At 48.2% G+C, this 60,948-nt stretch overlaps 2 protein-coding genes across 3 annotated transcripts; both read left to right on the forward strand.

Moving 5' to 3' along the window:
• Positions 1-10,476: 10,476 nt before the first annotated feature.
• Positions 10,477-33,770, forward strand: COPG1 (COPI coat complex subunit gamma 1). The gene is made up of 24 exons (XM_047782275.1): positions 10,477-10,631; positions 11,451-11,503; positions 11,948-12,028; positions 12,423-12,494; positions 12,676-12,755; positions 13,786-13,861; positions 14,105-14,197; positions 14,595-14,681; positions 16,188-16,345; positions 16,438-16,571; positions 18,719-18,786; positions 18,957-19,145; positions 20,748-20,843; positions 23,000-23,243; positions 23,681-23,756; positions 24,250-24,353; positions 24,704-24,829; positions 25,027-25,095; positions 27,512-27,654; positions 27,894-28,065; positions 28,658-28,755; positions 30,808-30,946; positions 31,477-31,575; positions 33,256-33,770. Exons 1-24 carry the CDS (start codon positions 10,595-10,597, stop codon positions 33,384-33,386), a joined length of 2,625 nt encoding a protein of 874 aa, XP_047638231.1. The 5' UTR covers positions 10,477-10,594; the 3' UTR covers positions 33,387-33,770.
• Positions 33,771-35,772: 2,002 nt separating this feature from the next.
• On the forward strand, positions 35,773-56,045 carry HMCES (5-hydroxymethylcytosine binding, ES cell specific). Of its 2 annotated transcripts, XM_047782288.1 has the most exons (6): positions 35,773-36,063; positions 42,704-42,847; positions 44,971-45,096; positions 49,607-49,788; positions 53,339-53,531; positions 55,394-56,045. In XM_047782288.1, the coding sequence occupies exons 1-6, from the start codon at positions 35,881-35,883 to the stop codon at positions 55,667-55,669; spliced, it is 1,104 nt and encodes a 367-aa protein (XP_047638244.1). In that variant the 5' UTR covers positions 35,773-35,880; the 3' UTR covers positions 55,670-56,045. The 2 variants fall into 2 exon arrangements, with proteins under 2 accessions (XP_047638244.1, XP_047638253.1); XM_047782297.1 differs by lacking the exon at positions 44,971-45,096.
• Positions 56,046-60,948: the final 4,903 nt, after the last annotated feature.

Below are 60,948 nucleotides of genomic sequence, written 5' to 3' on the forward strand. Positions count from 1 at the left end.
CACCACAGCAGCAACCTAAGCCACTGCAGTGACAACGTAGATCCTTAACCCATTGTGCCACAAGAGAATTCCCCTAAAGACAATTTCTGAAAGAGAAAACGAGGTCACCCTGATGGCTGAATTTCCTGGGGTTTCCAAGTCAAAGGCCCTTCACAAAAGGCACCAGGGGGAGGCCAAAACCAGGTCCCTGAACATGAAATATGCTCCTGCCTCATTCCACCATGTGACCTGGACACTTCACAGCATCATGAGTGTATTTTAGCTGTTCATGTAAAGGCACACTTGCTCAAGCCTTCCTTATTACAAAGTCTGCAGACCTAGGCACGACCCACAGTTGGTGGCCCTGGCATCCTCAAGTGTATAGACACAGTCACAGGGGTGGACCCTGGCCTCAGATATTCCTTTTTGGTTCCTGGAACAGGAATGGTCACTCTTTTCCTGGTGAAGCTGCTCTCACTCCTTTTGTTCACTGTCAGCAGCTCCTGGCAAGTCATTAACAACAGTTCAGCCACACCACCCTCGGCAGGGAGCCTGAAGAGGGCTGCTTCTCCCAATTTGCAGTGACAGGAAAACTGTCTCTTAGGAACCTTAAATCTTGGTTGCAGGCCTGTTAGGCTTCCAGTCACATTCCAGAGGAGGGCCATATGGGTGTGAGTGTTGTTGCTTGGAACCAAGGATCCAGGGGCAGGGAGATGCCTCTCGCACCCAGTCTGGGGCACTTTCATCACAGAAAAAACCTTGCTTTTGGGCACGGACACTGATTTGACTTTAGATGTTATTTTTCAGAAACCATCAGTGACCAATGAGAAGGAATTTCTTTTTCTTTTTCATCTTTTTAGGGCCACACCTGCAGCATATGGAAGTTCTCAGGCTAGGGCTCAAATCAGCAGGCCTACATCACAGCTCACAGCAACACTGCATCCTTAACCCACTGAGTGGGGTCAGGGATCAAACCACATGCTCGTGAGTACCAGTCAGGTTCATTACCACTGAGCTACAACGGAAACTCTGCGAAGGAATTTCTTTCTTTCTTTCTTTCTTTCTTTCTTTCTTTCTTTCTTTCTTTCTTTCTTTCTTTCTTTTTTTGTCTTTTGAGGGCTGCACCTGCAGCATATGGAGGTTCCCAGGCTAGCAGTCTAATCCCAGGCCACCGGCCTATGCCACCGCCACAGCAATGCCAGATCCGAGTGCAAAGGAAGTTCTTATCGTGCAAAAAGCATAAACATGGAGTTGCTGAGAGCAGGGCTGGGTCATTCACACATTCCACTGCTGCTCACTAGGCACCTGCTATGTGTCAGGTGTCAGAAATACGTCAGGCAAGGAAGGAGCTGCTTTAACAGCTAAGGTGGAGCGATAACAGTAAATAAGTGTGATGGTTCATTTTATGTGTCAACTTGATTGGGCCATGGGGCATCCAGATATCTAGTCAAACATTATCCTAGCTGTTTCTGTGGGGGTGTCTGTGGCTCATATCACATTTAAATCAGCAAACTGAGTAAAGCAGATTGCCCTCCCCAAGGTGGATGAGGCTCATTCAATCAGTTGAAGGTCTGAGTAAAACAAAAAAACTGAATAAGGAGTTCCCGTCGTGCCTCAGCAGTTAACGAACCCGACTAGCATCCATGAGGATGTGGGTTCGATCCCTGGCCTTGCTCAGTGGATTAAGGATCCGGTATTGCCATGAGCTATGGTGTAGGTCCCAGATGTAGCGTTGCTATGGCTGTGGCGTAGGCCAGTGGCTACAGCTTCTATTGGACCCCTAGCCTGGGAACCTCCATATGCCTCAGGTATAGACCAAAAAAAAAAAAACAAAAACAAACAAAACAAAAAACAAAAAAAACAACAACCCTGAATAAGAGGGAACACCTGCCTGACTGCCTTCAAACTAAGATGTCAGCTTTTTTCCTGCCTTTGGACTCCAGTGGAAACATCAGCCCTTCCTGAGTCCTGACCTGCTAGTCTCCAGACAGAAACCACACCAGCAGCTCTCCTGGTTCCGAGTCTTTGGACTTGGGCTGGAACTAAATCCTTGGCTCTCCTGGGTCTCCAGATGCTGACTCACCTTGCAGATCTTGGGACATGCCCCCTTCTGTAACTGGACAAGCCAATTCCTTATAATAAACTGCAAGTTCTCTCTCTCCATCTCTCTGTCTCTCTCCCCCACCCCCATTCCCATCCCCCCCACCACATTATATTATTTCTGGGTTTTTGGAGAACCTTGACTAAAGCAATAGGCGAGCAAATGATCAATCCAGGCAGTAATAAACCATCATGAAGAAAGTAAAACAAGATCTTGATAAAGAGAGGAGGTGGTACTTGAGCTACAGAGGTCAGGGGGTCCTCTCTGAGGAGGTGGCCTTCAGCTGACCAGAGCAAGACAGCAACAGACATACAAAAGCTGCTGCAGGGTCAGGGGCACAGAGAGATTCAAGAACAAGAAGAACTCCAGTGTGGCTGGGAGAACTGTGGTGGGAGAGGGAAGCAAGATGCAGGGCATAAGGGCCTCACAGGCCATGGGAGGAGTGCGAGGAAAATGCTCTGGAAGCTTTTAAGGAGGTGTTAACGCTCTGGCTGCTTTGTGTTCCTCCCTAGCTGGCTGTGTGATCTTGGGCAAATGAATATACCTCTCTGAACTTTACCTTCCTGGCATTGTTATGAGGATCAAATGAGATAATGTAACAGAATGAGTTAGTTCCAAAGCATTGGCTGTAGAAACGTCAGTTTCTCTTGCTGCTTGTTCACAGGGGCAGTGAGTGGTGAATGCTGACATTAACAAGCTGGGGAAATAAAATTGACTGAACTTTCTGGAAATGGGCAAACTGTGCCAGGGATATTCATCACACCGTCATTTACACTTGGAGAACCTGGAAACAGCTCGATGCCAAGGTGAAGGCACTTTGGTGCACTAAAGCTAGAGGTGCAAGGTCAGCAGACTTGGTTGGGCTCAAACTGGCTCTTTTTCTTTTCTTTGTCTTTTTAGGGTCACACCCACAGCATATGGAAGTTCCCAGGCCAGCAGTGGAATTGGAGCTGCAGCTGCTGGCCTACACCACAGCCACAGCAATGGTGGATCCTTAACCCACTGAGCGAGGCCAGGGATCGAACCTGCATCCTCATGCAGTCAGATTCATTTCTGCTGATACACGATGGAAACTCCCTACCAAGGCTAATTTTTAAAATGTAGGAAGTTATATACTTATGCATACAGAGGTGGTTATGCTAAAGACTGCTTAAGTTGATCTACAGATTTAATTCAATTCTAATTAAAATCCCCAGGTCTGTCTATGGAACAAGCTTTATTTGGAGGGTTTCTCTGGAGGAATAAAGTCAAGAAGAGGCAAGATGTGCTCTGAGAATAAGAGAAGGATGCACCCTCCTAGATACTGACATCAACACTTATTCCACGACTATGACGACTAAGACAATGTGGAACTGACACAGGGGCAGACAGACTGACCATGATAGGGAGCCCAGAGACAGACCGCAGAAATGGTGCTTGACAGATGACATACAAACAGAAAATAAGTGGAAGTTTGATATGTGACCAGAATGGCATTGCATATCAATATGGTAAAAAAGGACTATTTGGTAAACTGTGCTGGGCAATTGATGAGCCAAGTGGAAGAAAAAAAAAAAAAGAAAAAAACTGACCCATTATCTCACACACACACACAAAATTTTAGAAGCTGGAATGTAAATGTGAAGAGCAAAAAATAAATTTGTTTTATTTTTAGGGCTGCACCTGCAGCACATGGAAGTTCCCTGTCTAGGAGTCAAACTGAAGCTGCAGCCTACACAGTGTCTGTGACCTACACCAAGCTCATGGCAACGCTGCATCCTTAATCCACCAAGTGAGGCCAGGGATTGAACCTACATCCTCTCGGATATCAGTCGGATTCTTAACCCACTGAGCCATAACAGGAACTCCTGAAAAGCAAAACTTTAAACCTTTGGAAGAAAACATAATACTGTGCTCTTTGATATAACTGGCACTAGGCACATGTAGCTATTTAAATTCAATTTTAAAATCATTAAAATGAAATAAAATTTAAAATTTAATCCCCGAGTTACACCAGCCACATTTCAAGTATTCAGTAGCCACATGTGGACAGTGGCTACAGTCCTTGGCAGCAGAGATAGAGAACTTAACTCACTGTGGAAAGTTCTGTTGAGTAATACTGATATAGAAGAATATCTTTCCAAACTTGGGATAGGAAAGTGTTTCTTTCTTTCCTTTTTCAACATTTTTTTGCCATACCCGCAGCATGTATAAGTTCTTGGACCAGAGAGTGAATCTGTGCCATAGCAGCAACCAAAGCCACAGCAGTGACAACGCCAGATCCTTAACTGCCTGAGCTACCAGAGAACTTCAGGAAGTGTTTCTTAAGAAGACACAAAATATACTTTTCACGAAAGAAAATATTGATAATTTGGAGTTCCCATCATGGTGCAGCAGACGAACTCGACTAGGAACCATGAGGTTGTGGGTTCGATCCCTGGCCTCGCTCAGTGGGTTAAGGATCTGGTGTTGCCATGAGCTTTGGAGCAGGACTCAGAGGCAGCTTGGATCTGGCGTTGCTGTGACTGTGGTGTAGGCCAGCAGCTGTAGCTCCCTGATTAGACCCCTAGCGTGGGAACCTCCATATGCCATGGGTGCAGCCCTAAAAAAGCAAAAAAAAAAAAAAAAAGATAATTCAACAATATTAAAATGTTGAGCTTCTATTTATCAAAATATACCCTAAAGAAAATGAAAAGCCACAAACTGGGAGAAGATGACTGCAAGAAATATCATCAACAAAGGGCAGCACTCGTACTTGATCCAGAGAACTCGTACATCCTGGCTACCAAAAATCAATATGACACATGGATGGACATTTCAGAGAAGAATCATGGTTGCCTGATAAACACATAAGAGATTTTCAACTTTAGGAAAAAGCAAAGGAGTCCATGAGATTCCATGTATACCACTAGCTTGGCAGAAAGTCAACTTAAGAATACTGAGCTGGAGAGGATGTGAATCCCTGGTGGAAGTGTAAACTAGCACAAAAACTTTGAGAAGCAATTGTCATTATCTTATAAGGTGGAATGTCCTTACAAGGCACTTCCTCTCTTTGGTCTCACTACACAAGAAGTATTCCTGTGTATACATGCATCAGAAGGCAGACACGAGTATGTTCACAGCTGCTTGTGTGTGTGTGTGTGTGTGTGTGTGTGTGTGTGTGATTGAAAACACCCCGGACACAAATTAAATGCCCAGCAGTAAGAAAACAGGTCAGTACATTGTGTCTTCCTCACCATGGGATATTATAAAGCAGTGAAAAGGATGAACTACAGCCACATAAGCTCAAGATGAGACAGGCAGTGCTGAGTACATCAGTCCTCTGGTGTGAAACCACTTTTGTAGAGCCCAAAGGAGAGCAAAAGCTGGAAGGATCATTGTGTAGGCCCACACACATATGTGATATTTGTTTCTTTCCAAAAGACAGGGAGACAATAAAGTAAAACTTCTGGCTGGTAGCTACGTCTGGGGTGGGCATGACAGCGTGGGGGACTCTGGCTATTGGTCATGTTCTAGATCTGCACTTGGGAGCTCAGTTGCATTGCTATACTCTAATACACGTTAACATGCATTTTTGTCTGTGCATCAAATATAGATAAAAATGTAATAAAGAGAAAAAAGTGGCTGATTATCTAGCTCCCTCTCTTTTTTTTTGGCTGCGCCCATGGCATGCAGAAGTTCCCAAGGCAGGGATCTAACATATGCCACAGCCATGACAACACTAGATCCTTAACCCTTATACCATTGGGGAACTCCTCTTCTTTTTTTTTTTTTTAACTTTGCTGTATTGTCCTAATGTTCTCTCCCCTCAAATACATATGCCTTTTTTTTTTCCTAATCAGGAAAAAGACATGGTAAATTACCTGGGAAATATCCCTTCTTAAATTTGGAAGTTGTTTACAAATAGAATTTATGTTGGGGGCCTAAAAGAAATAGAGTAGTCAAGTGTATTTAGGGGGCCACCTAGTAACCTTGGGTCCAGGTCAAATCTTCCTAAAAGTGGCTTCGCCCCAAGATTTCCTCTCAGTCTGTGGCCTGGGGTTCAGGGGATGCAGCAGTCCCCAGCAGCTATGTACCCAGGGGCAATGTAATAATCTCTCCAAGATTCATTTTTGTGACTGTAAAAAGCATAATGATGCTCACTTTGAACTTTCTTTGGTGACTAAGGATAAAATACGTAAAGTGTCTGTGAGTTACCTGGTGAATCCTTGGTAAATGCCAGCACTTTAATTGTGATGTCCAGGTCCTGGTAATGATCAAGCTTATTACAGAGGAGCCCTTTATAGTTTGCAAAGGTGTGCGGGTGGGAGTTATATACTTTATCTCACCCTTACAAATGTCTATTTTTTATTAGTAATAATGGCCTTCATGTACAGAATAATGTCTGTGTTTATAAGCATTATATAATAGTGGGTACTCAATAAGCGCTGAATGAATGAATGAATAAACGAACGCTCTCAAAGGTGAACATGAGCAGAGAAGACATTGATGGGAGAACTCATCTAATGTGGTAGAAGCTGCCCCTAAAGGGAAGTCAGCCCTGAGCCTCCCTGGTTTCTTGGAGGCAGTCAGGTCAGGTCCAGGACTCTGCCATGAACCATGCTGGGGGGGGCAGCCAGGGTCTGCCAAGGGGCCCTGCGCTGGGAGAGAGGCCTTGGCAGAGCCTCTTCTGCTGTGGCTTCCAAAAAAGAGAGAATTGGTGCCACCTGGAGGGCAAGAGTCTCAAAGGAAGGCTGGGGAAATTCTTTTCTAGTTCAGGGTAGGTATAGGGTTGGGGTGGGGGTGGTGAGAAAGTACCATAAAAATAATCCCTGCTTTTTAAGAAATTAAATATTTATTAGAGTAATTGTAGGAGTTCCCTGGTGGCCTAGTGGTTAAGGATCTGATGTTGCCACTGCTGTGGCACGGCCCATTCCTGTGGCACAGGTTTGATCCCTAGCCTGGGAACTTCTGTATGCTACAGTTGCAGCCAAAAGATTCACCTGCAGTTGTAGATATAATACAGAAAGCGCATTTGTACCCTTGGCCCCATTTCCCCTAATGGTAACATCTTACAAAACATAGATCAAAGGAATACAATTGAGTCCAGAAATAAACCCATACATTTATGATCAATAGTTTTATGACAAAAGTGCTAACACAATTCAGTGGCAGAGAGGCTAGTCTTTTCAACAAACAGTGTTGTGACAGTGGGTGTCCACAAGCAAAAGAACAAAGGTGGACCCCTACCTTATACAAAACAAATTCAAAAGTGGCCAAGACCTAAATGTAAGAGGTAAAACTATAAAACTCTTAGAAGAAAACAGAGGGATAAATCTTCAGGACCTTGGATTAAGAATGATTTCTTAGGAGTTGTGGCTCAGCAGTAACAAATCAGAGTAGTATCCATGAGGATGTAGGTTTGATCCCTGGCCTCGCTCAATGGGTTAAAGAATCTGGCATTGCTGTGGCTCTGGTGTAGGCCGGCAACTACGGCTCCAATTCAATCCCTAGCCTGGGAACTTCCATATGGCATGGGTGTGGCCCTAAAAAAATAAAAAAAGAAAGAATGATTTCTTAATATATGACACTAAAAACATAAGAAAGAAAAACAGATAAACTGGACCTCACCAAAGTAAAAAGCTTTTGTGTTTCAAAGGGCATGACAAAGTAAAAAGACAACCTACAGAATGGAAGAAAGTATTTGCAAGTCATACTTTTTTTTTCTGAGGCATATGGAGGTTCTCAGGCTAGGGGTTGAATCAGAGCTGTAGCTGCCAGCCTATACCACAGCCACAGCAACGCAGGATCCAAGCCTTGTCTGTGACCTACACCACAGCTCAGGGCAACGCCAGATCCTTAACCCACTGAGCAAGGCCAGGGATTGAACTTGTGCCCTCATGGATGCTAGTCAGATTCATTTCTGCTGAGCAACGATGGGAACTCCACAAATCACACATTTAATAAGGGTCTAGTATCCATACAATATAAAGAACTCATAACTCTATGATAAAAAAGCTCAATTTAAAAATGGGCATGGGATTCGAACAGACATTTCTTCAAAGAAGGTGTACAAATGGCTAAAAGTATCTGAAAAGATGCTCAATGTTACTAGCCATCAGGGAAATGCAAATCAAAACCACAATGACATACCGCTTCACAGCCACTATAATTGCTAAAACACAAAGACAATAAGTGTGGTTGAGGATGGAGAAATTACAACCTTTAATACATTGCTCATGGGAAAATTTAATGGGGCAGATGCTTTGGAAATCAGGCAGTTTCTCAAAAAGTTAAACAGAGTTATCACACCACCAGCATTTCTACTCTTAGGTATCTACTCAAGAGAAAACGTCACAAAAATTTATACACAAATGTTCATAACAGCATTATCTACAGAGGTAAAAAAGTGGAAACAACTCAAGTGTCCTTTAACTGGTGAATGGATAAACAAAATGTATATGCATCCGTAAAATGGAATATTATTTAGCAATTAACAAGAGTGAAGTACCGATTCATGTTATGATGTGGATGGACCTGGAAAACACTATGCTAAGTAAAAGAAGCCAGATACACAAAAGGTCATACAATGCATGATTCTATTTACATGAAATATCCAGAATAGGCAAATGCGTAGAGACAGAAAACAGATCAATGGTTGGGGGGGAGGAGTGAGGGATGGAGAATGTTCTGGAATTAGTGGTAATGGGTGTAGCCTTTTGAATATACTAAGAATCATTGAACTGTACGCTTATAAAAGGGTAACATTAAGGTATGAGGATTATACCTCAATTTTTTAAAACTAGTAAAATTAATAAAAAATATTATCACAATCAGGATATTGCTATTATCCAATTTACTAATCTTATTCAGAGTTCCCTAATTGCTCCTGTACTTTCTGTACTCTGTTTCTACAAAGGACTTAACAATTATCATGAAGAATGTACATTACAGTTAAAAAAAAAACAATAAAACCCTATAATTATATATTAGCTTATACACAGAGCTGGAGTCACAACACACAATTCTCATTGTAAAAATTAGTATTATAAAAATTTTCCTTGGTATGTGATTTTACAGAATTCATATCACACTCTGAAAGGATATTTTAACTCAACACAATTCATCTATATTTCATCTTTTTAACAATCCAAATCTCTGGGGTTCTTTTCTGGTTTTTAATCACGAGCCATGTTTATTTCACCTTAACTATGAACTTTTTTACACCTTGCTTTTCCCTTTTGATGTCTCACTTTATATAAGAAGCTTGGATACTGCCTCACAAGTCATCGGAAATATCCCTTTATAAATGATGTGGATGACAGCATCCGATGGACGTCCTACAATTCCCTTAATCATCCACTTATTGCTGAACATTTAGGGTGTTTCCGATTATCTCGCTGCAAACTGCTGCAGTGGGCAACTTAACTCTTGAGAATTTTCTACGGACAAGGGGTGGGGTTAGGGGTTAAAGATTTTGCTCATCTTTCTGGCTCTTTACAATTTTTGGCGCAAGACTCGCTCTTCCCTCGCCGCGCTACCCCGTCACTCCGCTGCGTCCAGCCAGGAGCCTCAGCCTCTGCAATGCCGGACCCAGAGGTTGACCCCTCCCCATCACCTGGGGGCCCCGCCCTAACCGCCCCCACCCCAGGCACCTGGACCCCCGCCCGGGCTCATCTAGGTTCCCTCCACACCGCCCCTCCGGCCAGCCGACTTCTGCCCGCCGCCGCGCAAAGTCCTGACCTTGGCCCGGGAGTGTCCTCACAGATCCGCGGAGAGTGACCCCGGGCGCCGTGTTTTCCCTTCCAGTCCCTTCCAGTCCCCAGAGCTAGGCGACGCATCCAATAGGTGCTGGCAAAATACTCGAAGATTGAAAGAGCACATTGAAGTTGCTGCGCAGTAGATAAGTAGATCTCAGTTTAGTTAGATCCCTGGAAGTTAACGCGGTACCAAATAGTTCGCACCTAGAGCAGGTGTGAGCGCGGTGCGCAAAGGTGAATTGTAAGAGCCACTTCATGCGTTATTTCAAGCAACAATTTACTGAGCATGTACCGTGCGCCAACATCATCCACGGCAGGGAGTAAAAGAGCAATCAAGGACGAATAGACTATAGTGTCTTGGACGACCATTCGGGCTAGGCAGAAAAATCCGGCCGGGAATGGGGCTGAAAGTGAGGTGAGGCTGGCAGGCCTACTGGAGAAAGTGACAAGACATGTAGCATCTCGGAGGTGGGCCCCCTCTCCTGCCAGCGTGCTAGGGCCTCGCCTCTGGGAGTCCGTTTAAACTCGCGCCACCAGGCGGTGAGGCGTAGACGTCTATAAGCGGAGGAGGCCGTAAGGTCCGGAGTTTTAGCCCCGGCTTCTCCCCAGCAGGGACGGGGTTAACGCCCGACGCGGCGGCGGCACGTGCGCATGTGCAGATCGCGGAGTGCGCCTGCGCATAGTGCCGGGCGACGTGGCCAGCCGGAAGTGGCTGGAGCTGAACTGCTACCGGACAGTCGCTGCCAGCTGCACGGTCCCGCTGTGAGTGCTGTTTCGCGCTCCCGCCGGCACCACCATGCTGAAGAAATTCGACAAGAAGGACGAGGAATCGGGTGAGGGGGGCCAGGCCCGGGGGAGGCCTGACCGCGCAGACTCCCAGCATCCTCCCCACCGGGCCCCCTTCGGGGCCTCTGTCCTGCCCCGAGGCCCAGGGAGGAACAGCGGCTTCTGTGAGGTCCGTCGCGGGTCAGCAACAGGCCTCGGAGAGCCTGAGCATGCTCCATTGCCTTGCACTCGGAACCTCCAGCCACGATTCTCTAAGTGACCTTGGACGGGTCACTCGCCTCTCTGGGCCTCAGTTTCCCCTTCTGTCCAAGGAGGGCCGGGTGGGGAAAACTGTGCTTCTCTGAGGGTTCGCTGGGGCTGCGTTAGTGCTGGCTGCACTGGGACGTGGTCTGAGGAGCCAGGCCCTTTTCAGTGCCCTGTCACTGCAGTAGAGCAAGTGACACACTCAGTGCCCAAGCCGGGAATGTTAGATAGGTCACAGACATAGTGGTGGAGACAGATATCAGTCAAATAATCACTTGTATAACTTACAAGCATAACACCTGCTATGAAGAAATTCTAATCACTGGGAGATGGTGGTCCCACCCGTAGTGGGGACCCGGTTAAGTACCAATTGCATAAATGAAAATATGACACTATGAGAGGCGCAGGAGGACTGTGCAGGACTGCTGGGTGAAGTGGTTTGCAGTGGCAGGAACCCCCTTGCAGGAGAGTGGCAGGATCTACTGGCAGGTTGTGATTGCCATTCTGAGAAGTTGGTACTTCATTGGGTGGACAGTGCGACATCTTCCCTTGATTGCGACTGGGAGAATTTTGAAATTCAGAGTCGCAACCTGTACTCAGTCCTCTCTGTTCTCTGACAATAGGTGGAGGTTCCAACCCATTCCAGCACCTCGAGAAGAGTGCAGTGCTCCAGGAGGCAAGTGTTATTTGCTCCCCTGTCCCTTCCATCATAAATGTCCACACTCAGAGTGATCAAAATACTAACACATTCAAAGTTCTGGTTTAAAGTAGGGGAAAAAAACCTGTTCTTGGAAAAACAGGGAAACTTTGTTCCTGGAGAGAGTTCATTATGCTTATCTTTTTTTTTTGTTTGTCTTCATTTCTCCTTCCAGTTATTTTATAAGTATCTGTTAGTCATTAAGTAAGCACATCACCAGCTAATATGGAAAATTTCAGGAGTTGTTAATAAATGAATTAAGAAAAAAGCAAAACAAAATTCTTTCTTATGAAAATTAGGTTAACTGGCCAGTGTGTCTATTTACCTGGGACTTCTCCAATCTTGAATGTGTTTGAGGGTAGTCATGGAAGGGAAAGAAATTGAACTAGAAGATCATAGTCTTTCTTGGTCGCTTCTTCTTAGGCCCGTGTGTTTAATGAAACCCCCGTCAACCCTCGGAAATGTGCCCACATCCTCACCAAGATCCTTTACCTCATAAACCAGGTAACAGGGTGAGGCTTGGGGGTGGGGAAAACAGTGCTGGGTATATGTCAGGGAGTTGCACAGCCTATTTGTGCTTGTAGCCAGCGGCCTAGCTCTAGATACCCTCAGCATCTACCTCTGATGTGTTACTGGGTTTTGTTGTTGTTGTTGTTGTTTTATGTTTTGGCTGTGCCCATGGCATGTGAAAGTTCCCAGGCCAGAGATTGAACCCTTGACTCAAGCCGCTGCAATGACAGTGCCAGATCCTTAATGTGCTGTGACATTGGGGAATTCCTCCTGTGTTGCTCTTCATGGAGCCTGTGCAGGGTCTGAGGATATAGCCAGGGCTGATCTGGCAGGAAGAGCCTTCTGACCCATCTGTGCCAAGCTGAGACCTCTTTCTTCATTACAACAGGGGGAGCACCTGGGGACCACTGAAGCAACTGAGGCCTTCTTTGCCATGACCAAACTTTTTCAGTCCAATGATGTAAGTGCCCCCACCCCTGCTCTCCTCCAAAGGGAGCAGCTGGGACAAGGTGGTGGGAGGGCCAAGGAAAGCTGGCCCCCCAGTCACCGAGGCTGCCTCTGTCTTAATTGGCATTTTCTTGTCCTAACCCTGGTGCTCATACTGAGTTGGGGTCAGAGGGCTTTTTGCATCTCTTTCCCAGCCCACCCTCCGTCGGATGTGCTACTTAACCATCAAGGAGATGTCCTGCATCGCAGAGGATGTCATCATCGTCACCAGCAGGCAAGTCAGAGGTCTGTGATGCAGTCCACTGCCACAGGCCATCTTCTCATGAGCTGAGGCTTGAGTTTGACATATTGGCAGTGCCCTTTCCACCTTTCCTCTCCTGTGTCCCTTGTCCTTCGGTTACCCTGCCCACCATAACAGTTTCCAGGGTGGGCGGTTTCCCTTTTAATTCTCTGGATTTAACTTAGGCACACACTTTTCCTTCCTTTGATTTCTCTTTGTTGACTGAGGTAGTTTGGAGCTTTCACAGAGTCCAGTGAGTACCAGAGAGGATGCAGAAAGATTAGACATAAAGGATGCACGAGGCAGACAGACAGACTTGCTAAGTTTGCCCACTGAGTGTTAGGCTGAGTGATGCAAGGGACAGATGTGCCTAGAATATAATCCTTGCCTGTAAGAGCTGGGCTCAGCGCTCTTATTTTTTCTTGCCGTAGTTTGGAGGGATGTTGTACTTTCATTTAGAAAATATGTACTGAGTGTCTGCCAGCCACTGTGTGTAATTCTGGGAATAGAACAGCAAACATGACAGACATGGCCTTTGCATCCCCAGAATTTAGAGAAATAACCTTGAGGAAGACCTTGGGGATGTACGAGGGCTGGAGGATATCCAGCTTGAGTTTTGGGCAGGAAAGGCCTCCTGGAACTGAGTGGAGTCCTGAAGAATGAGTGAAAAATATCAGGACAGAGGTGGGGGGTGGGTTCCAGGCAGGGGAAATGCAGGTGCCAAGGCCTGAGGGGAGAGAACATGGCTCTTTGGGGACTCCTCTGTTAATGAGTTTTTGCTTGGTGGTGATGGCAATAAGAAGCCTCGGGAAGTTTTAATCAAAGCAGGGAGTGACCCGGTCAGTTTTGAATTTTATGAAAATCTCTCTGCTGTGTGAAGTTTGGCTTGAAGGATGAACAATGCCAGATGCTGGTCAGGAGACTGGAGTGTGGTGTCGGAGCTGGGGGTGGTGGGCCAGGTACAGGCCAGGGGAACAGGCCTGGGTCTGGCCCCTGCATGTGGACAGCACCTTCTCCCCTGCAGTCTGACCAAGGACATGACTGGGAAGGAAGATAACTACCGTGGTCCAGCCGTGCGTGCCCTCTGCCAGATCACAGACGTGAGTCTCCCACCCTTGAGCTGTCCTCTTTTCCCGGCTCAGTCGCCTCTGGGTCTCATCCTTCGTGTGCTTTAGGTTGTCCCTGGCTTCTGGGCAGATGGCCCAGCCAGGTGATGGGGGTTCTAGGGGCTCAGGAACACAGGAGACACACAGGGTCCCCACTCCTCCTCACACTGTGCCCTATGCTCCTGAGGGTGGCTGGGATTGACAGGTTGCCTCCTGCCCCACCCCTTGTCCCTCCAGAGCACCATGCTGCAGGCCATCGAGCGCTACATGAAGCAGGCTATTGTGGACAAGGTGCCCAGCGTCTCCAGCTCTGCCCTGGTGTCTTCCCTGGTGGGTCCCATGGGGCTGGGCCATGGGAGTGGGTTGGGATACTGAACAAACATCCAGTTGCTTTCCAAAAGACCCCATAAGGTTTAGTATCCCCAGATCTGAGAGTCCTGCCCCTTCTCAGTGAGGAGCTCCCCAAGAGACTCTGAGTGGATGGAGGGGCCACCTGGACAGTGGCCTTGACCCATCCCTTGGGGGGTTTAGGTTTGGCCGGACATCTACCATAGCAGGGATGGTGAGGATAGGAGCCACCCCGGGTTTGTGCATTTCTCAGAGAATAACGGAGGGGCCCAGGGCTGTGCCTGAGGGAAGACCCAGGGCCCTGCTGAGCTATAAGGCGAGCCGGGCATGATAGCTGAGCCCCCTCCTGCCAGTTTCTCAGTGTGCCCTGTGCCCACAGCACCTGCTCAAGTGCAGCTTTGACGTGGTCAAGCGCTGGGTAAATGAGGCCCAGGAGGCGGCTTCCAGTGACAACATCATGGTCCAGGTGAGCTGTGGGCAGAGCAGTGGGACTTCAGATACTTAGATGGCGCAGTGCTGGCCAGGCAGGGTGAGCTCACACCATGGAAATCCTGGTGGCTCTGGCCAGAGTAGGCTTCGATCCCTTTGTTGTTGTGAGGAGATTTGGGGGGTTTGGGGGAAAAATCAAGGGCACCATGTGCAGGGGTGGGGGTGGCTCCTAGGCTTTGCCAGGTGTGGTGTTGAAACATTCGAGTATTTTGAAAACTAGCTGAGTGTTGTTTTGGGGTGTGTGATGTAGCAGACGTGGCCCCAGGCGGAAGAGGGTCTTGGCCCAGCTGGCTTTGTTGGTGATGCATGGAAACACACTGGTGGGGCTTTCTTGTGCTTAGCTCTTCTTCAGTGGCTTAGCCCAGGAATCCCTTTATCTCCATGGGCCTCAGTTTTGTTTTTGGGTCTTTTTTCTCTTTTTAGGGCCACACCTGTGGCACATAGAGGTTCCCAGGCTAGGGGTCCAATTGGAGCTACAGCTGCTGGCCTACGCCACAGCCACAGCAATGCCAGATCTGTGTCTGCGACCTGCACCACAGTTCATGGCAACACTGGATTCTTAACCCACTGAGCAAGGCCAGGGATTGAACCCACATCCTTATGGATGCTCTTCGGCTTCCTTGACTCCAAGCCTCAGTAAGATGGGAATGAGAGCCCCTCTGCAAAGGTGTGGGTTAAATGAGGGCCCCTGTGCCTCTGCTTGAGTGGCACTTAACTTACAGGCCCCTGTGTGGTCCTCTCTTCCTGTCTCCTTGCCCTTGGGGCTGGGTCTTGTCTCTAGGCCAACTGGTGCCCTCAGACACTCCCAGCTCAGAGACAATGCCCCTCTGGAGAAGAGTCAGAAAAGAGCAGAGAAGGAGTTCCTGTCTTGGCACAGTGGTTAACGAATCCGACTAGGAACCATGAGGTTGCGGGTTCGGTCCCTGCCCTTGCTCAGTGGGTTGAGGATCCGGCATTGCCGTGAGCTGTGGTGTAGGTTGCAGACTCGGCTCGGATCCCGCGTTGCTGTGGCTCTGGCGTAGGCCGGTGGCTGCAGCTCCGATTGGACCCCTAGCCTGGGAACCTCCATATGCCGCGGGAGCGGCCCAAAGAAACAGCAAAAAGACAAAAAAAAAAAAGAGCAGAGGAGACAGGAAGTAACAGCCTTATGCCCCCAGGCCTTGCTTTGCCAGCAGCCGCCCGTGCCAGGGCCGGGCGGTGGGGGTAGAGTTCCTTCCTTCTGGGGTATGGAGGGCTGGCTCCCACTTGCTCTTTCTTCAGAGACACCTGTTCTCCTCTCATCCTCTCATCTATGTGGCATCTGTTGTTCCCTCTGCACTCACTGCTGAAATCGGGCTTGCGGAGGGGCAGTGGACAGGGACTGCAGAGGCTCAGGTGGTTTGGTGGGCGTGGTCTGCACCCAGCCTCTGAGGTAGTGGCCCCGAAGCCCATCTTAGAAACCTGGCCTTACGTGCCCTGGTCTGCTGCCCCTCCTGCCTGCCAGTACCATGCACTGGGGCTCCTGTACCACGTGCGGAAGAACGACCGCCTGGCCGTCAGCAAGATGATCAGCAAGTTCACACGGCACGGCCTCAAATCCCCCTTCGCCTACTGCATGATGATCCGAGTGGCTAGCCGGCAGCTGGAGGAGGAGGATGGCAGGTAGCGGCTCAGTCTGCCCCGCCTACCCAACCTTGGCCTTCTCCCGGGTGACCCCCCCCCCCAGCTTCCTCTTGCCACCTGTTGTTCTGTAGCCGAGACAGCCCACTGTTCGACTTCATCGAGAGCTGCCTGCGCAACAAGCATGAGATGGTGGTGTATGAAGCTGCCTCAGCCATTGTCAACCTGCCAGGCTGCAGTGCCAAGGAGCTGGCCCCAGCTGTGTCAGGTAAGCGGACACCCCAACCCCAGCCCCACTCTCTGTGTCTGCCGGGCACTAGGCACTGGGCTGGGGGTTGTGGGAAGGAAAGGAAATGCCCTCTATTAGGCTGTAGGCCAGGGTTAAGGGTAAGTGCCTACTCCTGCTGCCTGGGCCCCTCATGTTTGGGGGTCGGGCTCTGGCAAGTGGCAGAGGTGAGGTTCATCTGCCCTCTGCAGCCTGCTGGGCTGGCTGGCTGTGGGAATGGGTCTGGTGGGAGAACGAAGTGAAGCCAGGGCATGCTCACTGAGGCCTGAGCCACCCAGAGGAGTCAGTCCGATTTGGACGTGAGCCTGCTACCCAGGTTGGAGTCCTGGCTCTGTCTTGGAGCAGCTGGGTGGGCCTGGGCAGGTTGGCTATCCTTCCCTGCATGGCGGATGGGGATTGTGCCAGTTACAGGGTTGTGGCAGGCAGTACACTAAAGTCATCTACACAGACGGCCTCAAACAGTGCCTGGCCACATGGTGCACATGGCGCCAGTGCTCTGGGCGCTTGTGCAAAAGAATCTGCCGGGCACCCTGTTGTTGCTGGTCGGATTATTGAGTAACTAGCACCTTGGTGGGACAGGACTTTGGCTGCATGTTGAGATTGCACTGCTGGTCAGAGTGGTGGGCACGTGGTGGTGGGTTAAGTACTAGAAAGTGGTGCTTTGAGAGGTTAGACGAAGTGGGGAGAGAAGGGTTGAGTGTCCCAGGACAAACCCGCTGAAAACCAAGTTGCTGTCCCTGATGCAGTGCTAACGCTGGTCAGATGGGGAGATGGGCTTCTGGTTTGGAGAGAGAACCCTCTCTTCCTGGGCAAAGCCGAAGAACTAAGTGAGGAGTTCCCATTGTAGTGCAGCGGGAATGAATCTGACTAGGAACCATGAGGTTGTGGGTTCGATCCCTGGCCTTGCTCGGTGGGTTAAGGATCCGGCATTGCTGTGAGCTGTGGTGTAGGTCGCGGACGCGGCTTGGATCTAGCGTTGCTGTGGCTGTGGCGTAGGCTGGCGGCTACAGCTCTGATTAGACCCCCTAGCCTGGAAACCTCCATATGCCGTGGGTAAGTCCGTAAAAGGACAAAAAAAAAAAAAAAAAAAAAGAACTATTGAGTTCATTCATTGGTTTGAACGTTTCTTTGTTTTCTTCATATTTCTCCTATTTCCAGAATAATGAAAGTCAGATAACAGAGTTTTCAAAATAAGGGTTATTTAGGAGTACCCTGGTGGCATGGCAGGTTGAGGATAAGGTGTTGTTACTGCAGTGTTTCTGGTCACTGCTGTGGCAAGGGTTCAATCCCTGGCCTGGGAATTTATATATGCCACGGGCACAGCCAAAAAAAGGGGGTAGGGGGTGTTCCTATTGTGGCACAGCAGAAATGATTCTGACTAGTATCTGTGAGGATGCAGGTTTGATCCCTGGCCTTGTTCAGTGGGTTGGGGATCCAGTGTTGCTGTGACCTGTGGTGTAGGTTACAGATGTGGCTCAAATCCCTCGTTGAGTAGCTGCAGCTCCAATTTGACTCTTAGCCTGGGAACTTCCATCTGCCATGGGTGCAACCCTAAAAAGCAAAAAAGGGGGGGGTGTTATTTTAAGGAAAATTAAGTGTAAGAGAATAAAAGTCAAGTTGTGAGGAGGAACATCGTGCAGAGAACAGCAGTCACCTTCACTGCTCCAGTGAGCACGGGATGGAGCTGAGCTTCCTGAAGCCAAGGCATCTGAGGGGACTGGACCAGGGGAGCTCTTCTGAGTCCTGTATACCCTGGGAGAGGCGTGCAGGCCAGCTTCACCGGGCTTGGCTTCAGGGCAGGCAGTCCTGAATGTCCAGCCTGATTCTGGCACTTCCTGGCTGCTGGAGTTACTTCAGCTACTTTGCTCATTTGTGCCTCAGCTTCTGCATCTGTTAAGTGGAGACAATAATAGGAGCTGCTTGGTGGGGTGTGTGGAGTCGCTGGGCACCCTGAGGGATTCGGGGACTCCTGCTGGGTCCACATAGCCCTGGTGGCTCTGCCCACAGGAGACCAAAGAGCTTGGGTCTGAATGGCCTCAGGGCCCTTGCATGCTCTGCCTGGAGCCACCGTGGGTTTTCTCAGCTGCCAAGCAGAGGGCAGCCTGGCAGTGGTGTCTGTCTCCCTGCAGTGCTCCAGCTTTTCTGCAGCTCCCCCAAGGCCGCACTCCGTTATGCTGCTGTCCGCACCCTCAATAAGGTGAGTTCTGGGGATGGGGAAGGGGTGCAGAATGGGCTGGGGAGGTGTTCTCTAGCTCCGTGGGTACACGTCCTGGTGGTGGCGTAAGCTCCCCCGAGGGACCTGAGAAGTGACGGGAGGCCTTCTGTAGACCTGGCCCCATCTGCTTCATCTCTTTCCCTCTGGAGCAGGTCGCCATGAAGCATCCATCAGCAGTAACAGCCTGCAACCTGGACCTGGAGAATCTGGTTACAGACTCAAACCGCAGCATTGCCACGCTGGCCATCACCACCCTCCTCAAGACGGGCAGCGAGGGCAGTATCGACCGCCTCATGAAGCAAATCTCCTCATTCATGTCAGAAATCTCAGATGAGTTCAAGGTCCACAGTGCCCAGACCAGTTTTTTAAGACCTTAAGTGTTTATTGTGCGCTTGCTATATGCTGCATAGAGTTTTGAAAGGGGCCACAGCAGGGACAGACAGGTGCCTGCTCTCCTGAGCTTGCTCTCGGAAGGGGCGGGGAGGGAAGCAATGAACATGGCTGCCGTAGACGAGGTCATTTCCAACGTTGTAGTGCAGTGGGGAAGACTCTGTGGGAGGGGTTCCCAGAGGAGCTGGTCCAGGAGGGCGTGCCAAAGATAGAGGAGAAGAGGCAGGGAGTCTGTTGGGTTGTGTGTGTCGGGGCCAGTGGGGGGCAATGAAGTGGATCAGGCAGGGCTAGACCACCTGGCAGTCGAGATACAGTTGTGATTTTAAGGAAGGTACTAGAGAGGGTTTTTGTAGTACTCTTTAAACTTATTTTCAAATAATTCCCAAAAGATCACAAAGAAATGAACTGAGAGTTCTCATGTCCCCTCCCCTAGCTCCTTCCTCCAATGTCCCCCCACCACAGGACAGGGTCAGCCAGCCTCCGCATGGTCTGTTTTTAGGCACTAGTTTTACGTGTACACGTATGTGTGTGAAACTCTGCACTTTGCCACATTGTATAGCTTTGCAAAATCACCACCACAACCAAGATATAAGATACTCAACTAGAATGTCACCAGAAGACTCTTGTGTGCCCCTGCCTGGCTACCCGGTTCCCTCCTCCCATCTCCAACTCCTGCTCTCAATTTATTTAATTGCAGTATTTTACAACTTTACATAAATGGGATCACGCAGTGTGTTGTTGGAGAGGGTAAAGGAATGATTACAGTCTAGTGTGGATAATGGTACAGCATGGATTACACAAAGGAAGCAGGAGTAATCTCTGCCAGTGGATTACAAGAGTGCCCCGGAGCATGGAATGATGCAGAGGCTGGTGTGTCAGAGCGATTCTTCCAGAGCAGCTGGAGGGTAGCAGGCCTGTACCTTGGCCATGGGCATTGGGAAGAGCAGTGGTGGTCACTGCAGGCTAGAAACAGAAGGCAGGGGTGCTTTGAGGGCTGAGGGAGGAGACTCCTAGCTTAGGTCAGTGGTGCTGTGGATCCATTTGGGGAAGGAGGAAAAAGTCAAGTCAGGGAGAGGGGAGGCGATGGCAGTGACGCAGCACGGATCTAGGTGCTGTGGGCACTGGATGCATGTGTGTGTAAACACTTGGAAACACTGGTCTTTGAACTCAGACTGAGGCGAAGCTTTGGGAGTTGGCATAGAAGAGGGGGTTAAAAGCACAGAAGAAGATAAGGTTGCTGAAGAGACTGCAAGACAGGATGAGGGCTGGTCATCAAGGAGGAGGGATGACAGGGGCTTGCTGCTTGCCTTGAGGTCTGAGTAGACAGGAAGTCAGGAGGACCCAGGGTCTGCATCAGGGGCCTTGGGACTGTTGCACGGGCCATTCTGCTAGGGTGGGCTCGGGACTACCTGCCCCCTGAAGGTAGGGATGGAGTGGCCCCCACCTGTGTTACCCCTAGGGTCTGGCCACACTTAGGAAGGACTCTTCTGGCCCTTGGCGAACTAAATAACCAACCCAGGTGGCAGGGCCTCTCTCATGTTTGTCTGCTGTAGGTGGTGGTTGTCCAGGCCATCAGTGCTCTGTGTCAGAAGTACCCGCGCAAACACGCTGTCCTCATGAACTTCCTATTCTCCATGCTGCGGGAGGAGGTAAGAGCAGGGCCCTAGGGGCTCACCAGGTCTCCTGTGTGGGGAGTGGCCTGGCTGCTGGCTCCATATCCAGCCTGTTCTCGGGGGATACCCAGATCAGCCTGTTAACCGGCTGGTTTCCTGGTGCCCATGGCCCTTTAAACTCCTGGATTAACAGTATGAAGTGTGCCAGCTACTGTGATTACAGGAATAACTAATGACAGCCACTCTGGCTTTAAAGCCCCAGCAGCTGTTCCAGGCGGTGCTTGTGCAGAAGACAAGAAACCGTGTCCCGCTTGGTATCCTGTCTAGTAGAAATATTCAGGAGCTCCAGGCAGTATCTTGGGAAACTGAGGCTAATGGTGTGACATTGTTTGTACCACCTTTCTTGATTGCGTCAACAAAAGCAGTTAATTCAGAGGAGCAAAAGCAGAGTTTCCTGGTCCCCAGATATTTGGTGGCCCTTTGCCCCAGCCCCAGATGGGCCCTTGGACCAAGGCAATGGGGGAACATTTTGGCTTGAATGTCTTTGAGGTTCTCAGGAATATAAGAGGGGAGCGGGGCTTAGGGGGCCTCACCTGAGGCCCAGCATTGTGGAATCCTACACAGCCAACACGATTGTGTGATCCTTATAACAGGTAAGAATCTGAGACCACATGCCTGTGGTCACCTGGTCAGTAAGTGTCTGAGCCAAGATCTGAACGAGGTCTGTCTGGCTCCAAAGCCCATGACTTTCTCCAGGACCTCCCTGCCTTCCTGGACAATACGTGGTTCCATATTAGAGTTAAGGTGAGAGCTTCACTCGTTAGAGCATGGCTCTTCAGACACTGAGACCTTGTGTAGAAATGGGTCTGTCGCTTGGCAGAGGGTGAGTCGGCTGCTCGCAGCTGCCGGCAAAGCCTTGATGCAGTTACCTAGCAACCAGGCTGCCAAGCTAATCCTGCAACTAGTGCACTTGCTCCCTGAACAGCCTTACTGAAATGTGGTGCATGCACGGGCACACGGACACACACACACTCACTGCAGTTCACAGAGCGTGTGTCCTCTTCAAAATAACCTGTGAGATAAGCACCCTCATGGTCCTTATTAGGAAGGTCTGAGGCTCAGACAAGGAAAGTAACGTATGGTAGCCATCAAGCAGAAACTAATCTGAGAACAGAGGCCAGATTTGACCCACAGACAAGTTTTTCTTGGATTGTACAAAGATTTATGATTTTTTTTTTCTTTCACTTTTTAGGGCCGCACTTAAGACACATGGAAGCTCCCAGGCTAGGGGTCGAATCAGAGCTGCAACTGCCAGCCTACACCACAGCCACAGCAACGTCAGATCTGGGCTATGTCTGTAACCTACATCACAGCTCACAGCAACACCAGCCAGATCCTTAACTCGCTTAGTGAAGCCAGGGATCAAACCCACATCCTCACGGATACTAGTCAGGTTCCTAACACTATGAACCACAATGGGAACTCCAAAATTTTATACATTTTGAATTAGTAACCATTACTTAAAAATCGAGAAAACCACCACAATAGATCTCCAGTTTCTTGTGAAAAACCTCTAAGATCTGGCAGTACTACGCTGAAGCATGGGCAGGCACTGTCCACTGCCCCTCAGTTTCCATCTAGTCTGCTGCCTGTTGCCTGGGTCTGGCACCTAGAGGCATCTCAGTTACTACTTCTGTTGTTCAAGTCTGTAGGTAGCAAAGCATAGATTTGACTGCCGGGGATCTTTGACTCTCCACTGCCCTATTCTGCCCTTTTTAAAAATTATCATAAAATACATTACAAAAATTAACCATCTTAACTCTTAAGTGTGTAGGTCATTATTGTTGAGAACATTGGCCTTGGTGTGCAGTTCAATTTCCAGAACTAAACTCTGCTTCCATTCAACCCTAAATCCCCCCCATCCCCAGCATCTGCACCACCTGTTCTGCTTTAATCTAAAAGTTGGGAAGAAAATTAAGAGCCCAGATAGTTCTGTTAAACCATCCACTGCTAGATCTGGAAGGGCCCCAGCGAGATTCCATCTGAGCCTTTTGTTTGACACAGAAGGGAGGTACAGGCTCCAAGAGCCAGGCCCTTACCTCCAGGTCCTGTGCCTGGTGCTGGCCTGGCTCTAGGCCCCACCGCCTGCGTCCGAAGCAGCCTCTGTGCTCAGCTGCCCCCTCACACTGCAGGGCGGCTTTGAGTATAAGCGGGCCATCGTGGACTGTATCATCAGCATCATTGAGGAGAACGCTGAGAGCAAGGAGACAGGGCTGTCCCACCTGTGCGAGTTCATTGAGGACTGCGAGTTCACAGTGCTGGCTACCCGCATCCTACATCTCCTGGGCCAGGAGGGGCCCAAGACCAACAACCCCTCCAAGTACATCCGCTTCATCTACAACCGGGTGGTCTTGGAACATGAGGAAGTCCGAGCAGGTGGGTCTGAGCAGGCTGCCCTTGGGCTCCTGGCTTGCTCTGGCATGGACCCTCAGCAAAGGGACCTGATGTTCTTGCCTCACTAGCTCAGCATTCTCTGATGGAGGAAGGTCTTTGGTTGCGAGGGTATCCAGCTGACTGGTCCTTCATCTCTGTAATTTGTCTTAGTGATTTTTTTTTTGGCTTAGGCCATTTGCACATAGGAGTTGAGAGGAGCTTTTGTGGCCTCTTCATAGTTAATTCTGAAATGGGCTCCTGGGACCTGAAAATAGGGCTGCTTTCTTGAAAGGGGTCTGGAATTGAGACCAGATGGTGCCAAGATCACTGAAACCACATGCTGCATGGTGGTGGGTTGGGCCTCCCAGCTGGGAACTGCTTGGCTCAGGACAGCTCATTCCAACCACTAGAAGTAAATGGTTTTTACTTCATAACCACAGGAGCTGTGAGTGCTCTGGCCAAGTTTGGAGCTCAGAATGAAGAGATGTTACCCAGTATCTTGGTGTTGCTGAAGAGGTGAGTCTAGGCCTGGGGGCCTGATGGACACCAGTGTTCCTTTCAGCCCAGGTGGCTTTCCTTTGTCTCTTTTTAACTAAAAAAGGGGAGAAATTATACATGCACAACTATTGATTGTAGGAAAAAATGGAAACATATAAAAGCATGAAAAAACAACGTCATACAAAAAGCCCTCCACCCAGAAGTTCCCATCATGGCACAGCAGAAACGAATCTGACTAGGAACCATGAGGTTGCGTGTTGGATCCCTGGCCTCACTCAGTGTGTTAAGGATCCGGCATTGCTGTGAGCTGTGATGTAGGTCACAGACACGGCTCAGATCCAAGTCGACTTCTACCCTGGCAACCTCCATATGCCTTGGGTGCAGCCCTGCAAAAACCAAAAAAATAATTACAATTAGAAAAGAAAGAGAACTGCTTCCTCATCACCCCTGCAGCAGCCCACCTGTCACCCCTGGGGATCTCAGTCAGGAAAACCTTGTGTTCTGGCCACAGGTGTGTGATGGATGATGACAATGAAGTGAGGGACCGAGCCACCTTCTATCTCAATGTCCTGGAGCAGAAGCAGAAGGCCCTTAATGCCGGCTACATCCTAAATGGTGAGCTTCCTGGCCGCCTCTGATGCAGCTCCTCCCAGAGCTGCAGGCACCCTCCCTGGGCTTTCAGGCACTTACAGAGTGTCTCTGTGACCTCAGGGGACCCATGGGGGTGGAAACAGCCCAGTGAAATGAAATGCTAGTTGGTAATTACAGCCTCCATTCACACAGCATGTTATCTTTGTACGTCCTACTTGGTGTCCTTTCCTGCCCCATCAGTCCTGTGAAGGAGGAGGATATATGAGAAAGTGGAGGCTCAGGCTCATATGCTGTTATCAGGGCTGTGCTGCCTAGATCCTGGACCTCGGCCTCCCCTGGGGATTCCTGGTGCCCATCTTCCTTCTGGCCTCTAGGTCTGACGGTGTCCATCCCTGGTCTGGAGAGGGCTCTGCAGCAGTACACACTGGAACCGTCAGAAAAACCTTTTGACCTCAAGTCTGTGCCCCTGGCCACCACGCCCATGGCAGAGCAGAGAACAGGTTAGTAACACCTGTCATGCTTTCAGAGGCCCTCCTTACATTGGCTGCTAAACCTGTCCAGGATGGATGGGGCTGTGTGAGGAGGGGAGTCAGCCTAGGGTGGGGATTGCAATCCCAGAGCAACGACCACTGCCCTGACCCTGGCCCCATTAACTGCTGTTGTTGATTGTTGGTCACTGTGCCATTTGCTCCTGCAGAAAGCACGCCCATCACAGCAGCCAAGCAGCCTGAGAAGGTGGCAGCCACCCGGCAAGAGATCTTCCAAGGTGAGGAGCTATGCTCGGTGGGGCTTGTGGGCCACGACTAGGGTGCTGCTCTTCTCTGGGGAGCTTAAGAGTAGGAACTGTCGTCGGTGGCTCCTGAGGGCTGGTATTTAGACAGCAAGTTTGACCCTCACAGGTTATTGGGTTCTTAGGGCTCAGTTCTCCAGGGTCCATGCCAGCTCAGCACGTCTGATACGCACAGCTGAGTCCAAGGGCCCTGGTACTTTTTCTTGGGTTCCAGGTGTTTTCCGTCTGCCTTGTCTTGCAGGGCCTCCTTTAGGTTTTCATCTATCCCTCTGCGCCTTCATTTTCTAAGGCGAGAGCCCATGTGTCTAGTTGCCAGACCTCATCACCCACTGAATTCCTCCCTTCAAGGCCCTCGTGTGTCCCTGTTCCCTCTCAACGCCCTCCCTGACCCCTAAGCTCATCTCATCTCTTCATGGTTCCATGTGGTTCTCCACATCTTTGCTGCCACAGCACTTGGCACCGTGCCTTCCTTCCTCACAGGAGGCTCCCAATTATCACTGACTTACATTAAGTCCCACCTTTTCCATTGCGTGCCAGAACCCTGTCTTCTGTTAACATACTGTCTTTGAGATTCAGCAAAACGAGGATCCAGAGCTGACTGGGATTACTCTAACCCCAAACTTTTCCTTCTGCATTCCTTCTCTCTTGCCGTTGTCACACATCACTGTGAACTTAGTGGCTCTGCACAATGCAAACTTACTGTCTCGCACTGAAGTCAGAAGCACCAGTTCCCTGCTGGTGGTGCTGGGCACCCTCGGGAGGCTCCAAGGGGAGGCGTGGTTCTCCTCTCTTTCTGGCCTGCATTCCTTGCCAGTAGCACAACCTCTTTACACGTCCTTGGCTCTGCCCTTCAGTCTCCCTCTCACACAGACCCTTGTGAGCACATTGGGCCCCCAGATAATCACGGGTAACACTCCCGCCTCAGGATCCACCATAATCATATCTGTAAAGTGAGGGAACGTGCACAGCTCCTAGGAAGTAGCTCGGCTCCTAGGAAGTTGCTCATGCATGTCTCGAGGCTGCTGTTTGGCCATGCCCTCTGAGGGAGACTCCTTCAAAGCCTCTTTGGAGGCCTCAACTGCATTTGGAAACAGCCTTCCAAAGCTTAACATTTATTTATTGATCCCATTCTACATTCCAGGAACTTTGCTAGATTATGACATTTATTGCCTCATTCATCTTCACAACCATGTGGACAAGATGGTTGTTTCTATTTTATCAATGAAGACTCTGAAACTCAGAGGCATTAACTTGGACCTACCAGCAGAATCCCCCAGGGTAGAAAGAGTCAGGTCCAGAAACTTGATGCCCAGTGAAATGCCATAGAAGGCACTCTGGTGGCTGATGGTCATGGTGGCTGGCATGTCCCTCCTAATATCCAAGCTGGCTCTTGCTGGGCTTTTTATTACCTGTGTTCACTGGACATGGTCCTTTAGGCTAAAGAGGGCTAAAGCAGTTACATAGGCTGCCTCTCGGTTGGGCAAGAAAGCAATAATAATGTCTGTTTTCTCTCTCTGTCCCTGAAACATGGAACTGAACACTTACTAAGTCCAGTGCAAGACATCTGTCCCTGGTCTGAGGGCACAGTTCCTGTCCTTACAGAGTTTAGTTTAACTGGGAAGAGAAGTTGAAAATCTTGAGTATCGATCCTCCAGTGTATGTCAGAGTCAGCTGAGAAAACTTGTTAGAAGTGCAGATTCCTAGGCCCCGGATCCAGAGATTTTCATAGCAGATCTGGGATGTGTCCAAGAGTCTGAGTTGTGAACAAGCCCCTAGCCCCAGGTAGTTCTGACACAGGTGAGTTGAGATCGCCCTTTGAGGAACTGTACCCCGCCGTAAGACAGGGACAGCTGCCAGATGCCACGGTCTGCTGGGCACGCCAGGGCTGGAACCTGGCTGTGGGATGTAGGGTGAGGCCTGGTCAGACATGCACTGTTGAGACTGAGTTAGGTTTGTTGCAAGAATCAGAATCTGAAGCATCTCCTTTTGGGCCACTCATCATAACTGACATGTGTCTGAGAGCAGTTTGTTCTCTGCCTGGTTCTATGGCCATCACAGCATCCGCCCCCTCTTAGTCCTTTTCCCAAGTCCCCCTTTTAAGCATCCTTGCTGAGCTTCTAAGGTTGAGGGAATGTCCATGTGGACCTGTCCCAGGACTGGGTCTCCCAGTCCTTTTGTTGCTCTGCCATCTTTCGGGACAGCGGGGAGGACTGTATCTGTATAGGTGGGACAGCATGAGCAGAGTTAGGTGAGCACACACCCAGGTTTGACCGGTTGTTAATGTGCACCCCCCTCCCACTTGAGTGGGTGGGAGACTTGAGGGCTGGGCATGAGGCTTGAGTGGAAATGTCACAGGTTGGTCTTGGAATGAAGTGTGGCCTGTGGGTTTCAGAGCAGCTGGCGGCAGTGCCCGAGTTCCAGGGGCTGGGGCCCCTCTTCAAGTCCTCGCCTGAGCCCGTGGCTCTCACCGAGTCAGAGACAGAGTATGTCATCCGCTGCACCAAGCACACCTTCACCAACCACATGGTGTTCCAGGTGAGCAGGGGTCCTGGAACCCCACACCCAGCGGCTGCATCTGTCACCAGCTGCTGTCTCTAGATCTGTGACCTGGGACCTCTGTCTCCTGACTATCAGCATAGAGACAGGGCACCTGGGCAGCAGGGCAGGATGGGGGTCAGGGTGGCTCCCGGGTGAGAGGCAGGACCTCCCGGCCCCACCCCTGCAGCAGGGGTGGCCTTAGCAGCATGTCAGCAACCCCTCTGCTCCCTGTCCAGTTTGACTGCACGAACACACTGAACGACCAAACCCTGGAGAATGTCACCGTGCAGATGGAGCCCACTGAGGCCTATGAGGTACTGTGCTACGTGCCTGCCCGGAGCCTCCCTTACAACCAGCCTGGGACCTGCTACACACTGGTGGCACTGCCCAAGGAAGACCCCACTGCAGGTGAGCCCCGCTGCTGATGCCTCCTTGGCCACTTGGGGGCCCGTGGGGTTGAGATGGGGTGGGTGGCTGGTGCTGTCAGAGCTTCAGCTCCTTGATGGAGTCTTCAGGAGAGGGAGGACGACTGAGTCCAAGGGCTTTTCCTACCTGAAAAGCAGGAGCACTGCTGTCCCTAGTCATAGAGGAGGAAGTTGAGACTTGAGATCCATGTCTTGTGTGAGTTCATGTGTTGATGGGAGGCAGAGCTCAGGTCTGTCCGGTCCTCAAACCAGAGCGCCCTCCTTGTACCTGAAAGAGCACAAGGGGAGCAGCCATCCTGGGTTCAGTTCTCAGAAGAAACTTGGTGCTTTTTCAGGCCTGGGACAGTGGGACTGTGGCTGCTGTGTGGATGTAGCCATCCTGTAGCATCCTGCCCTCCTCTCTTCCTTCCCCCAGGGGACACCCTCAGGGCCATGACCCAACTCTCCTGCCTTCTGAATCTGGTGGCCTCCATCCACTTCAGTGGGCCTGGGAGGCCTGTGCCGCTAGTGGACTTGTAGCCAAAGCCTGGAGGGCTACAGAGGACCCCACTGACACCCAGATTTCTTCTCCACAGTGGCCTGCACGTTCAGCTGCATGATGAAGTTCACTGTCAAGGACTGTGACCCTACCACTGGGGAGACTGATGATGAGGGCTATGAGGACGAGTATGTGGTAAGAACCAGGGCATGGAGGCTGCAGGAGGGGGCAGCCAGCCTTCAAGCATTTTCTCACTGCTTTTGGCTTTACAGCTTTCTTTGAAAGAGTTGGGGGTTTGGGTTGTTTTTTTCTTAAAAAAGATAAACATTAGTGTGTATGAAGAAAATCCAGGTAATACAAAAACAGTATAAACAGGAGTCCTTGTAGTGGGGCAGTAGCTAACGAATCCGACTAGGAACCATGAGGTTTCAGGCTTGATCCCTGGCCTCACTCAGTAGGTTAAGGATCCGGCATTGCTATGAGCTGTGGTGTAGGTCGCAGACACGGCTCAGATCCCACATTGCTGTGGCTGTGGCGTAGGCTGGCAGCTGTAGCTCCAATTAGACCCCTAGCCTGGGAATCTCTATATGCTGAGGGTGCGGCCCTAAAAAGCCAAAAAAAAAGAAAAGAAAAGAAAAGAAAAACAGTATGAACAAATAGGAAGACATTACCCATAATCCTTGGGAATAGTTGGGGGAAAGGAGTTGTATCATTGAGGTCATTCTATACATTATAGGTCTTCCTGTGTTCACTTAAAAACATAGTATACGTTCCTGTCTTTGCAAATACTTCATATTCACAATTTTTAATAACTTTAAAGTATTTCCTCACATTGACATAGCCTAACTCACTTGCCCTCGTATTCCTTTAATGTTGGGCATTTGTGATTCTCACGGCTTTTAAATATTGCATTAAACATCCCTTTGGGTTCAAATTTTTATCTGCATTTCAGGTTATCTTCTTAGTATAGAGTGCTAGAAGTAGAATAATTGGGTCAAAGACTAAGCATGATTTTAAGACCATTTTGATTCATATTGTCAGACTGCTTTGTAGAGAAACTGGATCAGCTTACATCTGCCAGGCCACCCTTTTGGGCACTGGAGGGGCCCTTCCAGTCCCAGCCTGCTGAGCAGAATGGGAGTGAGTGCTGGTTCCTTCTGGGTTTGCCTGTGTTGCAGTGGCTCAGCGCCATCTGCAGGTTGACCCTGCTGCTCAGCCTGGGGTGGAGACTGCAGCCCTCAGGTCAGAGGGACGGTCACTGAAATGCCACTGACATTCACTTGTGTCCTCCCAGATGCACTGTTGAGGACGGGCCTTCCCTGGGCCGGCAGTGACCTAAGGGCAGGAACTGGCCCAAGCGAGCTCCCATGAGAGCTGGGTCCGAGGCCTTGCTTCTGCTGCGGGAGCTGAGTCCTGCTTACCTTAGATGCACTTGGAAGTCGGGGCTCAGGGAGGAGCTGTTGGGTGAATGAATGGGAACTTTTCTGTGCATCTAGACCAAGGTAGAGGCAGTGTTACATGTCAGGCCCAGGGGAGGACACAGCTGAGATAGGGTGGGGGTATCTGCAGGGTCCTAGGAGGCAGGGCTCCCTGAGTAGTCCCTTCTCCACAGTCTGGCACTGCATCTAAGCAGCCTTTAGAAGGGTGTGACCTCTCAGCTGACAGCCAGAGGTGAGACTGCACCCTCCATATCCTGGTTCTGCTTCACAAATTCAGCCAACCACAAACAGAAGATATTCAGGGTTGAGGGTGTGGAGGTTCCAGAAAGTTCCAGAAAGCGATACTTAAATTTGCTGCACAAGGCACCTACTTACATAGCGTTTGCACTGTATTTACAGCTATTTACATAAGGTTACATTGTGTCAAGTATTATAGGTAATCTAGAGATGACTCAAAAGTTTGGGGAAGGATGTGTGTAGGTTACGAACCACTTTATGTAAAGGACTTGAGCAGCTGCCAAGGAGGTCCTGGCACCAAGTTGTCATAGGTACTGACAGGGCATGGATGGGATGTCTGAACTTGGGTCAGGGTGTTATCCACTGAGGGGACCCCACTTGGCTGTGGGCACCTTTCAGAGAGGAGCCAGTCAGGTTGCTGCTTCTCCCAGGCCTGGCACAGTGTGCTACCTAGCAATCACCTGCCAGATGTGCTGCAGGAAAGGGTTGGTGGGGGGGTGGGCAGAGATGTGCAGGGCAGGGCTGCTCTCCCCTGGACCTCTACACCCAACGTGCTCCTCCCTCTGCCCAGCTGGAAGATCTGGAAGTCACTATCGCCGATCACATCCAAAAGGTCATGAAGCTGAACTTTGAGGCGGCCTGGGATGAGGTAGGGGATGAATTTGAGAAGGAGGAGACATTCACCTTATCTACCATCAAGACACTAGAAGGTAAATCCTGGCAATGCTTCACCTGGCTTACTTGCTTCCAAAGACCCTTGGCTCTTTTGAAGGGGCCCCTCTTCCCCCCTCCCTGCCCCTACGCCCCAGAGATCCAGGGCCAGGTCTAGAGCACAGAGTTCAGGTGCCTCTTCATTAAAGGCCACTCAGAGGGGGGTTAGGGTTGGGAGAGAGGTGGTGGCACAAAGGGAAGATGAGTTGAGGGTCTTAATAACACTGGGATTTCTGGGAGTTCCCGCCGTGGCACAGTGGTTAATGAATCCGACCAGGAACCATGAGGTTTTGGGTTTGATCCCTGGCCTCGCTCAGTGGGTTAAGGATCTGGCATTGCCATGAGCTGTGGTGTAGGTCGCAGATGCTGCTTGGATCCCGCATTGCTGTGAGCTGTGGTGTAGGCCGGCAGCTACAGCTCCAATTATACCCCCAGCCTGAGAACCTCCATATGCAGCCGGAAGCAGCCCTAGAAAAAGCAAAAAGAAAAAAAAATTAAAAAAAAATAACACTGGGATTTCTCCCTACAGAGGCCGTGGGCAATATTGTGAAATTCTTAGGAATGCACCCTTGTGAGAGATCAGACAAAGTGCCAGATAACAAGAATACTCACACGCTGCTCCTGGCTGGTAAGCGCATTCTGGGTGGGAAGGCCTAGGAGCCCCCGCATCTCCACGCCCCCCTCCGAGCTCTTGCTGCCACTCAGTCAGGTTCCCTTCAGGCCAGCAACTGCTGTGACCTTAGAAAGGGTGCCACTGTATCCTTCCTTTGAGCACACAGATGTAAAAATGCACATGTGTGCTTTTCCCTTTTTTAACTCATGTGTTTATATACAAATGGTGTATATGTTGTTCTCCACTTGACATTGCATCTTGGAAGGTTTCCCTATCAATACTCAGAGCTTCCTCATTCTTTTTTTGTTGTTGTTATGCCATGTTATGTGTTTTTTCTTTTTTTAAGCATAACATAACATTTACCATTTTAAACATTTTTAGGTGTTCATTTTAGTGGCATTAAATACATTCACATTGTTGTGCAACCATCACCACCCTCTATCTCCAGAGCTTTTTTGTCATCCTAAGCTGTAGCTAACGATTGTTCCATTGTATGGATGGACCTGCCTTGCAGAGCCAGGCTGTGCTGATGAACATTTATGGTGTTTCAGGCTTTCCAGACTACGTTGCAGTGAATAATCACATACATACCTGTATACACACACACTTTATTTTGCATACGTGCACTGAGGATATTTGGAGGATAAGTTTCCCAAGGCATTACCAGGTCAAAGTGCATATTTCCTTTTGGTAGATATTTCCAGTTGCCTTCTGAAAGAACTGTAGGCCTTTACTCTCACACTGTGGACAACGCAGTGTGTTATCAAACTTAATGATTTGTGCCAAGTGTAAAGAATGGTGGCTCGGTGTAGTTTCATTTTATATTTCTTGTGTATTGAATGAAGTCAAGCATCTCCTCAAGCAGGAAGTGCCATATGTATTTCCTGTTCTGTGAATTGTTTTCATATCCTTTATCTAATGTTCTGGGTTGGTTGGTCTTTTCCAATAGGAATGGGACTTTAAGCATTTATCAGGGAAATTTTCAAATATGCATGAAAATTGAACCCCTGTGTACTCATCCTCCAGCTTCAGCAATAAACAGCCATTTCTATCTGTCCTCATTCTCCACCCCCAGATTATTTTAGAGCAAATTCCATCTATAGACATTCTCTATGTAAATGTTTCTGATTTGTATGCTTCTCTGAAGGATAACGACCCTTTGTTTAAAAGGGGGCAATACAGCAATCACACCTAAAACAGTGAACAAGAGGAAGTTTTTTTTTTCTGAGCGTTTATAAACAGGGTTAGGAAGTAGCCGTGCTTCAGTGCCCTGCTCACAGCTGACAGCCCCCAAACCATCATTTCTGGCCACAGGGAAGCAGTCCAGCCCCCTGGGTGCTGCAGACACCTGCTGTGCGGTTTTGTCATGATGGGGCTGTCCCTTTGTCTGTGCTCTCAGATTCGGCCAGCGTGTGAGAGCTTCTATGACATCAGCACAAGCCGTTTGTGTCTGTTAATTCATTTGAGCTTGGCTAAGTTTGAAATATCGTTAGTAGAATGGTTCAGGGTGCTACAGCTCAGAGGTCAAGTGACAGCCTCAGGCCTCGCTTAGGGATTTCAACCAGCACTCCTGCATCCAGGCCCACCCCCCCTCACCTTCCAGAGCTGCCTCCATCAGCTGCAGCAAGTGCCCCTCAGCCTAGCTCTGAGGTCCCCTTCTGCCTTACACACCCATCCTTCCCTCTTCCCTTCTAGGCGTGTTCCGGGGCGGTCATGACATCCTGGTACGCTCCCGACTGCTGCTCTTGGACACAGTAACGATGCAGGTGACCGCCAGGAGTTCAGAAGAGCTGCCAGTAGACATCGTCTTGGCATCTGTGGGCTAAGGCACCTGCCTGCCTGGGCCCTACTTCTACCCTCCCCATTGCCCTGCGATACTATGTGGAAGTCACACCTTCCTCGTGAACCGTACCGTCGGAAACTCCTTTCCAAGCCTCTGTATTCAAACCAATTAGGAATCATTGAGGGCTTTGTTTTTTGTTTTGTGTGTGTGTGTGTGTGTTTTTGTTTTTTTTTAAGGTTTAACCCCTGCCCCAAGATTGCTGGGGGTAAGTTTTTAAATAGAGTGACATTATCTTGTCCTGGAACTTGCTGCCGTGCCTGCCAGGGAAGGGATATCGCAAATGAATAAAGTGCACACACCACCTCTTGAATCTATCTGCTAAGAAACCATCTTATTCCTATAAATAAATCAGCATGTATTTATTGAACAACTGCTATTTCTTTTTTTTTTTCTTTTGGTCTTTTTACCTTTTCTAGGGCCACTCCTTCGGCATATGGAGGTTCCCAGGCTAGGGGTCCAATCGGAGCTGTAGCCACCGGCCTTCGCCAGAGCCACAGCCGCACGGGATCCGAGCTGCGTCTGCGACCTACACCACAGGTCACGGCAATGCCAGATCCTTAACCCACTGAGCAAGGGCAGGGATCGAAGCTGCAGCCTCATGGTTCCTAGTCAGATTTATTAACCACTACGCCACAACGGGAACTCCAGAACAACTGCTATTTCTGCAGGCTCATGCTTAGTCGTCCAGCTTCCCTACTTCCAAGAACACTTTTCCACCCCCTCCCCTTGCACCCGCAGCCCTTTGGCCATTGTACTTAGCCTGAGGCAAGACCCCGTTGCTGGTCTCTATCTGAGCCCACACCCAGGAGCAGCAGCAGTGCATGTTTGATGAGGGAATGACAGCAGTAGCAGTTGTTTGTGCCCTTAAACTACCCTCCTTTTCTAGATCAGTGAGGCCTGAGGATTTGGTGGATTACCTTGCTTTTGCCTAACCTCAGGCCTGTGGTGAGGTGTACACTGGGGTTTCCCTGCTGGGAAACAGCCCATAGAGAGCACAAGTCTCTGGGGGTGTTTTTTTGGCTGCTCCCGCAGCATGCAAAAGTTCCTAAGCCATGGAGTTCCCGTTGTGGCTCAGTGGTTAACGAACCCGACTAGTATTCATGAGAATGCAGGTTCAATCCCTGGCCTCGCTCAGTGGGTTAAGGATCCTGCATTGCCGTGACTGTGGCGTAGGCCGGTAGCTACAGCTTCAATTCAACTCCTAGCCTGGGAACCTCCCTATGCCACAGGTGCAGCCTTAAAGAGACAAAAAAAAAGTTCCCAGGCCAGGGATGGAACCCCATACCACAGCAGTGACAATGCTGGCTCCTTAACCTCTGCACAAGGCAACTCCCAGAAGTCTGTTTATGTCCCAAGGGAGCAGGCTCAGCGGCCAACCCCTGCTGAGCCTTTAAACTCAAGCCAGATGGTTTTGCCAATTTTGTGGCTGAAATACACCTGTAAAGCCTATTTTTTGTTCTTTTTAGGGCCACACCTGTGGCATATGGCAGTTCCTAGGCTAGGGGTCGAATCACAGCTACAGCTGCCAGCCTATGCCACAGCAACACAGGATCCGAGCCACAACTTTGCCCTACACCGTAGCTCATAGCAGCACTGGATCCTTAACCCACTGAACTAGACCAGGGGCCTAACCCACATCTTCATGGATCTTAGTCTGGTTCCTTAATTCTGAACCAGAAAGGGAACTAACCCTCCCTCCCCCCTTTTTAAATCTAGGCCTCAGCTTTGGGTGTGGGGGAGAGATGAGGGCCCTGGAAATTGCTCTGGTGCTCAAGGGGTTTGAGAGTGACTTGTGTGATTGATGGAAGTTTTCTGATGGTTTTTCAATTTTTGCCCAAACTATGAATCATTTAGTAGGACTGTGAAGTAAGGGAAACGTTTTCTGACTTCACCCCTACAGAGAAGGGCCCTGCAGACCCTAGGGTCCCCTCTAGGTGTCCTGGGGACACTTCCAGGCCACAATCCCCAGGTTCGCTCTGGAAAGGGAGTTAACTCCGAAGGGGAACGGCCCACACGGAGGACGTAGAGCCCCGAAAAGCCTGGGATCGAGGAGTCCTCAAAGGCAATCAGAGGTTCCTCCTCGAGCGCTTTCCGAAGAGCCAGGGTGGGGAGCCCCGTCTCGGTCAGGGTGGAGGAGGGGAAAAAGTGTCCGAGAGAAGCTGGCCTCGCGGGGCCGGCCTGCTGGGGGCGGGGCTTAGCGCGGAGAGAGGCGCGGGCGCCGAGCCTGAGGTGAGGCGGGTTGAATACCGCCGAGCCGAGACCCGAGGCGCGGGTGAGGCGGGACCGGCGGGCGGAAGAGGTGGGGGTGAGGCGGGACTAGCGGGAGGCGGGAGGCCCCGGGAGCGAGGGGAGGGGGAGGGGGAGGGGGAGGGGCGGGCGGAGGCCCAGGCCAAGAGCTGGCGTCGAGCGGCTGGAACCGTCCTCCAGTGCAGGAACCTGCGGTGTGAGGTGCGGCGGTGTGAGCGGCGGCACAGAGCATGTGCGGGCGGACGTCCTGCCACCTGCCCTTGGAGGCCCTCACCCGAGCCTGCGCCTACCGGGACCGGCAGGGCCGCCAGCAGCTCCCGGAATGGAGGGACCCTGACCGGTACTACCCCTCGTACAACAAGAGCCCGCGGTCCAGCACTCCGGTGCTCCTGTCGCGGCGGCACCTGGAGAAGGTGAGCGCTCCCCCCGCGCCGGCTTCTGGCTCCGCGGCCCCCCTCCTGCACGCCGACTTTATGTGCGCCTGTGTCCAAAGACACTTTTTAAGACAGCGTCCTTCAGACCTCACTGGTCATCAGGATCATTTCAGTATCTGTTTTCAAAAAAAGGAAAAAAAAAAAAAAAAAGGACTAGCGAATCTCAAAGACCTTTTTGGTTTTTTTTTGTTGTTGTGTTTTTGCCATTTCTTGGGCCGCTCCCGCGGCATATGGAGGTTCCCAAGCTAGGGGTCCAATCAGAGCTGTAGCCACCGGCCTACGCCAGGGCCACAGCAGCGCGGGATGCGAGCTGCGTCTGCAACCTACACCCCAGCTCACAGCAACGCCGGATCGTTAACCCATTGAGCAAGGGCAGGGATCGAAGCTGCAACCTCATGGTTCCTAGTCGGATTCGTTAACCACTGAGCCACAACGGGAACTCCTGTCTTGATGTTTCTTGAACCGTGAAGTTTGCCTTCTGCTTGCGTTTTCAATCTTTTTATGTTTGTCTTTTACTGGGGCTACAGTCTGAGGTGTTTGGTTTGGTAATCTGAAGTTTGGTTGTATTCATTGTTTTTATAGTGTCTATCCCCATAGCGTTGGAATGGTCAATAATTTATAATCATGTTTTGGTTCTTACCTCCTGAAAAAGAGTGTTTGTATGTATACATGTATACACACATGCAGTGTAATAAAAACGTTTATTAATAGTTTCTCCTTGTCTTAAACATTTTAAATATGTTGATATGTTTTTTTAAAAACATGTTTGATTTTTTTCCATCCTGGATTTTTATTTGGCCCATAATGCTTAGATCACTCTGTAAAGTTGATTATACCCCTGTCACATATACTTCAGAACTGTGGTGATAATACGGTCATCAAAAGAGAGATTTTATGTTATAGGATCAAGTTATTTTGAAATAAACCACCAGATTTTTTTGGTTGAATGAAGCCATTTACATGAAGTAGTTTATTCTTGAGCCAACAGTGGATGCATACTTCCCTGTTGAAACTAAGAAGACTTTTTTAATGAGAGGAAAATCAAAATAAAATAAATGTCATGGGGAACCTTGACTGGAAAAGGAAAAAAAAAGTTTCAGAGGAAGGCATAATTTGAAGAGAGAGGAGAGTTAAGTGTATGAGGTTTATTATGTTTAAGCCTTGGTTCTCTTTGTACCACCTCTTTAGAATTGCAGAATGGATGTTAGCTCAAAGAGAAATTTTTTTAACAGATGTAAAGACAAAAGTGTAGAAATTGCGACTTGTCCTAGGTTACCCAATCAGTGAAGTACAGAGCCAGAACTGAGGTCCAGTCCACTGTCCCCACTCCAGTGGATACTCCCTGCAACTAGGAATGGGGAAAGTGGGGCCCTTAAGCTTGCCTAGCCCCTCTTCTGTTAGTGGCATGAAATTGCCGATGTAGTGTTTTGACTCCACATCTCTAGCAAATTTTGTAAAGATTGCTAGCATTTCCTAATTTTGATAAATATTTGAGGTTTCGTATTTTGAAACCTGTAAATTATAAACGGAAAATAGAACCATTTTAGCAAATCATGAATCCATATTATAGTGGCCAGTACTTGTGTATAGATTGTAACATTTGCATTTGAAACCAACCGTTTGCAAATGACTTCCTCTTTCATTTATTTAACCCCAGTGTTCCCAGCTGTTCTGGCCACAAGTTCATGAGAGTAGAGAAAAAGATGACTAATGTTGAGCAACATTTTCAGCATTTTGGCTTACAAGCCACTTTCTATTCATTGCTCCCATTACAAAGCAGTCCGACATTTAGGTTTGGTTTGCAGTTGTCCAGTGAACACACTCAAGTTAAAGATGATCAGCGGAAATTGTGAGAGTAGGATTTTTTTTTTTTTGCCCTCCCCTCTTGTTTCCAGTTTTTGTTGTTGTTTTTGTTTGGTTGGTTTTGGGTTTTTTTGTCTTTCATCTTTGGCCTCCCTGTGACATATGGAGTTCCTGGGCCAGGGATCAGATCCAAGCCGAAGTCTTGACTTAAGCCACAGCTGCGGCAGTGCTGGATCCTTTAACTCACTGTGCCGAGCTAGGGATTGAACCTGGAACCCAGCACTCCAAAGAGGTCCCAATCTCGCCACTGCAGGAACTCCTTGTTTCAGTTTTTTTTTTTATTATAAACAAATGTCCTTTTTGCCATCTATTTATTGCTGTGTTTTTTGCATTTCTGTGCTTTTTGTTGGTGACTTCCCTGTTTAAAATTGTCTCTAAGCATAGTGGTGAAGTGCAGTCTAGAATTTCTAAGTGCAGGAAAGGTGCAGTATGCCTTGAGAAGAAAATACACATGTTCAAGAGACTTCATTAGGACATGAGTTACTGTGGCTGTTGGTTATGAGTTCAACATTAATGAATCAACAATATATGTTAAATAAAGTGACTTTAAACAAAAATACACAGAAGGAGTTCCCGTCATGGCGCAGTGGTTAACGAATCCGACTAGGAACCATGAGGTTGCAGCTTCGATCCCTGCCCTTGCTCAGTGGGTTGACAATCCGGCGTTGCTGTGAGCTGGGGTGTAGGTTGCAGACGCGGCTCGGATCCAGCATTGCTGTGGCTCTGGCGTAGGCTGGTGGCTACAGCTCCGATTGGACCCCTAGCCTGGGAACCTCCATATGCCGCAGGAGTGGCCCAAGAAATAGCAAAAAGACACACACACACAAAAAAATACACAGAAGACAGGTTATATATTGATGAGTTGATAAAAATATTGCCACCATAGGCTCCTGGCAGCTTAACTCTGTATTTCCCTTAAGAGCAGCAGAGTTCCCTAATTCAGTGTTTGTAGCAACTTTGTAGAAGCTAACTGCAGTGTATAGTAAGAATGGACTCTATATATGAGGTGTGTGTGTGTATGTGTTTGTATGGAAAGGGGATATGTTCCTACAACAAAGACTGTATGGCCTGCAAAGTCTACTGTACTTAACATTTAGCATTTTATTTATTTATTCATTGGCTTTTGGGGAGGGGGAGCTGCACTTACGGCATATGGAAGTTCCCAAGCTAGGGGTCAAATCAGAATTGCCGCTGCTGGCTGACCTACGCCACAGCCACAGCAGTGCGGAAACTGAGCCATGTCTATGACCTATATACCACAGCCCACGGCAACACCGGATCCCCAACCTCTGAGCAAGGGCAGGTATCCAACTGGCATCTTAATGGATACTAGTCAGATTCATTGCCGCTGCTCTACAATGGGAACTCCAACACTTAGCCTTGTAGAGAAAAGTTTACAACATCTGACATAGAGACAATTACTCTCTCATCTCTCAGTGATGTTGGTTCTTTTTTTTCTTTTTTCTTTTTTTTGTCTTTTTTCTAGGGCTGCTTCCCGAGGCATATACAGGTTCCCAGGCTAGGGGTCTAATCGGAGCTGTAGCCTCCAGCCTACACCACAGCCACAGCAACACCAGATCTGAGCCACGTCTGCAACCTACACCACAACTCACGGCAACACTGGATCCTTAACCCACTGAGCGAGGCCAGGGATAGAACCCGCAACCTCATGGTTCCTAGTCGGATTCATTTCTGCTGTTCCACGATGGGAACTCCCAGGGGCCCATTCTTCAAGCTGCCACAGATCCGCTGTTATCTATAATTAAACACGTAATCTTTCCCAAAATGGAACCCCTTTTCAGATTTTTCTTTTTTGTTCAATAGGGCTATCGTTAAGTCTTCTAGGCCTGAAAACTTAATTATCCACTTGCTAACCATTATAATTTCATTTTTTCTTTCTATCTTTTGTGTGTCTTTTATTCTGACTACTGTCACCAGACCCACTGTACCACTGTCGTAGATACACACTACATTCTGCTCACGTGTCTCCTCCCTCATAGTATGCTGTAAGTAAAAGTCTGGAAAAACTCATGCACAGGCTTCATTATGTTCTCTCCTTCCTGTGAGGGGACACATCAAGCATGTTCGTTATCCAACAAAGAAAATTATACCAGAATGTATACAGTGTTTGTGACCAGGGAAACCCGTTAGAAACTTAGGCCCAAGGTTTTTCACAAGGGCACTCTCTACCTAGCAAATACCCAAATTCCAGACTCCTAGAAGGAAAGCAGGTGCTCAGCATAAACCTCATTTTTTGCACAAACTTAGGCCTCGTATACTATCCTTAGCAGTCAGGGAAAGGTGGAAACACTCAAAATCCGAGTTCTCAGATGCTAACTGAGAGCCAACCCTATAAGCAGGCCTTCCTAAAAATAGCATCCTCAGGCTTGCTATAACTTCTGCACAAAACCACTTCCTGCACATTCTATTTTTTAATTATAGTTGATTTACAATGTAGTGCCAATTACTGCTGTATAGAAAAGTGACCCATATAGGTTCTTTTTCTCCTGTCATCCCCCATCATGGTCTATACCAAGAAACTGGACACAGTTCACTGTGCTATATAGTAGGACCTCACTGCTTATCATTCTAAATGTAATAGTTTGCATCTACTTACCTCAAACTCCAGTCCATCCCATTCACTCTCCCTCCCCCTTGGCAACCATAAGTCTGTTCTCCATGTCTGCGAGTCTGTTTCTATTTTGTAGACTGGTTCATTGATACCATTTTTTTTTTGTCTTTTTTGTTGTTGTTGTTGTTGCTATTTCTTGGGCCGCACCCGCGGCATATGGAGGTTCCCAGGCTAGGGGTCGAATCGGAGCTGTAGCCACCGGCCTACGCCAGAGCCACAGCAACGCGGGATCCGAGCCGCGTCTGCAACACCGGATCGTTAACCCACTGAGCAAGGGCAGGGACCGAACCCGCAACCTCATGGTTCCTAGTCGGATTCGTTAACCACTGCGCCACAACGGGAACTCCTGATACCATATTTTTGATTCCATGAATAAGTGATAACATATGGTATTTGTCTTTCTCTTTCTGACTTACTTAGTATGAGAATCTTTTTTTCCTTAGGGCCGCACCCACGACATGGAAGTTTCTAGGCTGGGGTGGAATCAAAACTACAGATGCCGGTCTACACCACAGCCAACGTGGGATCCAAGCCATGTCTGCAAATTACACCACAGCTCATGGTAACACTGAATCCCTGACCCAATGAGTGAGGCCAGGGATTGAACCTGCATCCTCATGGATCCTAGTCGGGATTGTTAACCACTGAGCCATGATGGGAACTCCCAGTATGAGAGTCTCTAATTGCATCCATGTTGCTGTGAATGGCATTAATTCATTCTTTTTATGGCTGAGTAGTATTCCATTGTGTATATGTACCACATCTTAATCCATTCGTCTGTAGATGGACATTTATGTTGCTTCCATGTCTTGGCTATTGTGAATAATGCCGCATTGAACAGAGGGGTACATGTATCTTTTTGAATTGTAATTATGTTCAAGTATATGCCCAGGAATGGGATTGCCAGAGCATATGGTAGTTTTATTTTTAGTTTTCTGAGGAACCTCCATACTGCTTTCCACAGTGGTTGTACCAGTTTACATTCACACCAATATTGTAGGAGGGTTCCCTTTTCTCCATACCCTCTCCAGCATTTGTTATTTGTAGATTTATTTGTGATGACTATTCTGACCAGTGTGAGGTAGTATCTCATTGTAGTTTTGATTTCCTGCACATTCTTGACATGGCATCTAACTTCATATCTGGTCTTTCTTCCAATCTCTTCTCTGACTGAATTGTATGGCTCTAGTGGGAGCCAGTCCAAGAACCATCTCACCCTGTACCCTTCCCTTTTGCCCCTTCCAAGGAACTAATACACTTCTCTGTTCCATCTCTCACACATCACTCTCCACTGAAGTTTTTTGACATTGCTTGTATGTACCACTTACGTGGCCCTTAGCCTATAGATCTTATCACTTGTTTTTTGGTTTTGGTTTGTTGTTGTTGTTGTTGTTGTTGTTTTGTCTTTTTGTCTTTTTAGGGCCCTACCTGGGGCACGTAGAGGTTCCCAGGCTAGGGGTCGAATCAGAGCTATTGCTGCCAGCCTACATCAGAGCTACAGCAACACCAGGTCCAAGCTGCATCTGCGACCTTCACCACAGCTCACGGCAATGTGGGATCCTTAACCCACTGAGCAAGGCCAGGGATTGAACCCACAACCTCATGGTTCCTAGTCGGATTCGTTTCCACCACGCCATGACGGGAACTCCTCTTATTACTTGTTTTTATGTCTACGCAGCCTCACAAGTTACAGTGCAAGCCCTTTGAGATTAAGTACCTTCCATGTGCCCCCATAGCACCCTGAGTAGCCCTTAATCGTTGCATGAACCTTATTGTATTATGGTTGTCAGTAATGTGTGCTTTTTGAAAGCTGGGACCACATGAAGTGCAGGACTTAGTACTATGTGTTTCCCATAGTAGGTAGGCACTGATTAAAGGTTTACAGAAACTAAACTCTGTATTGCCCACCTTGCCCAAGCAGGATGACTTACGTTCTAATATTGCTAGAGAACTCAAATTAGTCACATCATGATAAATCATTAAAATGGTTTTCAGAGCAAATCTTTTTCTTTTAATAATCTTCTTTGTATTTTGATACTAATGGTATTGTAATGCATGCATTAAATTTGGTTTTCTAAATTTCTTTATGGTCTCCTCACTGGCTCTTAACCTTTCCCGTGGCAGGGTGCAGACTCATCTGAGCGGATCATTGCTCCCATGCGATGGGGCTTAGTCCCATCCTGGTTTAAAGAAGCTGATCCCTCCAAGCTGCAATTCAATACAACCAACTGCCGTAGTGATACCATAATGGAGAAACGGTCCTTCAAGGTAGGTAGCTGGTGTTGGGAAAAGGCACATATTCTGATATTTTATCTAACAGAACTATCAGTGCCTTATATACCTGAGCAATAGTTCCAAAATGTGTTCCCAATTGTTAACATTGAGCCCTATTCAGTTTATTACTGTGTGACAAAGTGTGCCAAAGTTGCAGTTTATTTTTTCCTCATATTCTGTGGGTTGACTGGACTCAACTGGACAGTTTTTGCACAACTAGAGTTTCTCACGTAATTCTAATCCAGAGATAGCTGGACGGTACAGGTGGCTTCTTTTTTTTTTTTTTTTTTTGTCTTTTCTAGAGCCGTTCCCTCAGCATATGGAGGTTCCCAGCCTAGGGGTCTAATCAGAGCTGTAGCTGCCGGCCTATGCCACAGCCACAGCAACGCGGGATCCGAGCCATGTCTGCGACCTACACCACAGCTCACAGCAATGCCGGATCCTTAACCCACTGAGCAAGGTCAGGGATCGAACCCGCAACCTCATGGTTCCTAGTCGGATTCGTTAACCACTGAGCCACGACGGGAACTCCCCAGGTGGCTTCTTGACCCACCTGTCTGACACCTCTCCTGGGATGAGTAGAGTAACCGAAGACTTTGCATACACATAGCTAGGGAGGTCTCACATGGCATCTGACTAACCTAGAGCTCATCATTCAAGAGAGTAGGGCAAAAGCTGCAAGGCTTTGTGTCCTGGCCTAGGCAGTCCTGGCAGTGTCATTTCTACTGCATTCCATTGGTTTTACAGAGCCAGACCAAGGTCAGTGTGGGAGGGGCCCGCACAGGATGTGAACATTGGTGTGCATGGCTTGCTGGGGGCCACCCTCAGAGACTAGCTACCAGAAGTTCCTATTCCTGTTATGTACATTATTTTATCCTTACAACATCTTATATATAAGAGAGGTACAGAGGAATTAACTGCTCTGAAGTCACACATTGGAGAATCTGAGTTTTGTTGTTGTTGTTGTTGTTGTTGTTGTTGTTGTTTTAATGGCCGCACCTGCAGCATGTGCAAGTTCCCAGACTAGGGGCTGAATCAGAGCTGTAGCTCCAGTCTACAACACGGCAGTGCAGGATCTGAGCCTCATCTGAGACCTGTGCCGCACCTTGAAGTAATGCTGGATCCTTAACCTGCTAAACGAGGCCAGGGATCAAACCCATATCCTCAGAGTCAGCGTTGGGTCTTTAACTGCTGTGCTACAACAGGAACTCCAGATGTGAGGTTTTTTGGGTTTGTTTTTTTCTGCGTTTTAGAGATGTACCTGTGGCATATGGAAGTTCCCAGGCTAAGGACTGAATTGGAGCTATAGCTGCTGGCCCATGCCTCAGCCATAACAACTCAGGATCTGAGGCATGTCTGCGACCTACACCACAGTTCATGGCAGTGCGGATCCCCCACCCACTTAGTAAAGCCAGGGATCGAACCCACGTCCTCATGGATACTAGTTGGATTCGTTTGTGCCATGCCACGAAGGGAACTCCCCAGATCTGAGATTTTTGTTTTGCTTTGCCTTTTTCTTTTCTTTCTTTTTTTTTTTTTAAGGGCCTCATCTGCGACCTATGGAGGTTTCCAGGCTAGGGGTCGAATTGGAGCTGTAGCCACTGGCCCACGCCACAGCCATAGCAACGTGGGATCTGAGACACATCTGTGACCTATCCCATAGCTCATGGCAACACCAGATCCTTAACCCACTGAGTGAGGCCAGGGATGGAACTGAAGTCCTTATGGGTGCTAGTCAGATTTTTTTCCACTGAGCCAGGACGGGAACTCATACATTCTTTTTAAAATATTCTTTTCCATTATGGTTTATCACAGGATATTGAATTCCCTATGTATAGCTCCCTCTCCTATATAATAGGACCTTGTTTATCCATCCTGTATGTAATAGCTTACATCTGTTTACCCCAACTTTCCACTCCATCCTTTCCCCCTTGGCAACGACGAATCTGCTCTCCCTGTCTGTGAGTCGGTTTTCCGTTTTGTAGATAGGTTCATTTGTGTCGTATTTTAGATTCCACACGCAAGTGGTATCACATGCTGTTTGTCTTTCTCTTTCTGACTTACTTCACCATGGCCCTCCTCGCTAAGACCATATCTTGCTCACGTTTTTCCCTCAGGTGCCTCTGAGTAAGGGAAGGCGCTGTGTTGTTTTAGCAGATGGATTCTACGAGTGGCAGCGACATCCGGGAACATACCAGAAGCAGCCATACTTCATCTACTTCCCCCAAATCAAAACAGAAAAGGTATCATTAGCAGCATTCACAGTAGATATTTAGACACAGAGAGCTAATCCAAAGAAAGCTGTTTTTTTCTTTTTTCTTTTTTCCTTTCTTCACATTTGTTTTTTGTTTTGGGGGGTTTTTAGGGCTGCAGGTGCAGCATATGAAAGATTCCGGGCTAGGGGTCAAATCAGAGCTGCAGCTGCTGGCCTAAGCCACAGCCACAGCAATGCCAGAGCCATGTCTGCAGCCTACATCACAGCTTTAACCCAATGAGCGAGGCCATAGATCAGACCCATGTCCTCATGGATAATAGTCGGTTTTGTAACCTGCTAAGCCACAATAGGAACTCCAAAATTCACCTTTTAAAAGTATGCAAGTCAGGAATTCCTGTTGTAGCTCAGCAAGTTAGGAACTGAACATAATGTCAGTTAGGATGCAGGATTTTTTTGTTTTTTGTTTTCTTTTTAGAGCCACACCCAAGGCATATGGAGGTTCCCAGGCTAGGGGTCGAATCGGAGCTACAGTTGCCAGCCTACACCACAGCAATGCAGAATTCAAGCCATGTCTGTGACCTACACTACAGCTCATGGCACCACTAGATCCTTAACCCACTGAGTGGGGGCAGGGATTGAACCCACAACCTCACGGTTCCTAGTCAGATTTGTTTCTGCTGCACCACGATGGGAACTCCAGGGTACGGTTTTAATGCCTGGCGTTGCCGCAAGCTGTGGCATAGGTCACAGGTGCAGCTCGGATTCTGAGCATCTCTGGCGTAGGCTGGTAGCTACAGCTCTCATTCAACCCTTACACTGGGAACTTCCATATGCTGCAGGTGTGGCTGTGAGGGATAAAAAAAGTCTGCAAGTCTTGTATATTTGGAGTAGTGTGGCCATCACTACTGTCAAATTTTAGAACATTTTCATCACCCCAAAAAGAAACCCCATACCCATTAGCAGTCACTCCATTTCCTACTCCCCCTACCCCTGGCAACCATTAATCATCTACTTTCTGTCTCTATACGTTTGTCTATTTTGGACACTTCATATATATGGAATCATACAATATTTGGGTTTTTTGTGCCTGGCTTCTTTTACTTGACGTAATGTTTTTCAGGTTCATCTCTGTAGCATGTATCAGCCTTTCATTCCTTTTTATGACTGAATAATCATCCATCGTATAGATAGAGCACATTTTTGTTTATTCATTCATCAGTTGATGAACACTTGGGTTTTTCTACTTTTTAGCTATTATGTATAATGCTGCTATGAACATTCATGCACAAGTTTTTACATGGATGTGTATCTTTTTTTTTTTTTAATTTATTTTGTCTTTTCCAGGGCCACACTCATGGCATATGGAGGTTCCTAGTCTAGGGGTCTAATCCATTGGTATGCATGTCTGTTCTCATGCAGTCCCACCCTATAACTCTATAGTAAGCTTTGAAATAGGAAAGTTTGAGTCCTCCAACTTGTTTTGGTTGTTGGGTTTCCTCAGTTTCACATGGATTTTAGGATCAGCTTGTTTCTGCCACAAGGACAGTTGGAATTTTGATAGAAATTGCATTGAGGAGTTCTCTTGTAGCTCAGTGGGTTAAGGATCTGGTATTGTCACTGCAGCAGCTTGGGTTGTCACTGTGATGTGGGTTTAATCCCTGGCCTGGGAACTTCCACAATCTACAGGTGCAGCCAAAAAAAAAAAAAGAAAAGGAGGAAGGAAGGAACTGCTTTGATCCGTACATCAGTTTGGGGAATAGACCAGTTTACTATCTTTATCTTCCATTCCATGAACTCTCAGAGTGTCTTTCCATTTCTTAGATCTTTAATGTCTTTCAACAATATTTTATAGTTTTCATTGTGCAAATCTGGTACCTACCTGGTTGAGTACATCCCTAAGTCTAGTATTGAATAATACTTTTACCTCTTCCTGGGTGATGCAAGTACTTTGCCAAACTTTATCCTCAAAGTCAGTATACATAAATCAGCAAAATTCAGTTACTAGCAACAAACAATTGGAAATAACAGCAAGTTCATAAGCTGCTGGAAACAGTCTAATAGAGAGCAGGGAGAAAGTACAAGTCACTAGAAGGATGTCCTTGTGTAGGTGAGATGGGAGGCAGTGAGATCCAGTGCACCTGTGGGCAAAACACATAGAGCATTTGGAGTTTCCTGGTGGTGCAGCGGGTTAAGGATCTGACATTGTCACTGCTGTGGCACAGGTTCAGTCCCCTGGACTGGGAACTTCTGCATGCCTCGGGCGAGAGTATTAGAAAGTGGAGGGAAGGCAAGGTGTGTGAAGGTGGGGAGATGTTTGGAAGCAGGCAGATGGTCTTGTGAATGCTTCTGTTTTGTCAGGGAAATAGGCAAAGTCATCAGCTGAGAGTGAGGATGGGGAGAGGCTTGGATACTTGAGAACTGAGTGATTGTCAGTAAGTGGACAACAGAAATGGATTGGCATATCATTGATCCATCTGGATCTTGTGGTGTCTAAGGAATAAAGTAGGGGTTTTAACGTTCTTTTCCCCATTATTTACCTAGTCATTGCATTTCCATGCATTGAATACTTTCATTCCCTTGTTATTTTCTTTCTCCCATTAGTACTGCTTTTTTCAACCCAGCCTTTTCTCTTCCATTTACCTAATCCCTCTGGATAAGAGTGTTTCCTTACCAGCTTATGGTAGTGCACTCCATACTATGGCTGCTCTATTTAGGGTTTTCCAACAGTGGCAAACTACTAGCTATAAGGGTAGAGCCATTTCTGCTTTTTTTTTTTTTTAATTTTTTTTTGGTCTTTTTGCTATTTCTCGGGCCGCTCTCGCGGCATATGGAGGTTCCCAGGCTAGGGGTCAAATCGGAGCTGTAGCCACCGGCCTACGCCAGAGCCACAGCAACGCGGGATCTGAGCCGCATCTGCAACCTACACCACAGCTCACGGCAACGCCGGATGGTTAACCCACTGAGCAAGGGCAGGGATCGAACCCGCAACCTCATGGTTCCTAGTCGGATTCGTTAACCACTGCGCCACGATGGGAACTCCCATTTCTGCTTTTATTTGTGTCCAGTCAATACATTAGCCATGTGTTATCCACCTCCAGGGAAAAGGAGGGAAGCTTCCCTACAGCCAAGTCTCTGGACTGGAGAGGTGAGCCCTCTGAGGGTCCTACACAGCAATGTGCTCCTCCGATAGTCCCTGGCTCCTTCCTGCCCTCTTCTAGGAGCCACTAAATGCATGGCCTTTGCCGTAGGTCTCTACCTGTCGGTAATCCCATCGCTTGTCTCAGAGCAGCCAACACACTTGTCCTGGCTGTTTTGTTTTTCTAGGGATCGAGTTAGGCTGTACATTCAGGCTACCACCTTAGATTTTCCACTGTGATTTTTTTCCATTTAAAATGAACTATAAGGGGAGTTCCTGTCGTGGCTGAGTGGTTAATGAATCCAACTAGGAACCATGAGGTTGTGGGTTTGATCCCTGGCCTTGCTCAGTGGGTTAAGGATCCAGCGTTTCCGTGAGCTGTGGTGAAGGTTGCAGATGCGGCTTGGATCCCTCATTGCTATGGCTCTGGCGTAGGCTGGTGGCTACAGGTCCAATTCGACCCCTAGCCTGGGAACCTCCATATGCCGCAGGTACAGCCCTAGAAAAGGCAAAAAAAGACATAAATAAGTAAGTAAGTAAGTAAATAAATAAATAAATAAATAAGTAAATAAATAAATAAAATGAACTGTAAGGATGTTCCCACATGGCACAACATGTTTAAGGATCCATCGTTGCCACAACTGTAGCACAGGTTCAATCCCTGATCCAGGAGCTTCCGCATGCCACGATTACGGCCAAGAAATAAAATAAAATTAGAAATAAGGTGAACTGTAAGTCAGAAATTCTGGGGCTTATTTCTGGAGGAAGAGACGTTTTGGGCAGAGGAAAGTTGCTTCAGTGAGACACAGGGGCATGAAGTTGCATAACGGCTTAATTTACAAACAGCAGGGCTTAATTCAAATTAACATTGTAAGTGAAAGCCAAAATAATGACCCAGAACAAGAAGGCCTGAGTACCAAATTGAAGATGTCAAATTTTATTGTGAAAGCATTAAGGAGCCATAAGGCCATTGCTTTGGTGAGTATTTTCCACCAGCCCTCTTACCTTTGTCAACAGTGGATCAGGAAGATGCATACTAAAAGGCATGGACTGAATCTAAAATGATTGCCTTGGAGTCCCTGTTGTGGCTCAGCAGTCAGTTCCTGACTAGGACCCATAGAGACACGGTTCGATTCCTGGCCTTGCTCAGCGGGTTAAGGATCTGGCGTTGCCATGAGTTGTGGTGTAGATCACAGATGCAGCTCGGATCCCACATTGCTATGGTTGTGGTATAGGCTGGTAGCTACAGCTCCAATTAGACCCTAGCCTGGGAACTTCCATATGCTGCACCTGTAGCCCTAAAAAATAAATAAAATGATTGCCTTGCTTTCAAGTCTGTAATACCACCCAACATGCAGGAGGAGGTGGCTGCTGACTAACTTGCTGTGGATTTTGCTTCCAGTCAGGCAGCATGGGCGCTGCAGACAATCCTGAGGACTGGGAGAAAGTCTGGGACAATTGGAGGCTGCTGACAATGGCTGGCATCTTTGACTGCTGGGACCCTCCAGAGGGAGGAGACTGCCTATATTCTTACACCATCATCACAGTAGAGTCCTGCCAAGGCTTGAATGACATCCACCACAGGCAAGTCACCCTTCTCATCCCGAGCCCGAGAGGATTCAGGGGAGCGTTTGTCCTTTCTGCTTTTAGATAGGCAGCTTTTGGAATTCAAAGTTTTATAACACACAGATTTAGAGAGTAGGAAACTAAGACCAAAATACAGTTACACTCAGCTTACCTGTAACAGACATTCATTCTTAAAAACGACACAAAGCAAAATTGTACAGCAAAAACCATAGGACTTATGGGAAAAGTTGGATTAAGGGGACAACACTGAAAAACTTTGTCAGTGACACACTAAATAATAGGAATCTAATAAAAAAAAAAACATTTCTACAGTTTCATACATTAAATGGTTAAAAAATACATAGGTATTACAATAAATGTGGCACTTTACCTTAAAAAGACCTGAAATCGGCTCGTAGAAGTGAGTGTCAGAAGAGTTGCAACTTGTGAGTCATTGTGAAATGATGGGAAGAAGATTATGCAAAATGTATTATCTTTTGCATTCTTAAATTGTGGGCATGTTTTTCTGCCTTTGAATGGTGCCCCTTCCAGGCCTGTGGTTATAATAGATAGGCATCTCATCAGAATTGAACATTTAGGGAGTTCCCATTGTGGCTCAGTGGGTTAAGGACCAGATGTAGTCTTCATGAAGATGTGTGTTTGATCCCTGGGATATCTTTGTGAGAAAGCTTCCAGTTTTTCACTCTAACTTTCAGTCCGTATACTGAACAATCGTTTCATTGCTTCTGTTCCTTCAGGCCTGATGGGTACTGACTTCCTGACACTTGTTGCTGTTGTGCCAGCCTGGCAGCCATTGGTCCCTGTGGTGGGCCCCTTCTTACTGACTGCTTGTGAATAGTACATGTTCTCTTCTTGCTTTCAAGCTTCTCCTCAAGCCTTAAATGCACTCCATTTTCAAGCACTGCTTAGCATGTTTGAGCCAGGAAGCATAAACATGTGTGAGATATTGAATACTTTTCTTACGTATGCTATAGCTGCAGCAACAATGGATCCTTAACCTACTGCGCCACAGCAGGAGTTGCTATCGGGTTTTTTTAAATATACAGAGAAGTTTACAAATGCAAAATAAGAGCAAGACACAATTTTGGTGGATGATAGGCAGTGAGCTGAGGTAGCTGTGAGGGCTTGCAGTGTGTTTGTGTGTGTGCATTTTGTGTACTCTTACAAGGCTCACTTCTGCAGGCTGCAGTTTTTTGTGTTCACAGACAAAAAACTGTGTATAAGCAGTTGCAAAACTTGCATTATGCTTAAATTGCTCTCTAAGATACCAGTCACTTTGGAATGGATTTGCACTTTAAAAATAAGCATTAACAGGACTGACTATATTTGTGTAACACTGTCACAGTTTTTGCCAGATAACACATAGTAATTTTATGAAGTTTTCCTGAAAAGAGTACTGTGCTGCACGTGTTGAATACCTGTGTTACTCCCCACTTGCCTTTTTTTTTGTCTTTTGTCTTATTAGGGCCACACCCATGGCATGTGGAGGTTCCTAGGCTAGGGGTCGAATCAGAGCTATTGCTGCCGGCCTATGCCAGAGCCACAGCAACATGGGTTCCGAGCCACGTCTGTGACCTACACCACAGCTCACAGCAACGCCGGATCCTTAACCCACTGAGTGAGGCCACAGATGGGACCTGCATATTCATGGATATAAGTCAGATTCGTTTACCACTGAGCCATGATGGGAACTCCACCTGCCCTTGTCTTGAGCTTTTTTTTGTTTTTTGGTTTTTTTTGTTTGTTTGTTTGTTTTTGCCTTTTCTAGGGCCACTCCCATGGCATATGGAGGTTCCCAGGCTAGGAGTCTAATAGGAGCTGCAGCTGTCAGCCTATGCCAGAGCCACAGCAACACGGGATCCGAGCCACATCTGCAACCTACATCACAGCTCACGGCAATGCTGGATCGTTAACCCACTAAGCAAGGCCAGGGATCGAACCCACAACCTCATGGTTCCTAGTCGGATTCGTTAACCACTGAGCCACAACGGGAACTCCTTGAGCTTTCTATCTGAAATGATGCTCTCATGGGATAAAGTAGTTTTAGTTTTTGCTAATTTACCTTAAAATAAATTCCTGTTTCTTCTAATCTAAGACACTATCATTGATGTTAAATGTACCATTATTTTGTGTACTGTTAAGAAAAGTAAAGTGCTGCCAATTACTGCCAATTAAACTATGATACAGTGCAGAGATGCCATTCATCATAAAATACATCTAGATTTCAGAGATTTTAAAATATTTATCTATTTATTTTGTTGTTTGTCCTTTAAGGGCTGCAGCCAGTGTATACGGAAGTTCCCAGGCTAGGGGTTGAATCAGAGCTGCAGCTGCCAGCCTACGCCACAGCCACAGCAATGTGGGATCTGAGCCACATCTACAACCTAACACCACAGCTCGAGGTAACACCAGATCCTTAACCCAGTGAGCAAGGCCAGGGATCAAACTTGCATCCTCATAGATACTAGTTAGGTTCTTAACCCGCTGAGCCACAACAGGAACTCCTGGATTTCTGTTTTCTTTTGTCTTTCAGGGCCACACCCATGGCATTTGGAGGTTCCCAGGCTAGCAGTTGAATCGGAGCTGCAGCTGCTGGTCTACACCACAGCCACAGCAACAGGGGATCTGAGCCATGTCTTCGACCCCACACCACAGCTCACAGCAATGCCAGATCCTTAAACCACTGAGTGAGGCCAGGGATCAAACCCACATCCTCATGGATCCTAGTCAGATTTCGTTAACCACTGAGCCACAATAGCAACTCCTCAGAGATTTTAATATCCTTTTTTTAAAAGTACACATTCGAGGAGTTCCCATCATGGCGTGGCTGTGGCTGTGGCGTAGGCCAGCAGCTACAGCTCCCTTTTAATCCATAGCTTGGGAACCTCCATATGCCGTGGGTGCAGCCGTTAAAAAAAAAAAAGATAAAGTACACGTTTAATTTGTTGAAATGACATTATTAAAATAGATGTTTATGTGTATTTATCTCCTGAATCAGCTGTATTACCCACCAGTGAAGTCTGCACATTCTTGGCAGGACATAAAAGTGGAAGCTAAACAAGGGATCGTTTCCTACCATCATCCTGGGTTCCAGGAGTCCTCTGATGCAGCCTCTTTGCTTTTCTGAGCCATACTTTCCTTTTGTTCACAATATGTGAATAGCTGTTTCTTACATAAATCTGATGTGGTGGTAAGGCTGGAGAGTGTTTTTGACAAACAGCTTTTCCGAGGTTTTTTCCCCTTTAAGTCTAGACTTGAGCTTCAGAGATAGGTCACAGTTTGATAGCTGAGGAGTGCCCAGTCCTGGCACTGGGTACTATCTTCACCATCAGACTGTGTAAGCTGGCTGTCCTGGTGTTGACTTTCTCACCCTGTTATTCTCAGGGGGCACAGGCCAGCAAGCCCCATGTGAGGCATAGAGGGAGGGTGAGCTGCTGCTTGTGACAGTTTGCACTTCAGCTGACAAGACCTCTCTCCCTCTCTTCCTCCCCCTCACCCTCCTTCCCTCATTGGATGATCTGACCACGGTCTTGATCTCACTGGCCAGGATGCCTGCCATATTAGATGGAGAGGAGGCAGTCTCCAAATGGCTGGACTTTGGTGAGGTCTCAGCCCAGGAAGCTCTGAAGTTAATCCATCCCACAGAGAACATCGCCTTCCATCCAGTCTCTACCGTGGTGAACAACTTCCGAAACGACACTCCTGAGTGTCTGCTTCCTGTCGACTTACTCGTCAAAAAGGTGACTCTGTCATTTCTGAGTTTCCTATCTTCTATCAGTATGACCTGTTAGTTCAGTTTATGATATGGCCCTTTACAATCAGAGCTCTGATATAAACAACCCAGAATTCATCTTCCTGTGCATGGCAAGGTGGACCAGGGCAGTGACCCTCAAAGTGGGCTGTGACTAGGAGTCCTCAGAAGACCTCTTTCAGAACGTAAATGCCAGACCATCTAGACCTTCTGTGTCACTATTCAGGGCTGACTTGGGCTTCTGGACTCCTAGAAGGTGATTGTGAGAGAGACAGAGAAACCCTTGACTTTCACTCTATTTCTGTCCCCAACCGAATGTGTGATTTTTTTTTTTTTTAATGTCTCTTTTCTGTAACTGTCCTTTCCCAACTACAGTTGGAGGAATTTCAGTCCTCATTCTCTTTCAAGAGGATTTGAGAACATTCCTGCCATGAAATTTAACTTCTTAGAATTGGCAAGGATCGGAGTTCCCGTCGTGGCGCAGTGGTTAACGAATCCGACTAGGAACCATGAGGTTGCGGGTTTGGTCCCTGCCCTTGCTCAGTGGGTTAACCATCCGGCGTTGCCTCGAGCTGTAGTGTAGGTTGCAGACGCGGCTCGGATCCCGCGTTGCTGTGGCTCTGGCGTAGGCCTGCGGCTACAGCTCTGATTCGACCCCTAACCTGGGAACCTCCATATGCCACAGGAGCGGCCCAAGAAATAGCAAAAAGACCAAAAAAAAAAAAAAAGAATTGGCAAGGATCTAGAAGATGGGTTTTTGTTGTTTTTTTTTTTGTCTTTTTTAGGGCTGCATATGAAGTTCCCAGGCTAGAAATTGAATCAGAGCTGCAGCTACCAGCCTACACCAAGCCATGACAACACCAGATCTGAGCCGCATCTGCAGCCTACACCACAGCTCACAGCAATGCCAGATACTTAACCACTGAATGAAGCCAGGGATTGAACCTGAGTCCTCATGGATCCTAGTTGATTTCATTACCACTGAGCCACAATGGGAGCTCCCAGAAGATGTGTCTGGAAGGGAAGGTGAACAGCAAGAAGCCTGCAGTTGAAAAAGATGTTTGAGAGCAAATGCTGCCCCCTACTGACATCTGGGGGATAAAGATTTAGGAGTACTACCTGTTTCTGGGTGGCACAGAGAGACCTGAAGTAAGACATGAGTCTGGGTGTTCCAAAACAGGCTTAGGATGCCTGAGAAGTGTGAAGGACAATGACAACTAGAATAACTGCCTCCTTCCCCATTTTCCTTTTGTTTTTAAGTTTATTAAGTTCTCAAACTGTGTCATTTTCTTTTCACTCAGTTCTCTCAAACTCCTATGCCCGACACATTTATTCACTAGCTGTCCCTGAAAATGTAATTACATGTGTTCATTTTGCACTAGGTGCTGCCCCCTTTCTGCTATGGTCTTTACTCCAATTCTTTCAGAACCTTCAGCTCAGGGTTGGGGTGCAGGTACAGAAGGGAACAGTGCTGGTGGAGGAGGCTGTGCAGTGAGAGTTACTCTGTTCAGCCTTAGGCTGAATCCTTATCATGGCTGTCTGAAATTATGCCTCACCAGCTCATTTCCCCACACTGCAAGGTCACACTGAATTGCATTCTTTCCCCCTCATGATTCTTCTTTCTCTGCACATCTTTGGAATGCCAGATGGCCTTCTTCTCTAATGGGTCCCACACTCCTGTAAGATCGGCTACCTCCTCCTTGTACCCCTCCAACACACTCAGTTGCTCCTCTCTTTCCCCACTGGGTTAGTGGCCCCACTTGGCCATTGCTAACGTCTTTCTTCCCTTGGAATTGGCCTTTTCCCAAAAGCTTGAACTGGGTGGTTTGAGCTTTCTGTTCTTTCTTCTAGGAGTTCAAGCCAAGTGGCAGTAGCCAGAAGATGTTGCAGTGGCTGGCCACAAAGTCACCAAAAAAAGAAGACCCCAAAACACCAAAAAAGGCAGAGCCAGATGTGCCCCAGTGGTCCAGCCAGTTCCTACAGAAGAGCCCAGGCCCCCTCAAAAGAAGCAGTGCAGGACTCCTGGAGCGATGGCTGAAGCAAGAGAAGGAGGAGGAGCCCATGGCCAAGCGGCCTCACACCCAAAGTGCAGGACTTTCAGACCAAGGCCTTCATGTGCCGCACTGAATGCCAAGGTGACAACAGGTTCCTGCACTTTATGTGTGTGTATGTTGGGCAGGGGTTGCTTTGGAAGGAGGTAGCAGTGTTAGTTAATGGTTATGGCTTTTGGGGGAGTGGCTGTCCTGGTTGTGACCAGGAAACCCCATTGGAGCAGGTGGGTGGCCTGGGAATAGGAAGGGCCACGGTGTCAACTCGTGGTGGGAGGGGAAGGAGCTCCTGTGCCACAGCCCCTCCTGGTAGGACTGATAGACCTTCCCTCAGAGCCAAACCTGTCCCCGTGTAGCTAGCAGAGGCCATTTTCTACCTAGCCTTTGGGCTCTTTCACTCTTGGAATTAAATTCTTAAAACATTGTATTTTTTTTCTGAATAAATTATATTTGAATAAGCTGTCTCTACATTTCAGAAAATGCTAGTGGGAAGAATGCTGGATCTCACTGTTTTCTCCTGGCATCAGTCCTAGGGAATGGTTTTTGCCACAAATGTGGGGCACTGGGATTTTCTGTGTACAAAAATGCTTTTCTTGAAAAATAGCAAGGCTTGGTGGGGGCTCTTTGTTGAATTTCTTTTCAGTCTTTTTTTTTTTGTCTATTTTTTTGTTGTTGTTGCTATTTCTTGGGCCGCTCCCTCGGCATATGGAGGTTCCCAGGCTAGGGGTTGAATCGGAGCTGTAGCCACCGGCCTACGCCAGAGCCACAGCAACGCGGGATCCGAGCCGCGTCTGCAACCTACACCACAGCTCACGGCAACGCCGGATCGTTAACCCACTGAGCAAGGGCAGGGACCGAACCCGCAACCTCATGGTTCCTAGTCGGATTCGTTAACCACTGCGCCACGACGGGAACTCCCTCTTTTCAGTCTTAATACTTGGAAGCTGGAGTGCCTGCCAAGACCCTCCGGGTGTGGAGAAGCCCCAGGCACGGCCCTCGGAGCCCTGTCCGCGTTCGAAGCCTCTGAGTGGAGTGGGGCACAACGGTTATGCGGACTTGGGGGCAGCAGGCAAGGCTGCCCAGTGTTGGGCATCCACCCCAGCCTGGTCAGCACCCCCACAGTTTGTTCTGCAGGCTTGCCTTTGGTGCCAGTTTATAATTAGATGTTTATCTGGGTACTTGTGACTGTCCCCCTCCCCTCTCAGATGACTGGGTCCACTTTCTCACTGTTAAACTTCTCCCCATGTGAAGAGCAGGCGTGCAGTCAAATCTGGGTACTGAAATGCGTGCACAGCCCTGGAAGCTTAGGCAGGTGCCACGCCTTGGTGGGCGAGAAGCGGGCCGCCCACGGGGGGGTGCTGAGCAGGAGGAGCCTTCGTGGGGTCCAGGGAACAGCCCCCAGGAGTGCCGAGGCGGCCCACCCCCTCATCCCGAGGTGTGCTGGAGTACTAGCGCGGCAGCACAGAGGCGGTTACTTGCATGCCGCTGCTGGGCCTATGCAAATCAGGGATCGCAACTCCACCAATCAGAGCGGGGCCCTGAGTGTACTTACCAATGGGAGCGAGTGGCGCTGGCGGGCGGGGGTCCCCGCCCAGACCCTCGGTCTCTGCATTCCTCTTCCGGTTGAGGTGGCGGCAAAGGCGGGGTTCTTTCACTGGCCTCTAGTTTTACTTGGGCGCTTTTGCGTGGGGTTGGTGTTCTAGGAAGACACTTTAAAAATACAAACAGGAGTTTCTGACATGGCTCCGCGGAAACGAATCTAGACTATATCCATGAGGACGCAGGTTCGATCCCTGACCTCCCTCGGTTAAGGATCGGGCCTTGCAGTGAACTGAGGTGTAGGTTGCTGTGGCTGTGTTGCAGGCCAGTGGCTATAGCTCTGATTGGACCCCTAGCCTGAGAACTTCCATATGCGACGGGTGCGGCCCTCAAAAGACAAAAAAAAATAATTAAATGAAGGGGAAAAATACAGGTAACTTTCTGAAATGTCGACTGCCACGACTTTTGTCATATTTGCTTCTAGTTTTATAAGCAACGAATTAAATTCCCTTTTTCTCCACTGTTTTTCAGGGTTGTCAGTTTGGTGGGGTCTTTTAGAAGAGTAGAATGTCTTCAGCGGCATGTGTCCTTTTCATTCACGTTTTTATACCCTGACATAAATATGATGATAAAAGAACATTCTTGTATCAAAACATTGTTTTCTGAGTTTCAGGCTTATGCAAATGCAATCACCTTGGGCATTTCATTCTGCAGTCTTTTCCCCATCTGAGTCATCAGTTTTACTAAATTGCTACTAGTTTCAGAGGCATGTGATTCCCCACTTTCCCACCTTTTGCCAGTACCTCATCCTGCTTGTTAGAGGAGTGCAGCATCCCTCCTGTCCTTTGTTTTAGACAGATGTCTCCTCCACTCCTGTGTACAATCCTTCTGGGTCCATCTCCTCCTGCAAAGCTTGTGTACCTGAAGCCCAGTCCTGCTTTGTACAGACCCAGGCAAGGGAGAGGCTTGGCCTATAGGGCATAGCTTGACATAGGTAAGATGAGGCAAATCTGAGGGACTCCTGGCCTGGGAAAGGTGTCTCAGCTTGGAGAGTTTGGACAAGACCCTGCAATATGCCAGGAAAGCCCAGACAGTAGGTTGGTGAGAGAGGGTAGTGAGTGGCCTCAGACTCTCAGATCCCTTTTTGGTCTGCATGCCCTCCTCTCCTGCTTCTCCATCAGAACATGGAGCACTCATGATGGGAAGTGTGGAACCTCATTCCCTGGGGAAAAGACCTTTGGCTAAGGCTGTATGTACAAAAATGACTAAATCCCTGGTCCTTTCCTTAGTTTGCCCATTTCTGAACCTGGGGAGTGGGTACTCACAATTGGACTTCCGGAAACCCACAGCAACAGATGCTGGTTGTTGGAGGCCCAGAACCTACTTCTGTGACATTTCCCTCGTGTGCACCTGGATGAGGAGCCCCCTTCTGTCCCGGGACTCAGAAAAGAGAGGCATGTTGCAGGCTCCACAGAGGACACTCTCAGTGGGCAGCAGAAGCTGCACATCTGTCTGGAGGACTGGTGGCTTCGGTGAAAGGGGTTGGACACTCACTCTAGACAACACAAAAAGGTTTGAAGGGCAGCCAGGCTGGGGCAGGGCCTCAGTCCACACTTCTAGCCCCAGTGGAGACAGCCAGAAGAAAGATAGGACTTGGGAGAGGCAAGAGGTGGAGGTCAAGAATGGGGAAGCATACATGGCTGGTGCACCACGCAAGGATCTGGAATCCCAGTGCCAGTCCTATATGGGGACCTGGCTACCCCTGCTTTCACCACTTTTTGGCTTACTTTGCCTCTCGCTCTGCCAGGACACCACAATTTTCACCTTCTCGTCTTGATCTTTTTTATAATTTTTTTTTTTTTAATGGTTACGGCATGCAGCAGCTTGAAGTGTAATCTCAGTTCCCAGACTGGGGACTGAACCCAGGCCACAGCAGTAAAAGCATTGAGTCCTAACCATTAGACCACCAGGGAACTCTCCTGTCTTAATCTTACATATGGGCTGTTCTGGCTGTTTCACAAGTCAAGTGATCTCAAAGGTAAGGATTGTAGGCCACAGTGAGCTCACACATGATTTTGTTTGCCCCATACAGTACTTATTCAATTGTGGTTAAAATATACATGACGTAGAATTTACCATCTCAACCATTTTTAAGTGGCATTAAATAAATGCATTCACATTGTTGTGCAACCATCACCACCATCTATCCCTGTTAACTCTTCATCTTGCAAGACAGAAACTGTCCCCATTAAACACTAACTCCCATCCCCCACTGCCAGTCCCTGGCAACCACCACTCTACTTTGTCTTTGTGGGTTTGACTCCTCCAGATTTTTTGTGTGTCTTTTGTCTTTTGTCTTTTTCAGGCCGTACCCAAGGCATATGAAGTTCCCAGGCTAGCAACGTGGCATCCAAGCCACGTCTGCCACCTACATTGCAGCTCACAGCAACACTGGATCCTGAACCCACTGAGCAAGGCCAGGGATTAAACCTGTGTCCTCATGGATACTAGTCAGGTTTGTTAACCACTGAGCCACGATGGGAATTCCCAGATATTTCATATAAGTGGAATGAGACAGTATTTGTCCTTTGTGACAGCCCTTATAGGCTTTCACTGAGCACAGTGGCCTCTAGGTTAGTTCATATTGTCACATGTGTCAGAACTTCCTTTTAAGACCAAATCATATTCTGCTGTGTGTAGATGTGTGTAGAGACCAGACTAGGTATAGCCACTATCCACTGATGGGCATGTGGTTTGCTTACACATTTTTGGTTGTTGTGAATAATGCTGCTATGAACATGGGTGTGCAAATCTCTCTTCAAGTCACTTTATTCAATTCTTTTGGGTGTATATACCCAGAGGCTAAATTGCTGGATCAATTCTGTGTTTGATTTTTTGAAGGACCTCCATGCTGTTTTCCAGCAGCTGCACCATCTTACATTTCCACCAGGAGTGCACAAGTTTCCAGTTTCTCCACATCCTCACCAACACTTGTTTTTTTAATAGTAGCCATCCTAATGGGTTTGAAGCAGAGTATTTCTTTTTTTAAGCCCACATTTTAAAAGTGGGAGGTTTCACCAAAAAAAAAGTTTATGGTTTCCACAGAAAAAACTCTCAGGAGTTGCCTCTGATGACAGCCCTGAGTGGGACCCTGTTGGCTGAGGCACCCCCTTGTCCGGCCTCCAGGATGGTCCACACCCCTCCTTGCCTGGAGGCAAGGATTTTCAGGAGGTGCTTCTAATACAGTCTCAAAGAATGGGAAGCTCTGGCCATATGCAGCTGCATTGCTGCCTGGTGACCACTGGCAGGGGTCGGTAGTCACTGTCCCTCTTCTGGAGGGTCTGTGTCCTCCAGTTGGCCAGGCTGCCCTGTGCACCTCTGTGCTTGAGACCCTGGTCTAGTTTGCACACACCCATTTTATAGTGGGGAATGGAGATGACTTTGTACCATGTCAATTTCACTGGACTGAACTGCCTTTCCCAAAGGCACCCTTGCTTGTACATTTCCTGGTAGGGTGGCTGGAAGGCAGCAACCTGCCAGACTTGGAAGGAAGCAATCATTTAGGTTGCTGATTCGCTGGTTGACCTCCTCGGGGTGAAGCAGCAACTGCAATTACTCTACTTGCCCTGGATTCTTCAGTTTTTCCAACTCCAGGTCAAGCATGGACATGGTGAGCTCTGGACAAAGGGTCTCAGCTTCTTTAAGATATGCTCATTACCAAGGTCAGAGGCAGTGATGGACACAAGTTTTGGTCCTGTGCTCAGTGCGAGGCCCTTTCCTGGCAGAGGGACAGCCTGGTCCCCAGGAGTTGATTGGATA

This window comes from Phacochoerus africanus, chromosome 1 (genome assembly GCF_016906955.1).
Source record: "Phacochoerus africanus isolate WHEZ1 chromosome 1, ROS_Pafr_v1, whole genome shotgun sequence".
NCBI classification, from domain to species: Eukaryota; Metazoa; Chordata; class Mammalia; order Artiodactyla; family Suidae; genus Phacochoerus; species Phacochoerus africanus.

What these genes read in the sequence shown, in the direction of transcription:
- COPG1 (XM_047782275.1), top strand. Translation starts at nt 10,595, where the DNA reads ATGCTGAAGAAATTCGACAAGAAGGACGAGGAATCGG. An exon ending in CATGGCAGAGCAGAGAACAG is followed by an intron (nt 24,830 to 25,026) that starts GTTAGTAACACC and finishes TTGCTCCTGCAG; the next exon opens with AAAGCACGCCCATCACAGCA. An exon ending in CCAACCACATGGTGTTCCAG is followed by an intron (nt 27,655 to 27,893) that starts GTGAGCAGGGGT and finishes CTCCCTGTCCAG; the next exon opens with TTTGACTGCACGAACACACT.
- HMCES (XM_047782288.1), top strand. Translation starts at nt 35,881, where the DNA reads ATGTGCGGGCGGACGTCCTGCCACCTGCCCTTGGAGGCCCTCACCCGA. An exon ending in TGGAGAAACGGTCCTTCAAG is followed by an intron (nt 42,848 to 44,970) that starts GTAGGTAGCTGG and finishes TTTTTCCCTCAG; the next exon opens with GTGCCTCTGAGTAAGGGAAG. An exon ending in TTGAATGACATCCACCACAG is followed by an intron (nt 49,789 to 53,338) that starts GCAAGTCACCCT and finishes CTCACTGGCCAG; the next exon opens with GATGCCTGCCATATTAGATG.